The sequence below is a fragment of the Heterodontus francisci genome, chromosome 12 (assembly GCF_036365525.1).
Source record: "Heterodontus francisci isolate sHetFra1 chromosome 12, sHetFra1.hap1, whole genome shotgun sequence".
Classification (NCBI taxonomy): domain Eukaryota; kingdom Metazoa; phylum Chordata; class Chondrichthyes; order Heterodontiformes; family Heterodontidae; genus Heterodontus; species Heterodontus francisci.
This window is the reverse complement of record NC_090382.1, coordinates 106211942-106284030: the sequence shown is the minus strand read 5'-3', so window position 1 is coordinate 106284030 and position 72089 is coordinate 106211942. Positions and strand designations below refer to the sequence as shown.

The 72089-nt window shown below is 44.6% G+C and overlaps 1 protein-coding gene across 1 annotated transcript; it reads right to left on the bottom strand.

Moving 5' to 3' along the window:
* Nucleotides 1–42007: 42007 nt before the first annotated feature.
* Nucleotides 42008–70164, bottom strand: ltc4s (leukotriene C4 synthase). Its single transcript, XM_068044026.1, has 5 exons — nucleotides 69963–70164; nucleotides 49950–50049; nucleotides 48821–48891; nucleotides 45899–45980; nucleotides 42008–43337 (listed from the first exon to the last, which is right to left on the bottom strand). Exons 1-5 carry the CDS (start codon nucleotides 70018–70020, stop codon nucleotides 43199–43201), a joined length of 450 nt encoding a protein of 149 aa, XP_067900127.1. The 5' UTR covers nucleotides 70021–70164; the 3' UTR covers nucleotides 42008–43198.
* Nucleotides 70165–72089: the final 1925 nt, after the last annotated feature.

Genomic DNA, 72089 nt, shown 5'->3' with positions numbered 1-72089 from the left:
GGATTCGATAGGGTAGATAGAGAGAAAGTATTTTCTCTGGTGGGGGGAGACCAGAACAAAGGGGCATAACCTTAAAATTAGAGCTAGGGCATTCAGGGGTGATGTCAGGAAGTACTTCTTCCACATAAAGGGGAGTGGAAATCTGGAACTCTCTCCCCCAAAAAGCTGTTGAGGCTGGAGGTCAATGGAAAATTTCAAAACTGAGATTAATAGATTTGTGTTAGGTAAGGGGTTTAAGAGTCACAGAAGCAAGGCAGGCAGATGGAGTTAAGATACACATCAGCCATGATCAAATTGAATGGCAGAACAGGCTCAAGGGGCTGAATGGCCTCCTTTTTCTACTTAACTATAATGTGATTTAAGCTTAATCTCTGCCACAATGATCCCTTTAATTCAATCAGTTCAATTTTGGACACTTTCAGTAATTCATTGCAAGATGTGGATCTTTACAATGCAATCAGTTCTGTTGTTTTTCTTGCAATAACTCACTCAGCCACAGCGGCACTGGCCACTAATAATTCAGTACTGATCTGCAGAGAGATTTGAGCCTGTAGCTGGGCTGAGACTCTAGCAGCTACAGGCTGGTCTGACGCTGCTCATGCATCTAAGCCCTACGTTTACTACAGCATGCCGCACAACACAAACTAAGGTGATGCTTGCATTGAGGTGACTTGTTCATGTTGGACTGTTCAGCAAAATGCAATCTCAGTGGCAGCTATGGCTCACTGAATAACTCTTTTTGCCTCTGAGTCAGAAGGTTGTGGGTTCAAACCTCACACGAGTGACTTGAGCACATAACAGAGGCTAATACTTCAGTGCAGTACTGAGGGAGTGCTGCATTGTCAGAATGTAGTCATTTGCATCAGATGTTAAAACAAGGCCTCAGCTGCCCTCTTAAGTGGACCCGAACACAAGATATAGGAGCAGGAGTAGACCATATGGCCCATCGAGCCTGCTCTGCCATTCAATACGATCTTGGCTGATCTTGGGCTTCAATTCCACTTTCCTGCCCGCTCCCCATATCCCTTGATTCCCTGAGAGACCAAAAATCCATCTATCCCAGCCTTAAATGTATTCAATGATGGAGCATCCACAACCCTCTGGGCATTGTAGAGAATTCCAAAGATTCACAACCCTTTGAGTGCAGTAATTTCTCCTCATCTCCGTCCTGAATGATTGGCCCCTTATCCTGAGACTGTGTCCCCGTGTTCTAGATTCTCTGACCAGTGGAAACAATCTCTCAGCTTCTACGCTAATGAGCCCTTTCAGAATCTTGTATGTCTCAATTAGATCACCTCTCATTCATCTAAACTCCAGAGAATATAGGCCCAATTTATTCAGCCTCTCATCATAGGACAACCCCCTCATCCCAGAAACCAGTTTAATAAATCTTTGCTGCACTGTCTCCTGTGCAAGAATATCCTTTCTTAAATGTGGAGAGCAAAACTGCACACAGTATTCCAGATGAGGTTTCACCAAAGCCCAGTACAGTTTTAGTAAGACTTCTTTATTCCTGTACTCCAATCCCCTTGCAATAAAGGCCAACATACCATTTGCCTTCCTAATAGCCTGATGCACCTGCATGTTAACTTTGCGCGTTCCTTGTACGAGTACACGCACGTGTCTCTGAACATCAACACTTGCCAGTTCCACACCTTTTAAAAAAATCTGCTTTTCTATTTTAACGACCAAAGTGAATAACTTCACACTTTCCTACATTATACTCCATTTGCCATCTTGTTGCCCACTCACTTAACCTGTCTAAATCTCTTTGCAGCCTTTCCACATCCTCCCCACAGCTTACCTTTTGACCGAGCTTTGTGTCATCAGCAAACTTAGATACATTACTCTCTGTCTCTTCATCCATGTCACTAATATAGAGTGTAAATAGCTGAGGCTCCAGCACTGATCCTTGTGGCACCCCACTATTCACTGCCTGCCAACTTGAAAATGCCCCATTTATGTCCACTGTCTGCTTCCTGTCTGTTAACTAATCTTCTATCTATGCTATTACCCCCAACACCAGGAGCCCTTACCGTGCCTATTAATCTTTTATGTGGAACCTTATCAAGTGCCTTTTGGAACAACAGGTATATTACATCTACTGGTTCCCCTTTATCTACCCTACTAATTACATCCTCAAAAAAATCTGATGAATTTGTCAAACAGGATTTCCCTTGAGTAAAACCATTCTGACTTGTTCTAATCATACTATGCTTTTCCAAGTGCATTGTTAAGACATCTTTAATAATAGTTTCCGGCATCTTCCCAATGACTGATGTTAGGCTAACTGGCCTGTAGTTCCCTATTTTCTCTCTAAGCTCCTTTCTTGAAAAGCGGTGTAACATTTGCCAACTTCCAATCGTTTTTTTTAATATTCAGTCCTGGGATGTGAGCATGGCTGGCCTGGCCAGCATTTATTGCCCATCCCTAATTGCCCTTGAGAAGGTGGTGGTGAGCTGCCTTCTTGAACCGCTGCAGTCCATGAGGGGTAGGTACACCCACAGTGCTGTTAGTAAGGGAATTCCAGGATTTTGACCCAGCGACAGTGAAGGGACGGCGATATAGTTCCAAGTCAGGATGATGTGTGGCTTGGAGGGGAACTTGCAGGTGGTGGTGTTCCCATGCATCTGCTGCTCTTGTCCTTCTAGGTGGTAGAGGTCGCCGTTTTGGAAGTTGCTGCCTGTGTAGCCTTAGTGCGTTGCGGCAGTGCATCTTGATGGTACACGCTGCTGCTACTGTGCGTCGGTAGTGGAGGGAGTGAATATTTGTGGATGGGGTGCCAATCAAGCGGGGTGCTTTGTCCTGGATGGTATCAAGCTTCTTGAGTGTTGTTGGAGCTGCACCCATCCAGGCAAGTGGAGAGTATTCCATCACACTCCTGACTTGTGGACAGGCTCTGGGGAGTCAGGAGGTGACTTACTCGCTGCAGGATTCCTAGTCCCTGACCTGCTCTTGTAGCCATGGTATTTATATGACTACTCCAGTTTAGTTTCTGGTCAATGGTAGCCCCTAGGATGTTGATAGTGGGGGATTCAGTGATGGTAATGCCATTGAATGTCAAGGGGAGATGGTTAGATTCTCTCTTGTTGGAGATGGTCATTGCCTGGCACTTGTATGGTGCGAATGTTACTTGCCACTAATCAGCCCAAGCCTGGATATTGTCCAGGTTTTGCTGCATTTCTACACGGACTGCTTCAGTATTTGAGGAGTTGTGAATGGTGCTGAACATTGTGCAATCATCAGTGAACATCTCTACTTCTGACCTTATGATTGAAGGATGGTCATTGATGAAGCAGCTGAAGATAGTTGGGCCTCGGACACTACCCTGAGGAACTCCTGCAGAAATATCCTGGAGCTCAGATGATTGACCTCTAACAACCACAGCCATCTTCCTTTGTGCTAGGTATGACTCCAGCCAGCAGAGAATTTTCCTATTGACTACAGTCTCCTAGAGCTCCTTGATGCCATACTCAATCAAATGCTGCCTTGATGTCAAGGGCAGCCACTCTCACCTCACCTCTTGAGTTCAGCTCTTTTGTCCATGTTTGAACCAAGGCTATAATGAATTCTGAAGTTGAGTGGCCCTGGCAGAACCCAAACTGAGTGTCACTGAGCAGGTTATTGCTAAGCAAGTGCCACTTGATAGCACTGTTGACGACACCTTCCATCAATTTATTGATGATCGAGAGTCAACTGATGGGGCAGTAATTGGTCGGGTTGGATTTGTCCTGCTTTTTGTGTACAGGACATACCTGGGCAATTTTCCACATTGCCGGGTAGATGCCAGTGTCGTAGCTGTACTGGAACAGCTTGGCTAGGGGCGCGGCAAGTTCTGGAGCACAGGTCTTCAGTACTTTTGCCGGAATTTGTCAGGGCCCATTGCCTTTACAGTGCCCAATGCTTTCAGTTGTTTCTTGATATCAAATTGGCTGAAGGCTGGCATCTGTGATGCTGGGGACTTCAGGGAGGAGGCTGAGATGGATCATCCACTCGGCAATTCTGGCTGAAGATTGTTGCAAATACTTCTGCCTTATCTTTTGCACTGATATGCTGGGCTCCCCCCTCATTGAGGATTTTAGTCCCTCAAGTTTCTCCAATACTTTTTCTCGGCTGATATCAATTTCTTTAATAGCCTCTCTCTTTTTAGCCCCTAGATTACTGTCTATTTCTGGTATGGAATTTGTGTCTTCTCCTGCAAAGAAAGACACAAAATATTTGCTCAATGCCTCTGCTATTTCCTCATTCCCCATGATGATTTCTCCTGTCTCTGCCTCTAAGGGACCAACATCTACTTTAGCTACTCTCTTACAATCTGTTTTAATATTGCTGGTTAGTTTACTCTCATATTCTATTTTTTTCCCTTTGTATCAACTTTTTGGTGGCCCTTTGCTGATTTCAAAAACACTCCCAATCCTTAGACTTGCTACTATTTTCTGCAACATTGTAAGCCTCTTCTTTTAGTCTAATACTCTCCTTAACTTCCCGAGTGCGGTTTTGTTTTTGAGTGGAATATACTTTTATTGAACCCTTTAAATTGTTTCTGCAAATATTTCCCACTGTTCATTCACTGCCATACCTTCCAGTCTATTTACCCAATTAACCTTAGCCAGTTCTCCCCTTATATCTTCATAATTGGCTTTGTTTAAGTTTAATATTCTTGTTTGTGATTGAAATGTGTCATATAAAGAACGTATTTCAAGGAAGAGCTGGAGAGTTTGCCCCAGTGTCCTTCAACCTTCAATTTTATCCTCCAACCAACATCACTGAAAACAGATTATCTGGTCATTATCACACTGCTGTTTGTGGGATTTTGCTAGGTTCAAATTGACTGCTGCATTTTCCATATTACGACTGTGACTGCACTTCAAAAAATACTTCATTGGCTGCAAAAGGCATTGGGATGTTGTATAGATATAACTTTTTCTTTCAAATTAAGAAAATTATGGTTGCAGCATTCCCCTGTGAAGCCATGCTAATTATAGGAGGGTTCATATGAAGCTTCAGCTGAACACTGTGTTGTGTAGAAACTTTGGGAATGATCGCAGTCAGGAACTGGTTCAATGTGAGAATCTTACTCACTGGAGCAGGTTCAGCACCGACTGAGCTACAAAGCTCAGGCTCATTTCCTGAGCTGGAGTTGGAAAGGGAGAAGTTCAATAGAAACTGCATTTTTAAACGGCAACAGCTGGGTGTGTACAGACTGGCACACCCATCCCACAACTTGTGCAGGGGCAGCAACATGATTGTGCCAGAGATTTGTGAAGGTGGGATGGTGAAGCTCGCTGTATGTCTGTCCAGTCCTAACCCTCCTGACAACTGCCTCAGTGTAGCTCAACTCTATAAACTCCATGTTATGTGCTCCAACCTGAGGTGATGTCACTGGCCAATAAGATAGCCAAACCTTCAGCATTGCCCTGGAGTGTCCCGGAATTAAAGATTAATCTCCTGTGAACGATTCGGGAGAAGAATCGTTGGGAAGTTTCCTCTTGCTGTTTGACCATGAACAGATTTGCAACATATGGGAAGGGACACAACTCCCCCAGGGTGCAATGTGTGTGTTTTGGTAAAACTGTGTGATGCATAGAGCAGTTTCTGGAGCACAGAGAATTTTGGGTATTGTATCTGACATTATTGTCTTAACTCACATGTGCCGAGGTGACCAACAGCAGGAGAGTGGGAGTTCGGGCTGCGTTACGACCAGATGAGAAAATCTAGGGGTTCCCTCTCAGCCTTTGCCTGGTTTAACAGTAACGGGGTTTAATTTTTTTAAAAACACCGTGTTTTAGCTGCCCCTTTGTGAATCCTTGTTCGCTGCTTTCTAATTATAAGGCAAAGAAACCAGCAAAAACAGGTTTTCTTAGGTTTAAAGAAGAAAGGTTGAAATTTATTAAACTTAAACTCTAATTCGGTTAACGCCTACGGATACATGACACACCCACCTTAGCATGTATACGCAAAACACACATGCAGATAGAGACAGAATGGAGCAGAGAAATAAAGTGGAAAAGTTTGAAGCAATCTCTGAAGAGAATTTTTGTTCTGGATCTTCAAGCTCACTGTAGAGTCCTTGATTGTAGGTAGATCTTGCTTTTCATTGGGGTCCTGTATTCTTCTTAAACCTTGTTCGCTGTAGGAGACTTTTTTCTCTTGGGGTTCATGTGTCTTCAGTAGATTTGGAGTTCCGTGAGGAAGAGATGGGAGCAGACAGGAGAGATCTTCTCAGTCCAGGAGGAAATGGACACTCTCATTTCAAACTGTTTGTACAATTCAGAAAAACCCGGTTGCCAAGCAGGCTAGTCACGTAACCAGCTGGTCTGACCACGTCTGTTTGTGGCTTCAGCTATCCCAGCAGTCATCCTGAAATTTGAGCTCCCTCACCTTCAATGTCTGGTGCTCAAGGTCCATTGTGGGTTAAATTGGATAAGGGAGGTAACCTCTCTTGTCCCTATTGGTATGTAAATGTCTTCCAGCCAAGTATCTGGCAGCCCTTGTAACAGGCCTTCTCCTCTTCCCAGAAACAATTTGAAATTTAATGTCCATATGGCAAAATTAATATGCCTCATCCTTGGCAGGTGGGGGTCTAGCATGACGGGCTAGTTGGCACGAGCTAGGAGGTAATGTGATGAAGCCTTCCAGAATACAGTCCAACTCAAACTCGCAACCTCTAGCACCTAGAAAGGCAACGGCAGAAGAACATAAGATATAGGAGCAAGTGTAGACCATTCAGCCCCTCAAGCCTGCTCCTTCTTTCAAAATGATCATGGCTGATCTGTTACCTCAACTCCACTTTCCCGCCCGCTCCCCATATCCCTTGATTCCCCGGGAAAATAAAAATTTATCAATTTGCAAGTCTTAAATATATCCAATGATGGAGCATCTACAACGCTCCGGGGTAGGCAATTTCAAAGATTCACAACCTTCTGAGTGAAGAAATAACTCCTCGTCTCAGCCCTAAACAATCATCCCCTTATCCTGAGACTGTGCCCCCATGTTCTAGATTCCTCAGCCAGGGGAAACAACCTCTCAGTGTCTACCCTATCAAGGTCCCTCAGAATCTTGTCTGTTTCAATGAGATTACCAGGCACATGGGAACACCACCACCTCCATTTCCCCTCCAAATTATATGCCTCCTGACTTGGAAATATATCGGCTGGTCTTTCATCATCACTGGGTCAAAATCATGGAACTCCCTCCCTAACAGCACTGTGGGAGTACCTTCACACAGACTGCAGTGGTTCAAGAATGCCAACCACAACATTCCTGAGGGCAATTAGGGATGGGCAATAAATGCCAGCCTTGCCAGTGATGCTCACATCTCAAGTATTAACTTTTAACAAGTAATTGTTTTCAGCTGATAGAAAGCTTCTGTGGTTTAAGTTTCTCCCTGTTAGCAGAGAAACCAAAGCAGTTTTTAATCTGCCATCATGTAAGAAGCAATGCCCATTTCCCATAAATGGATAAATAAAAAGCAATTGGCAGCACTCATGTGCAGCCACTTGATTTGTTTTCTGTGTGTCCTTTGACAGCTTTGAAAGGGTGGCACAGTGGCGCAATGGTTAGCACTGCAGCATCACAGCTCCAGCGACCTGGGTTTGGTTCTGGGTACTGCCTGTGTGGAGTTTGCAAGTTCTCCCTGTGACTGTGTGGGTTTCGTCTGGGTGCTCTGGTCTCCTCCCAAAGACTTGCAGGTTGATAGGTAAATTGGCCATTGTAAAAATTGCCCCTAGTGTAGGTAGGTGGTAGGAGAATTGAGGGAAAAGTGGGGATGTGAGAGGGGGAAAAAATGGGATTAATGTAGAATTAATATAAATGGGTGGTTGGTGGTCAGCATGGACTCGGTGGGCCGAAGGGCCTGTTTTCTCTGTGACTCTGTATCTCTATGACTCAAACTCTTGGATAACACTGTGTCATTGAAGAAGGGGAGTCCTCACACAATGGCCAAACAGGGGGGTCTCAAGGAAGTGCTTTAGTGCCACCTCAAGATGCCCACTTTGAACTCGGGTCAGACATCTCTTTGACAATCACCAGTCACCACCTGGTTAGAGAATTCTCAGTACTGCTAACACTGAGTTTCACCAGAAAAACCAACCAGAGAAAATATTCACCACATTTTTTACATTCATTCTCAGGATGTGGGCATCACTGACAGGGCCTGCATTAATTGTCCATCCCTATTCATGTTCTAAATGAATGGCTTGCTAGGCCACATCAGAGGGCAGTTAAGAAGAGTCAACCATATTGGTGTGGGGCTGGAGTCACAAATAGGCTCCGACCAGGTAAGGACGGCAGGTTTTCTTTCCTCAAAGATATTAATGAACCAGTTAGCTTTCTGCAACAAGCCAATAGATATGGTGAGGAGGTGAGTTGAGGGACATAAGTGACTAGATTGCATTGAAGGATATTGTGACTAGGTGGAAGTGAGGGATTTGGTGAGAAGGTGGATAGGTGGGATTGAGGGGTATGTGGAGGAGGTGGGTTGGTGGGGTGAGGGATGTAATGAGGAGGTGGGTAGGTGGGTTAAGGGGTAAGAAGGTGAGTTGAGGGATATGATGATGGGTGACTGATAGAATTGAAGGGTATGGTGAGAAGATGGTTAGTGGAGTTTGAGATCTATGAAAAAGGGATGAGTTTGCTGGGGCGAAATTACCATTTCTTGTTCTCTAATAATGTCAAGACCATCGGCAGCATCTGATTGTTATAGGAGGATGAGAGAGTCCTTAAAGAGTTAACTTCCTCCAGTTGACTTTTCTTTCGATGATGGGAATTGGGTCAACATCCTGGTTTTGTTGTCATGTTGCAGGATCACCAGCCCTGGTTACAATATCCTATTTATTGTATACTCATGAATAATCGTGCAGCTGGACCCCACCGCTAAGCGCAATGCGTCTTGTTAACACTTGGACTCAACTTGTTAACACAAACATCAGCAGGTGCACAGCACTTGTGTTGGCTGTGTCTCATTGAGTCAGTCTTCTTAACTCAGAATCAGAAGGTTGTAGGTTTAAATCCCACTCCAGAGACTTGAGCACAAAATCTAGGCTGAAACTCCAGTGGAGTGCTGCCCTGTTGGAGGTGTTGACGTTTGGATGAGATGTTAAGCTGAAGCCACATTTGCTCTCTCAGGCGGATGTCTCATGCCATCAATTCAAAGAAGAGCAGGAGAGTTCTCCCCAGTGTCCTGACCAATATTTATCCTTCAACCAACATCACTACAAACAGATGATCTGATCATTATTACACTGCTGTTTGTGGGAGCTTGCTGCTGTGTTTTCTACATTGCAACAGTGACTACACTTGAAAAGTACTTTATATACTGTAAAAAAACTTTGGGACATCCTGCGGTTGTGAAAGTGCTTTAGAAATGCAAGTCTTTGTTTTCTATTAGTTAAGAGCTCAGTATGGTCATTTGAGAGCTGCATGCGTGTATACAATGGAGTGAAATAAATGCAGGGAATCTTCGAGGCAAACCAATGCTGGGAATCTTCGAAGCAAACCTACCTGTACGGAAAATCAGTTGGACTTCCCTAAAGAAATTCACCCCCAAAAGTAACCGGGTGAATTTTTGAAGCATTTTGCCTCTTTTGACACTCTCGGCCACCCCTCCACAATAGCCAATGCTGCTTGCCTACCCTGCAGCCCTATGTTGGGGTACCTCCATTTTTTACCCTTTAGCAATTGCTGGATATCCTGCAATCAGACTGGGTGCCATTTAATTATTTAAAAAGTTACCAAATCCCAAATGTTAGTAAGATATCCTTTGGGATTGATATAGCAACTTAAAACACTTTAAACAATGAGCCAGTTTTATTACAGCTTCTGTTGAAGTGTCTCCTGATTTGTTTTGGGCTCACCAAAAATGTAAGTTATTTAATAATTACGTCAGGATGATGTGAAGGATCCCACAGCCACTATGTGAAGAAGAGCAGGGGACTCCTCTCCTTAACCAATGCCAATCAGAAAAACAGATTATCAGGTCATGCATCAAAAGTCTCAATGCCCAATACAGCCGTTGAAGCACTTTTCAAAGTTGTAATCTAGGAATTGCAACAGCCAATTTGCACACAGAAAGATCCCACAAACAGCAATGAGTTAACGACCAGATAATCTGTTTTTCGGTGATGTTAGTTGAAACTTAAACATTGTCCAGGACACTGGGGATAACGGCCCTGCTCTTCTTCCAATACTGCTATAGAATCCTTTACATCTACATGATATAGCAGATGGGGTCTCGATTTAACACCTCATCCAAAAGATGGCACCACTGACAGTGCAGCCCCCCCACCCCCCTTCAGTACTGTGCAAGGAGAGTTGGCCTGGATTTTGGGTTCAAACCTCTGGAGAGGGATTTGAGCCCACATCCTTCTAACCCAGGAGGGGAGAGAGTGTCATCCACTGAACCACAGCTAACACCAAGTATCCACAACAAAGTAAAGCCACTCAGAGTGGAGGCTTCCTGTGTTTCATGGTTTAAATCTCAGTGATGGATGAGATTCATGTCACTGTACACGTATAATAAGCTTTGTTCTATCATAGCATTCCCAGTGAAGCATTTTAACCGCTGGGGAGGAAAAGCTGAAGAAACTCCATTCACATTATAGACATCTTCCCTCAAGTCAAACTGCTTAAGGAGGTCAGAAAGCTTTGCTCAGTGAATGATGCAACAACAACTGGCATTCATGGGGAGGCGGTGGCATCATGGTAACGTAGTAATCTGAACGCTCTGGGGACATGGATTCGAAATTTGAATACAACTAATGCAATTAAAATCTAGTCCAATGGTGACCATGTCGATTGCTGTAAAAACCCATCTGGTTCACTAATGTCCTTTAGGGAAAGAAATCTGCCGTCCTTACCTGGTCTGGCCTACATGCGACTCCAGACCCACAGCAATGTGGTTGACTCTTAAAATGCCCTCTGAAATTGCCGAGTAAGTCACTCAGTTCAAAGGCCATTAGGGGTGGGTAATAAATGCTGGCCTTGCCAGTGATGCCTACATCCAAAAAAACAAATTAAAAATAAATTCACATAGAACCGTTAGTGTAGTAAAAACACCACAAGCCACTTCACAGAAGTGTTAATCAGAAATTGATACCAAGCTAAACAAGTAAATATTAGCACAGGTGATTAAGTGCTTGGTCGAAGATGTAGGTTTTAAGGATCATCTTAAGGGAGGCAAGAGAGGTGACGAGAGAGTTCCAGAACTTAGTGCCCAAGTGACTGAAGACATGGCTGCCAATGGTGGAGCAATGAAAATCGGGGTGATGGACAAGATGCCAGAATTGGAAGAGCACAGAGATCTTGGATGGTTGCAGGTCAGGAGGGGTGAAGACATAGAGGGCGTTGAACACAATCACTAACTCAACATGGGTTCACCACTGGTCTGTGTGGCTCAGTTATACATTGAGCAGTGCATTAACCCCTTGAGCCAGCACAGGAGCTATTGTTTCACCTTTCATTTTTCTGTCTTTGTCCTTATGCTTCTATTTTCTTTTTGGTTTCATCTTCAGAGGAGAATACTTTGAACCTACAAATGGGAGGACTGTGGGAATGTGTCTCACGCAGTCAAAGCCCCCCCTCTCCCCACCCCCACCTCAGGGTTTGGCAGGTGAAGAAAGCAGAACAAAACGGACCAGAATTTTTTAAACTCATCCACGCACCAGTGAGTTATGCAAGGGTATATTCATCAAAACCTCAAAGGGACTGTGGAAAAAAAGTGCCCTTTGTTTAAATTTTATCAATGACTGCATTGTTGACTTTTTAACAAAGTTGCTGTTTCCTACACAGCTGTGTGCAGTCATTATTCTACTGCTCAGGTTTGAAAAACTGAATTCCCTTTTGTCATACACAGCCCACAGGTGTTCTCCTCAATAGTTCATTCCATGTAGGAACACACAGTGTGCCCATACAGAAAGAAAGACTTGCATTTAGATAGCGCCTTTCACAATCTCAGGACACCCAGCTGGTTCACTAATGTCCTTTAGGAAAGGAAATCTGCTGTCCTTCCCTGGTCTGGCCTACATGTGACTCCAGACCCACAGCAATGTGGTTGACTCTTAACTGCCCTCTGAAATGGCCTAGCAAGCCACTCAGTTCAAGGTTAATTCGGGATGGGCAACAAATGATGGCCTAGCCAGTGATGCCCACATCCCATTAAAAAATAAAAAAGAACCCATGTCAATAATGCAGTCATTGATGAAAAAAAACCACTACTGTAATGTCAGAAACATGACAGTCAATTTGTATGCAGAAAGCTACCGCAAACAGCAAAGGGATAATGACCCCAGATAATCTGTCCTTTCAGTGATGTCAATTGAGGGACACATATTGGCCCAGGACACTGGGGAGAACACTGCGGCTCGTTTTCGAAATAATGTCATGGGATCGTTCATGTCCACCTGAAAGGATAGACGGGACCTCGGTTTAACGTCTCATCCAAAAGACGGCACCTCTTGCAGTGCAGCACTCCCTTGGCACTGCACGGGGAGTGTCAGCCAGGGTTATGTGCTCAAGTCTCTGGAGTGGGGCTGACATGGTAATTAATACTCAGTATTTTAGCCTCACCTTCATAAAAACATAGGAACAGAGGGCCCACTCAGCCCCTTGAGCCTGTTCAACCATTCATTAGATCATGGCTGATCTGTACCTCCACTCCATGTACCTGTCTTAGCTCCCATATCCCTTGATATCCTTACCCAACTATAAATCTATCAATCTTATTCATAAAAAATTACACAGCCTTTTGGGGGAGAGAGTTCCAGATTTCCGCTAACTTCTGTGTGAAGAAGTGCTTCCTGATATCACCCCTGAACAGCCTAGCTCGAAGTTTAAGATTATGCCTCCTTGTTCAGGATTTATCCCCACTACAGGAAATAGTTTCTGTCTCTACACTATCAAATTCTTTTTTCATTTTAATTATCTCAATTAAATCAACCTTAATCTACTAAAATCAAAGAAATACAAGCCTGGTTGATGTAACCTGTCCTCATAATTTAACCCTTTTAGCCTGTTTTCATTTGGTGAAATTTGGTCCTGCATTCCTCCAAAACCAATGTATTCTTCCTTTGATCTGGTGCCCGGAACTGAATGCAGTTACCTCCAAGTAGGGTTTGGCCAAGATTCGGTATAACTGAAGAATCTCTTTCTCACTTTTGTATTCCAGCCCCTTTTGAGATAAAGGCCAACATTTCATTCGGCTTTTTACATTTATTTTTGCACCTCTGCACTAGCTTTTATTGATTTGTATACATGGGACACCCAAAACCCTCGACTTCTCCACAGTTCCTAGTCTCTTATCATTAAGAAAATATTCTGATGTGTCTTTCTGAATCCAAAGTGAACGACCACACGCTTCCCCACATTGAATTCCATCTGCCGCAGTTTTGTCCACTCACTCACTCTATCCATGTAATAGTCTAGTCCCATCTACATAACTTACTGTTCCTCCTAACCTAGAGTCATCTACAAACTTGGAACTACATGTCTCTATTTCTTTAAGATATATATAAATATACATATCCCTGGGGAACACCACTTGTCACATTCTGCCAATCAGAATATGTTCTCTTTATCCTGACTGTCCCTCTCTTACCTCCCAACTCATCTCCAAAGGTTATCTTTGATTCCATGAGCTCTCCTTTTACTCTTGATCTCCACTGTGGCTCAGTAGGTAGCACCTATTGAGTTAGAGGGTCCTGGGTGCAAATCCCACTCCAGTAACTTAAGCACAAAATCCAGGCTGACACTCCCAGTGCAGTACTGAGGGAGTGCTGCACTGTCAGATGTACTGGCCTGTCTGCCCTCTCAGGTGACCAAAGGATCCCACGGCCACTATTTCAAAAAAGAGCAGCAGAGTCCTGGGCCAATATTTATCCTTCAATCACCATCACTAAAACAGATAATCACATTGCTGTTTGTGGGATCTTGCTGTGTGTAAATTGGCTGCTGTGTTTCCTACATTGCAACAGTGACTACACTTCAAAAGTACTTCATTGGCTGTAAAGTTCTTTGGGACATCCTGAGGTCGTGAAAAGTGCTACAGAAATGCAAGTCTGTCCTTTTTTTTCTAACAATCTGCATGAAACCTTATCAAATTGTATCCTACAATCCATTTCAACAACATCCACACCCACCCCTAGCCACCAGGTTAGTGACCTCCTGCAAAAATAATCAACTGCATTACTCAGACATGACTTACTCTTCACAAGCCCAGGTTGACCTTTTTTGATCAGTTCATGCTTGCCCAAATGCTGAATCACTTTGTCTCAGATGATAGATTCTAGTAACTTCCCCACAAATGATATGAAATCAACCAACTGTTATTACCTGGTTTCTCTCTCACTCCCTTCATAAATAATATCAAAGAAGCTGAAGATCGTTCAGGCATTCTGCAAGAAATCTGCTCTGGAGATGAACATCGAAAAGTCAGCCCGTTTCCACTTTTCCACCAAGACCAATGGCTTTCTATACAATCACCTGGACAAATGGTCAATGAACAACAGTTCACCTGCATTACTTGATGGCCTTGCTGATTCTGAGATAAAATTTGAGGCTAGTTGTGACTGGGTTTCAGTGCTGGTGCCTCTCCTTCACTCGCTCTCAGTGGAATGCCCCGTCTGCCCTCTTTGGTGAACATAAACGATTCCATGGTCACTATTTCAATTGGATCCTCCAATGGTGCCCTGACGTCATATTCATCTCTCAACCAACATCACTAAAAACTGATTATCTGGCCATTTATCACATTGCTGTCTGTGGGAGCTTGCTGTGCACAAATTGGGCAGCACAGTGGCGCAGTGGTTAGCACCGCAGCCTCATAGCTTCAGCGACCCAGGTTTGGTTCTGGGTACTACCTGTGCGGAGTTTGCAAGTTCTCCCTGTGACCACGTGGGTTTCCATCGGGTCCTCCGGTTTCCTCCCACAGCCAAAGACTTGCAAATTGATAGGTAAATTGGCCATTATAAATTGCCCCTAGTGTAGGTAGGTGGTAGGCGAATGGTGGGGATGTGGTAGGGAATATGGGATTAATGTAGGATTAATCTAAATGGGTGGTTGTTGGTCGGCACAGACTCAGTGGGCCGAAGGGCCTGTTTCAGTGCTGTATCTCTCTATGATCTATGAAATTGGCTGCTGTGTTTCCTACAATATAACAGTGGCTACACTTCAAAAAGTACGTAATTGGCTGTAAAGTGCTTTGGGACATCGTGAGGTCATGAAAGACCCTATAGAAATGTAACTTCATTCTTTACTGCAGGAATGCACTGGAGAGTCTGTGGATTTCCAATCACAGCACCAAACCCACCTCACCAAATTCATACATTTAGTGAACACCCTCTCTTATAGCTGTGCCAACGTCTTTGGCATTCCCAATGGAGGTGATTGCTAAATATTGATTGTAACGTGAAACAGCATTGACCATCACAATAGAACAACTTAGAAATGGCCACTTAACCCTAGGAAAGAGGGGTTTTGTTAGAGTAAATAAAGAGAATCAGTTTCCAGCGGTGGGAAGGTTGGTAACCAGAGAACATAGATTTAAGATAATTGGCAAATGAATCGGAGGGGGAGATAAGGAGCTTTTTTTTGATCCGGAATGCATTGCCTGAAAGGGCAGTGGAAGCAGATTCAATAATATCTTTCAAAAGGGAATTGGATAAATACTGAAAGGGGGAAAAATTGCAGCACTCTGGGGAAAGAGTCGGTGGATGAGTGGGATTAATTGGACAGCTCTTTCAAAGAGCTGGCCCAGGCACAATGGGCTGAATGGCTATAAGATTCTATGATTCAACAACTGGACAAAAGAGGGCAAAACGTAAGCTAAAAGCAGCATTAGCCTGGACGGATATTCATTCACAGATTTCTGAACCTGCATATTGGATAAAGGCTTGCAATCAATTCGTGAATTGCCGAGGGAGATATTTTTAGTTACGTTCTTTAGTTGAATGTCCTGTTTATCAAAACTGCTAAAAATAAAATTGACGCAATATCTCCCTCCACAGTTTCAATCCTAAACTTCCTCTCCTGATTGATATAGAATGATTAAAACAGACGAGATCTTTGAATTGATTCCAGATATATAGTTACCAATGCATTTAATCTATCACTCTTACTTTGCACCGGAACATCAGGGGTGATTCTATGAACCCCTCTGCCCAGTGTCTGCTCCTTCCTGCCCTCCTCCCACCCACCCTAGTTGGTTAGGACTCTTTTTCCAATGTCCCTGCTCCACTCACTGGTCCTGCTTCCTGCTGCCTCACACTGACGTCTCCGATTCCCATGCTCTCCACAACCATAGCCAACTGCCTCTGAGCTGAAACCCCCTCATTCACCCAAAAGGGTTTTTCTCCATTTGTTCTAGGAATGTGGACATCGTAGGCAAGACCAACATTTATTGCCCATCCCTAATTGCCCTTGAGAAGGTAATGCCTTCTTGAACCACTGCAGTCCATGAGATGAAGGTAATTCCTATCGGTTGGTACAACTGAGGATTTGATCGGCCATTTCAGAGGCAGTTAAGAGTCAACCACATTAGTGTGAGACTGGAGTCACATATAGGCCCAGACCGAGTAAGGACATTAGTGAAGCAGTTAGGTTTTTACAACAATCCAACAGCTTCATGATCAGTTTTGCTATTACCTGCTTGTTTGTGGGATCTTGCTGTTTGCAAATTGCTGCACTTCCTGCATTACAGCACTAACTACACTTCAGAAAGTACTTCATTGGATGTGAAGCACTTGGGATGTCCTGAGATTGTGAAAGGCGCTATATAATGCAAGACTTTCTCTATTTGCTGAATTCATCCTTCCATTCCAACATTTGTAATTTCAGTCACTCTGACATTACAGTAACACATGGGCTATGTACTGCACTAACAGCGGAGACAGCGTTTCCAATACAGCGGTATCACTGAGGACAACACCAGTCATCACCCTGGTGAAATACAAACTTGGCAAAGTCCCAGTTCAAAGCATAATGCTTCTGTTACCTCCAGACTGGACTCTTCCAACGTTCTCTTGGCCAACCTTCCACCTTCCACATTCTATAAACTTCAGCATATCTAAAACTCTGCTGCCCATATCCTAACTCACACCAGGCTCTGTTCACCCATCACCCACTGCGCTCACTGACTTACATGGGCTTCCAGTCCAGCAATGCCTCAATTTTTTAATTCTCATCCTTGTTTTCAAATCCCTCCACGGCCTCACTCCTCCCTACCTCTATAACCTCCTCCAAACCTACAAACCTCCAAGATCTCTGTTCCTTTTGGGTATCCCTGATTTTAATCATGGGACTACGAGGAGAGTGGAGCAGTGGGATTGGTTTGGGGATTAATCCAGGGCTATGGGAGAGAGTGGGGCAGTGGGATTAGTTTGGGATTGATATGGGTCGATGTGGAGAGCGCGGGGCAGTGAGATTAGTATTGGGATTGATACAGGGCTGTGGGGAGAGCCTGGGGCAATGGGATTAGTTTTGGGATTGATACAGGGCTGTGGGGAGAGCCTGGGGCAATGGGATTAGTATTGGGATTGATACAGGGCTATGGGGGAAAAGTGGGATAGTGGGATTGGTTTGGGGATTGATCCAGGGCTATGGGAGAGAGTGGGGCAGTGGGATTGATCTTGGGATTGATACAGGGCCATGGGGAAAGAGTGGGACAGTGGGATTCGTTTTGGGATTGATACAGGGCTATGGGGAGAGAGTGAGACAAGGGGATTCATTTTGGGATTGACACTATTCTCCCTTTAGGGAAGGAAACCTGCCGTCCTCACCCAGTCTATACGTGACTCCAGTCCCACAGTGAAGTTGTTGACTCTTAATTGTCGTCTGAAGTGCATCAAATGGGCTACATCCAGCGGCTCAAGGAGAAAGCCCACCACCACCTTCTCAGGGAATTTAGGGGATGGGCAATAAAATGCTGGCCTCGGCAGCAACGCCCACGTCCAAGAATGAAAAGAAAAGAATTGGAACTTTGTATTGAAGGTCTGTGCTCGGCCCGAAACTGTGCAGAAAATCAGCTGAGTGTTCTCCTGGGAAAACTCCTACTATGGCTGGTGTTTCTGAAGTAACAGGATTAGGAGTCGGAAGCTTTTGGCTGAGTTTTGAGCCCAACCCAGAGGAAGTCAGACCTGGGGCTCAATCACAGAGCTGAGTTCCGCTAGGCAATGTTAACATAACGGGCCCGTTTCCTGGCTAAAAAAGCCTGGCTTCCTGCTCTGAGCGCTTTTGAAAGGAGCGGAGTGCACACAATACAGAATTCTGTCAACTAACACACACCAACTGTCTGGTTTAACCCTTCCAGCTTTGAATTTCCTTTCAGCTCTTTGCAGATTGCACCTGTGGCCGCTGTTTTCCCAGAGTTGAAGAACAGTCATGGCCCTTGCCTAATCCCTGATTGAAGAGTCTGGGAGCCGGATAGAAACAATCCGAGGCTCCAACCAGCGGCAGTGGGGAATATCGGAGGAGTTTGACTGTTGGCGGCACAGTGCAGGATTCATTATGTTTTCCACTTGTGGGGGAGTCCAAAAGTAAGGTTCATAAATATAAGATAGTCACTAATAAATCCGATAAAGAATTCAGAAGAAACTTCTTTACCCAGAGAGTGTTGAGAATGTGGAACTCGCTATCACAGGGAGTAGTTCAGGTGAATAGCAGATATATTTAAGCGGAAGCAGGATAAACACATGAGGGAGAACGGAATAGAAGGATATGCTGATAGGGTGAGGTGAAGTAGAGGAGGGAGGAAGCTCGAGTGGAACATAGATCAGTTGAGCCGAATGGCCTGTTTCATTGCTGTACCGGTTATGTAATTCAAATGCAGAACAGGGAGCTAATCTGGGAACTGCCCAGTCTGTAAGACTCACTTCCATATTATACAGTGTAGTCAGTGAAAAGGCTCCCATCTCTTAATCGACCGAGAGCTTTCAGTTCCTTTTCGATCTCTAGCCTTTTCACTGTGTGTCATTCTGCACTGGAATCAGTTGTACATTGCAGACTGGAGACTTGCATTTATATAGCAACTTTCACAACCTCAGACTTTACAGACAATAAAGTTATTCTTTAAGTGTAGTCACTTAATGTAATGCAGGAAACGCAACAGTCAATTTGCGCACTGCAAGATCCCACAATGAGAGAAACTTCCAGCAAATCTGTTTTGTAATGATGTTGGTTGAGGGATAGATATTGGTCAGGACACTGGGAAGTACTCCCCGGCTCTTCTTCGAAAAATTGCAGTGGAACCTCTACGACCACCTGAGAGGGCAAAGGGGCCTTGGCTTAACATCTCAATGGAAAGATGGCACCCCCAGCAGTGTAGCACTCCCTCAGCACTGCACTGGGACTGTCAAGCTGGATTTTGTGCTCAAGCTGCTGCAGTGAGACTTGAACGCAACCTTCTGACTCGAGGAGAGAGGAGGACCCAGGACAGCTGAGTGGGGTTGGGGGTCACTGGAGCCATTCAGGCAGGGCCCAGTGATGGGGTGGGATGGGGGCAGCCATTGCTGCCAGGGGGCCCTCCAGAGGAGGGACCCCCCCAATGACCCCACTCGGCATCTCCGTGCAGTGATGGGCCCCTCAATCTTCCATTAAATTGAGGTGGAAACCTCACTTAAGGGCCTCAGTTGGCCAGGGGCGGGGTGGCTGATCTTGGCCTTCCCCATCCCAGACTAAATTGAAAGGCTTCAGGACGGCGACAGACACTCCACCCCACACCCCGTCTTCCTGCAATTTTCTGGGCCCCCCCCCCATTGCCACTCCCATCCCTCGGGGGCTTATAAAATTCAGCCCCATGATCCACTCACCACCACCTGACATCCAGTGCTGGATAAGCAGAAATTTTCTCCAATTAAATATAGGGAAGACGAAAGCCATTGTCTTCTGTGCCTGTCACAAACTTCACTCACTCACCACCGACTCCATCCCTCTCCCTAGCAACTGCCTGAGGTTGAACCAGTCTGTTCACAACTTTGGTGTCATATTTGACCCTGAGATGAGCTTCCAACCACTTATCCGCATCATCAGTAGGACTGCCTGTTTCCACCTCCATAACAACGCCCAAATCCACCCCTACACCAGCTTATCTACTGCTGAAACCCTCATCCATGCCTTCGTCACCTCTAGACTTGACTATTCTAATGCACTCCTGGCTGGTCTCCCACATTCTACACTCTGTAAACTTGAGGTCATCCAAAACTCTGCCGCCTGTGTCCTAACTCATACCAAATCCCATTCACCCATCACCCCTGTGCTCACTGACCTACATTGGCTCCCGGTTATGCAACGCCTCGATTTTAAAATTCTCATCCTTGTTTTCAAATCCTCCAAGGCCTCACCCCTCCCTATCTTTGTAATCACCTCCAGCTCCACAACCCTCCAATATCTCTGCGCTCCTCCAATTCTGGCCTCTTGTGCATCCCCGATTTTAATCGTTTCACCATTGGTGGCCGTGCCTTCAGTTGCCTGGGACCCAAGCTCTGGAATTCCCTCCCTGAACCTCTCAACCTCTCTTTCCTCCTTTAAAATGCTCCTTAAAACCTACCTCTCCTTCCAAGCTTTTGGTCATCTGACCTAATATCCCCGTATGTTGTTCAGTGTTTTGTTTTATAATGCCCCTATGAAGTGACTTGGGGTGTTCTGTTTAATTAAAGGCGCTATATAAATACGAACGGTTGTTGTTGTTTAGTCATTTTCAATCAGCCTTGGTTTTTGGTTCAGGCTTGAGACTGGTCTCTTTCATTACGTATTTTTCTCCCTTTGCTCTGCTGCTTTCAATTTACCGCAATTTGATCTCAGCAGAGGGCCTGGTGTTCCTTCCCTCTCCATCAACTGCTCTCCTTCCTCCTCAGATTCGAACAACCTTCACAGGAGTGTTTGTTTTTATTTTGTGCTTGGCTCCTGTCTAACCCACATCCTGTCGCAGGAAGTTTCAATTCCCAACAGGCTCTGTGTGCCCGAGGACACATTTCCAGGCCACTCTGGGATAGCCAGAGCTTGCAGAGGCCCCTTCTTTCTTTTCTCTCTGGAAATCTCAGGCTGGAGAACATTTAAATCCTGGACAACCTGCTAAGAAATGGAGTTTGGTTCGTTTGAGTCATTAAACCGGGTCCCCGTGTCTGCCCTCTCAGGTGGATGTACAAAATCTCACGGACACTCAATGAAGAAGAGTGGGGGAGTTCTCCCCAGTGTCCCCGAGGCCACTGTTTATCCCCCACAACCAACATCTCTAATAATACAGATGATCTGCCCATTACCACATTGCTATTTGTGGGAGCTTGCTGTGCACACATTGGCTGTCACATTTCTTACATTACACCAGTGACTGTGCTTCGAAAGTACTTCATTGGCTCTTAAGTGTTTTAGGATATCCTGAGATTGTGAAAGGTGCTATAGAAATGCAAATCTTCCTTTCTTTCCTGAATGATCACAGAGGTGCTGTCAAATTGATTCTTCAAGTCCTGAGAAAGCTGCACCTTACAAAAAACCCAACTCTGTTGCTTCTACCTAACCCGAGAACGTGATGACAGCACAAGCATGTCCGACTAGGTTTTGCGGCTGTGACTCACTGACTGATCCTTGCCAGCTGTCCAGTCATCGCTTGCTCGGAGCCTGTGGTAAATGCACTGTCTGACAGGGCGGTGGAAGCAGAGTCAATAGGAACTTTCGAAAGGGAATTGAATAAATGCTCAAAGGAGGAAAATTTACAGGGTTTTTGGGAAAGGGCAGCAGGGAATGAGCCTAATTAGAGAGCTCTGTCAAAGGGCCAGCACAGATATAAAGGGCTGATTGGCCTCCCTCGGCACTGTATGTTTCTATGAATTGAATTGAGAGCTCTTATCCAGGTTATAGGGTAAGAGCAAGTAGATGGGTTGAAGAACAGATCAGCCATGATTTAGTTGAATGTTGGAACAGATTTGAGAGGCTGAATGACCTCCTCCCGTTCCTGTGTTATCACCACCAGCAGTGCAGTATTGCTTACAGGAGATGGCACAATCCATCCATTCCTTTCATGCTGAGGTGTAGCCACCTAACAGAACAGCCCTTGTAGAGGATGAGGCAGTCCATTCACCTGCGATAGGTAGGACGCCTGAAACAGTAGCAGGTCATGTCGCTTCTTCTCATAATGAGACAAGCAGCTGTGGTTTAATGGGTGGCTCTTAGGAGGATGTGGGTTCAAGCCCCACTCCAGAAATTTGACCTCAAACTCCTGGTTGACACCTCATTTCGGTACTGAGGGAGTGCCGCACTGCCAGAGGTGCCACTTTTTGGATGAGACGTTAAACTGAGGCCCCCATCTGCCCTCTAAGGTGGATGTAAAAGATTCTACAACACTATGTTAAAAAAAAGAACAGGAGAGTTCTCCCCAGTGTCCTGGCAAATATTTAGCCCTCAATTAACATCAATAAAGAGCAGATTATCTGGTCATTATCACATTGCTGTTTGAGGGAGCTTGCTGTGCACAAATTGACTGTTGTGTTTCCTAAATTTTAACAGGGACTACACTTCAAAAAAATTCCTCATTGGCTTTGGGATGTCCTGAGATTGTGCAGTGTAAAAGGTGCTATATAAATGCAACTCTTTCTTTATGCCACTTAGACCTCCCTGGCCTCCTCTCTTTCATCTAATACTCCATTTCCTCCGGCACTGCTCTCCATAGAAACCATAGAAAAATTACGGTGCAGAAAGAGGCCATTCAGCCCATCTTGTCCGTGCCGGCCAAGAAAACTAGCCACCCAATCTAATCCCACCTTCCAGCACCTGGTCCATAGCCTTGCAGGTTACAGCACTTCAGGTGCATGTCCAGGTACCTGTTAAATGACTTGAGGGTTTCTGCCTCCACCACCGATCCTGGCAGTGAATTCCAGACACCCACCACCCTCTGGGTGAAAATGTTTTTCCTCATGTCCCCTCTAATCCTTCTACCAATCACCTTAAATCTGTGCCCCCTGGTAATTGACCTCTCCGCTAGGGGAAACAGGTCCTTCCTCTCTACTCTATCTAGGCCCCTCATAATTTTGTACTCCTCAATTAAGTCACCCATCCGCCTCCTCTGTTCTTCGGAAAACAACCCGAGCCTATCCAATCTTTTCTCATAGCTGCAACTTTCAAGCCCTGGCAACATTCTTGTAAATCTCCTCTGTACTCTCTCCAGAGCAATTATGTCCTTTCTCCTACCTTCAAAATAGCCAACACTCCCTTTCTTGAAAAGCATTGAATTCTAATAATCTGAAAGGGTGTGGGATCGATCATACAAGAACTAATTACACAGGGCATGCTGCCAAATACAAACCTTTCCTTTTAATTAACACTTACAGTTGCTCTTGTCCTTTTGAGCAGGTCAGGAGATTGTTGGCTGGAATCAAGTTACATCTTTGTGACAGACAGACAGACGGACAGAGAGACAAAGAAATAGACAGACAGATAGAAAGATAGATAGATAGGCAGACATAGAAAGATAGATAGATAGACTCCTCCTGTTTCTACATAACAAGCTTGAAGGGACTAAATGGCCTCCTCCTGTTCCTGTGTTCTATTTGGTTAAGAATGGACAATATTAACCAGCAGGTGGTGATGTTGTACTCAAGGTGTTACATCTTGCAGCACCAGGTCCTGAAATCCAAGAGCTCGAGGGCGGTCAGTCGCTGGTGTGCGTCCGCACCCAGGCTGCGACTCCCCGCCTTCAGACTCTGCAGAGATACCTGTACGTCGAGCGTCCTCCCAGATGGTGTGCGCTGGCGACGTATTTTTTCCGCCAGTGTCACTGCCTTCAAGACGACACGCAGCTCCCGGTGGAGTCCATTAGCCGCGCCTCTCTGAGGGAGTTGCCTGTCTTTTACCGGGATCTATTCCGAGTCTGGAACATGGTCGCCTCCAGTCAGGGCGCTCCCCCGCCGGCGGAGGAGAGCGCCTCGGCTGTCCGGGCGGCCGACTCCGGGGACGGTCCGGCGGGCGGAGGAGTAGCTGAAACCCCCGGGACGCCCCTCACTGCGGGTGGCGAGGGGGCTCGGGAGTGCGGAGCGATCCCGGCGGAGCTGACCCCCGCTCGGCCGGAACTGCTCATCGGACCCAGGCCCCGAAACCCTCCTCGGGAGCCGGTCCCGCACAACCCGAGCCGCCTCTCGGAAATGCCCTCCGTGCCATTCCAATCGGCGCAGAGGAGTTTCCTGTACGGGCTGCTCCTGCACACTCTCCACTTCCTCGCCCTCGTCAGCCTGCCGGACACGCCCTGGCGGTCCACGTTGCCATCTGGCGGCGAGGGGAAACCCCGATGGAGGTCTCTCGACGCGGGAGTCTTCCCCCTTTACATCGGGGACCTGGTGGAGGGTGCTGCACAGAGCAGTCCCGTGCAATAGACTTTTAAGTAGGTTCACGGACTCCCAGGCCGCCTGTACTTTCTGCGGCCTGGACGAGTCCGTGTTCCATGTTTATACGGAGTGTGCGAGGTTGCAGCCCCTCTTTGAGTATCTGAAGGGGCTGCTCCTCAAATTCTGGCTGCACTTCAGTCCCACGCTCCTGATCTTTGGGCACCCGGTGCGGAGGGGCTTGGGCCGGGAGGAGGATCTCCTCGTCGGTCTGCTCCTGGGCCTGGCCAAGGTGGCAATTCACAGGTCCAGGTTGCGGGCCGTCGGGGGTTCCGTCCTCCCCGATTGCCTGCCCCTCTTCCGCGGTTACGTTCGCGCCCGGGTGTCCCTGGAGAAGGAGCATGCGGTGTCCGCCGATACGCTTGAGGCCTTCCGCGACCGGTGGGCACCGCAGGGACTGGAGTGCATCATTGACGCCAAAAATGGCATTTTAATTTGAGTTTTTGTTGATTTATCTGGTCTTAAAGAAAGTTATTTTTTTTTTAAATGTAAATATGTATATAAAGGGGGCCTGAGGAGTAAAGGCCCCCTCAACATGAAAATATAAAAGGGGCCTGGGGTATAAAGGTCACCTTAAAAAAAAAAGAAAAAGAAAAAAAAACAAACAAAAAAAAAAGAGCTCTCAAACTGTCCTTCAAACATTAGCATCTGGACACCAGGATTTCCTTCAATGGGGACACAAACCTGTTTAAAATGAAAGGGTTCAGTTCCCCATAACAATAGCACAGAGACTTCCACATACGGCCATGAAGCTTCACACATTAAATATTGGAAGAGCTGAATCTCCAAATACAGACTTGCCTCACTGTTACTCACCACTCCCACCCACCCCACTGTGTCTCTGAAAATGAGGATTTACTAACTGCAAATAACACTGCTTTGAAAGTAACAGGAATTTTAAAGAGTGCAGTTTGTACCTGTGGTGCAGCACAGAGAGAAACAGAGCCCAGGACCCAATCTGCTATTTTCATCAGATTCTGAAACATTAGAGGTTGTCCTAACCATAGCCATATTTCTCCATGTAGAGAGACAGTTGGTAAAGCACAGCTTGAGGGGCACCACTCCACATACAAGGGGCAAGAGGAGGAGACAGGCCTCTATGATCTACCACAGCCAGTATGGGGACTGAACGCACATCGTTGGCATCTTCCTGCAATTACAGTCCAGCCCACACTCAGGCCACTGCAGGCAACTAGTAAAACAGCAACCAATCACTACAAGAAAAACTGGCAATTCAAACATCACCCTCTGTGCATTTCTATAGTGCCTTTCACCACCTCAGGGCGTCCCCAAAGCGCTTCACAGCCAATGCAGTACTTTGTTTTGAAATATAGTCACTGTTGTGATGTAGGAAATGCAGCAGCAAAGCAAGATCCCACAAACAGCAATGGAGAATGATGTTTTGACAAGGGTGTGAGAGTGAGAAAGTGAGAGTGGGAGTGGAGGCGAGATGAGAATGAGAATCAGAGCAAGAGTGAGAGTGTGAGGACCCAGGACACACTAGATCACACAGCCATGAGTCGAACAGTAGCATCTCAATTGGAACCCTGGCCTAGATCAACCATTTCAGCACAGCTCAAAGAATGGTCCACAAACACAATGTGCTGCTGAGGGTACCCTGTACAATTACAATGTTAGACAGAAATCCTGCATGTAACATAACTTATTTCAGCCTAATTATTGAATCGTACAGTGGAGAAGGAGGCCATTCAGCCCATCTTGCCTGTGCTGGCTCTTTGAAAGAGCTATCCAATGAATCCCACTTGCCCTGCCCTTTCCCCATAAACCTGCATATTTTTCCTTTCCAAACACTTATCCAATTCCCATTTGAAAGTTACTATTGAATCTGCTTCCAGCCTTTCATGCAGCGTGTTCTAGATCACAAAAACTCCCTGTGTAAAAAAATTGTTATCTCCCTCCAGGATGTTTATTTAAGTGATTATCTTAAATCTGTTTCTTCTTGTGACTGACTCGCCTGTCAATGAAAATGATTTCTCCCTGTCTGCTCTATCAAAACACCTTTATGATTTCAAACTCCTCCAAAAAACATTCCCTTACCCCTCTTCGATCAATAAAACCAGAAAAATCTGATTCTTTATATCTTTATTCTGTCACCAGCAAATCATCAAACAGTTAAATGAAGTCACAAAGTAGAGGACCCACATTAACCTATCATTGTGGGAGGAAGAGACACTCAGTACTTAGGCCTCTTTCTCATTGGACAAATGCCGTCATTTTGTTTAGCAGATTTGGATTTCGGTTTGGGTCTGGCTTCTGCTCGACCTCGTGGACAAAGCTTGGGTTTTGGTTCTGGCTCCAACTCAAGTCTGCAAACCTTCGGAGAGGACTTGGTTTTTGGTGGTGATGAGAATTGGGCTCTTGGATCTGGACGCTTTATTCCTCTTGCTCTTTCTCTTGCCTTTGCTGCACGTCTCATCGGACAGATCTTGGGCTTGGCCTTGGCTTGAGGCCTCTTGGTGAAAGGTAATTCCTCTGAATATTCACTTTCATCCTCAAATGATGTTGGCGACATGGTGTATTTGTAGTTCCGTTGAGTTGGTAGCAGCTCCTCATCATATTCAAAGTCACTCGAGTCCACTTCATATTGGCTTGGCCGCTTTGGAAGTTTCTTTGGACATGTTTTCTTCTCTGCTTCCTCTGGCTCCTCTTCCGCCTCCTCCTTCTTCTCCTCTTCCTTTCCCTCCTGTTCCTCAGTGTCTTCTTCCTCCTCTTCTAACAGCAATAGGTTAGCCGTGGTCTCAGTCAACATGTCCATCACCAATTCCAATTTCAGTTGCAGAACATTGTTCTGGTCTTGGAGGAACCGATTTCTTTCCCTGACATTCTTCACCAGGTCTGTCTGACTGGAACTAAAGATACCATGGCACGAGGTCCACCTTCCTTTCTTAAAGACTAATTTCTGTCCAATGATTTGGAAAATAGGAGGCCCATGCTCCAAGCCCAACTCAGAAATCCTACGGTCATAGTCCAACAAGTAAAATGAAGTAATGGGGGCATGGCTGCGCAGTGGACTCTTCCTGGGCCTAAATTTAGATCTACAAGATGGCGTGTGTTGTTTGAAGAAGGTCTTAATTCGGTTACAGACCTGCCTAAAATTATGGGCTAGTTGTTCCATTCAGCAGCGCTAGAAATAATTGTTCAAAGGAAATATTTACTCAGACGCTCTAAAGGATTTTCTCAATATCATTTTCACAAAAGGCCTCAGTTTTCTAATTGGCGCAAATTCTTTTGTGCTTTTATACCTGTGTACACAGGGTCACATGGCAATCTGAGTACCATTGGGCTGTTCCACTATAGAGTGCATCTTGCTGGAACCCAATTCTGTCCTCACTCACACTCACTGACAAACACGCACACTGACACACACTCACACACTCAAACACATACATACTCTCACACTGACACACACACACTGACACACACACACTGACACACACATTCACACAGCCACTGACATTCATTCACACACACACTGATACTCGCTCACACACACACACACACACACAGACACTCGTGCACGCACACACACAGACACTCGTACATGCGCACACACTAACACACACAACTCACGCTCACACACAGAACTGACACACACACACACTCACACTCAATTGCCCATGCACATGCACCACAGACACACTCACACACTGATACTGACACTCATTTGCACATTCGCACGAACACACACATACTCTCACACACACACAACTCACACATACACTGACACACACACATATATACACTTACACAAACTCATACATGCACACACACTCACATACACTGACAGTCAATTGCACACACACACACACATACTGCAAGTTCCCCTCCAAGCCACACACCATGCTGACTTGGAACTATATCGCCGTTCCTTCACTGTCGCCGGGACAAAATCCTGGAACTCCTTCCCTAACAGCACTGTGGGTGTACCTACACCACATGGACTGCAGCAGTTCAAGAAGGCAGCTCACCACCACCTGCTCAAGGGCAATTAGAGCTGGACAATAAATGCTGTCCTTGCCACTGATGCCCACATCCCATGAATAAGTAAAAAAACTCACCCACATGCACAAATTCACAGACTCACTCACAGACAGATAAACACAGAGACTCAAACACAAACACTCAGACACACATAAACACACACTCATACAAACACTCATACACAGATTCACACACACACAAACACTCACACACACAAACACACACTCACAGATTCACACACACACTCACACAAACTCACACACTCACTCAGAAACAAAAAATGAAGATAACATTTCTACCTGGCCTGCTTTTCTGGAACTTGTGAACAGTTTGCCCTGGTGAGATGCGGTTTAGATGATAGCACATGTCGCAGAGGTAACTTAAAGAGTAAAGAAGTGGTGAAAAACAAGGGGGAAATTCAAATACAAATGTCATTGTTTTAAATATATTTTACATCATCTTATGATGTCACAGCTACTCTGGTGTTACAAAGCTGCCTCATGACTGTTTCAACCAGTCTCATGACATCACATACCATTTATCATTTGGTGCTTAAAGCTTTAACTGGAGCTAATTGATCCTAAAGTCGGCTGCCAAAACCATGGAAGCTGCTATCCAGTGATGCAATTATCAACATCCATATGATATCACTGTCGCATCCAAAATTGAAGATACGGGGATTGATCTAATGACAGGAGAGGGAGGACATAAGATTGAGAATATGAGAGAGAGAATACGAAAGCAAGGACATGAGGAAAAGACATGAGGGTGAGGGCATGAGAGAAAGAGAACAGGAGGGAGAGGACATGAGGGAGAGGACATGAGAGAGAGAACAGGAGGGAGAGGACATGAGAGAAAGGATAAAAGGGAGAGATATGAGGGAAAGACATGAGCTTGAGGGCATGAGAGAGAGAACATGAGGGAGAGGACATGCGGGAGAGAATTTGAGGGACAGGACATGAGGGAAGGAAGATGAGGGTGAGGACATGAGGTGAGAGAACAGGAGTGAGGAAGACATGAGAAAGAATGTGAGAGAGAATGTGACAGCACATGATAGAAAGACAATGTAATGTGGAAAAATCAATAAAAGTAAAAGGGAAAGAAAGGAGAGATCACAAGAAGTTGAAAGACTTGAGAAAAAGTGAGTGTGAGAGAAAAAGGAATTTAAAAGAGGGAAAGAGAAGAAAATGAGGGGAGAATGTCAGAAAGATGTGTAACACTTAGAGAAATGAACAGAAGGAGTTACTCTGTGCTGGTTCTATGACAGAGACGGTGTGAGGGAATATCCTAGAAACCACCTCAAAATAGAGATTAGCAATCGAGCTGATCTTTAACCTGAGAGTGGCACACCAAATCCAGGCTGACACCTCAGTGCCAACTGAGGGAGTGCTGCACTGTCAGAGGTGCCGTCTTTCAGATGAGAGGTTAAACTGAGGTCCCTTTCAGGTGGATGTGAAAGATCCCATGGCATTATTCAAAGAAAAGCAGGGGAGTTCTCCCCGGTGACATGAACCAATATTAACTTGTCAACCAACATCAGTAAAAAAAATTATCTGCTTATTTGTCACATTGCTGTTTATGGGATCTTGCTGTGTGCAAAGTGGCTACCGTATTTCACACATTACAATGGTGACTACACTTCCAAAAAGTACTTCATTGGCTCTAAGCGCTTTGGTAAATTCCGAGGTTGTGAAAGACGCTGTAGAAATGCAAGTCTTTCCTTTACCTCTGGGAAACCGGAAAAGCTAACACTGTATGAAACATGGGATTGCTTTCAGGAACTAGTGGGTCACTCAGTTCACGGCCACGACTCAGTGATACCATGGTAGGAAATCACGAGTACATCCCTTTTTAATCTGAATTGCTGAAGATCCTGTTGTTACTGAAAGTGAGGAAGTTCTGGGAGTAACTACAACACCGATGTCTAGGCTTTGCTTCATAACTTAACCAAGGTTATCATCAATAGCTACATGGTTCCTTAATGTTAACCCTGAAGGGGTTAACTCTTGTAATATATGTGTCTCTTTGATTAATCAATGGTAAAATGAAGGAGGTTTATTTTAGAATTTAGGATACAGAAGTCACATAATATCCTGACTTGGAACTCGCCTTTCCTGGGTCAAATCCTGGAACTCCTTCCCTAACAGCACTGTGGGTGTACCTACAGCACAAGGACTGCAGCGGTTCAAGAAGGCAGCTCACCACCACCTTCTCAAGGGCAATTAGGGATGGGCAATAAGTGCTGGCCTTTCCAGCAACACCCACATCCCATGAACAAACAAAAATTGTTCTTTAAGAATTTATTTGTGAATTAATTGGCAAATATTCCTTCAGTGTGTTCCAGATCATAAAAACGCACTTCGTAATAAAAAAAACTCCTCAACTCCCCCTCTCGTTCTTTTGCTAATCACTTTAAATCTGTGTCCTCTGGTTACAGACCCTCCTGGAACGAGAAATAGTTTCTCCTTATTTACTCTCTCGAAACCCCTCATGTTTTTGAATACCTTAATTAACTTTCATGTTAACCTCTGCTCTAAGAAGAACAATCCCAGCTTCTCCAGTCTCTTCACATAACTGAAGTTGCTCATCCCTGGTACCATTCTGGTAAATCTCTTCTGCACCCTCTCCAAGGCCTGGACATCTTCCTAATCAACATCACTAAAAACAGATCATCAGGTCATTATCACAATGCTGTTTGTGGGAGCTTGCTGTGTGCAAATTGGACACCAACTTTCCTATATTATAACAGTGATTACACTTTTAAAAAGTATTTTGATTGGCTGTAAAGTGCTTTGGGGGATCCTGAGATTGTGAAAGGTGCCATATAAATGCAAGTCCTTCTCGCCACATTTGCGCCACACGAGTGCCAGGCAATGACCATCTCCAACAAGAGAGAATCTAATCATCTCCCCTTGAAATTCAATGCATTACCATCACTGAATCCCCCACATCAACATCCTGGGGGTTACCATTGACCAGGAACAGAACTGGACCAGCTATATAAATACTGTGGCTACAAGAGCATGTCAGAGGCTGGGAATTCTGCAGCGAGTAACCCACCTCCTGAATTCCCAAAGCCTTTCCACCATCTACAAGGCACATGTCAGGAGTGTAATGGAATACTCTCCACTTGCCTGGATGGGTACAGCTCCAACAACACTCCAGAAGCTCGACACCATCCAGGCGAAGCAGCCCACTTGATTGGCACCCCATCCACCAATTTAAACATTCACTCCCTCCACCACTGACACACAGTAGCAGCAGTGTGTACCATCTACAAGATGCACTATAGCAACTCACCAAGGCCCCTTCAACAAACCCAAGACCTCTTCCACAAGGGCAGTAGACGCATGGGAACACCACCACCTGCAAGTTTACTCCAAGTCACACACCATCCTGACTTGGAATGATATCACCATTCCTTCACTGTCGCTGGATCAAAATCCTGGAACTCCCTTCCGAACAGCACTGTGGGTGTACCTACCCCACATGGATTGCAGCGGTTCAAGAAGGCAGCTCACCGCCACCTTCTCAAGGGCAATTAGAGATGGGCAACAAAGGATGGCCTTGCCAGTGATGCCCACATCCCATGAAAGAATTAAAAAAACTTTTGTTACAGTGAGGAGTGTGGAATTGGAAACAATATCCCATCTCAGGTCTAACTGGTGATTTATAAAGGTTTACCATAACTTCAGTCTCTTTCCTTCACACTCTCTCCCACCTCTCTCTTCAAACAATAGGCAATAGAACAGCTGTAATTGAATAGCTCCCTACGTGATTGTTACTAAACAGTTATCAATTGTTACCCTGTAATCGATTCTTGTTACGTATGGCGTCCAGACTGGAATTTATAAACTAGGCTGATACTCCAGTGAGGGATTGCTGCGTTGTCAACAACAACTGATATTTATAAAGTACCTTTATCATAATAAGTGTTCCAAAGTGCTTCACAGAAACATTATAAAGCAAAATTAAACATCAAGCCCCATAAGACGATATGAGGTCAGATGGCCAAAAGCTTGGTCAAAGAGTTGGTTTCAACGAGCATCTTAAAAGGAGGAAGGTAAGGTGGAAAGATGGGGAGGTTTAGGGAAAAATTCCAGAGCTTAAAGCCTTGGAAGCTGAAGGCACAGTCACCAATGATGGAGCAATTAAAATTGGGAATGTTAAAGAGTCCAGAATTAGATGAGAGCAAATATCATGGAGGGTTGTGGGGCTAGAGGAGATTACAGAGTTAGGAAGCAATGAGGCCATGGAGGGATTTGAAAACAAGGATGAGAGTTTTAAAATTGAGGCGTTGCTTGACCGGGAGCCAATGTAGTTCAGCGAGCACAAGAGTGAACAGGACTTGGTGTGAGTAGGGCAGTAGAGTTTTGGATGACCTCAAGTTTACAAAGGGTCAGCATTTGTTGCCCATCCCTATTTGTCCTTGATAGCTGCTTGGCTTGCTAGGCCACTTCAGAGGGCAGTTAAGAGTGGCCACAATGCTGTGGGTCTGGAGTCACATGTAGGCCAGACCAGGTAAGAATGGCAGATTTCCTTCCCAAAAGGGCATTAATGAACCTGATGGTAGTTTTTCATGGCACCAGTACTGAGACCAGCTTTCAATTCCAGATTTTTTTCGATTGACTTTATTAGTTAATTGAACTTAAGTTCCACCAGCTGCCGTGGTGGGATTTGAACCCATGCCGCCAGGGGATTAGCCTGGGCCTTTGGATTACTAATCCAGTAACATTACTCCTACTTCATCATCTCCCAGTTACGGAGGTGGAAATGGGTGGTCTTAGTGATGGCACTGATATGTGGTAAGAAGCTCATCCCGGAGCCAAATATGACACCAAATTTGTGAACAGTCCGTTTTCATCCCATACGGTTGCCAAAGAGGGATGGAGTCAATAGCCAGGGAGCAGAGTTTGGAGTGGGGAATGAAAACAATGGCTTCAGTCTTCCCAATACTTAATTGGAGGAAATTTCTGCTCATCCAGTCCTGGATGTCTGATAACTTAGAGACAGTGGAGGGCTCGAGTTAGTGTCAGAGCATTATTTTTCAAGTAAGACATAAAACCCAGACCTATCTGATTATGCTGATAACACAGAAAATTCCATGACATTATCTGCCAACATTGCTCCCTCAACCACCATCAAGATCACACTGGGATCGAGTTTATGCTTTGGGTGCAATTGTTGATCTGGCCACAAATTGCACCCAAAATTGCATCATTATTCTGGTGTTTCTCTCCACCCCCCTGCCCCCGAACCACGTTTCTGCTCATTTGCATATCATCAAATTTGCTGTGATCCAGCACAATAGATCTTTGGTCTTGCAGGGAATCAAGGGATATGGGAAGTAGGCAGGAAAGTGGAATTGAAGCCCAAGATCAGCCATGATCATATTGCAGACTCGATGAGACATACGGTCTGCTCCTGCTCCTATTTCTTGTGTTCTTGTAGAATCAAGCAATGTTTTAGAATGTAATACCTTGTTAAAAAAATGTTTTGCTTTAACAAGTATTCCTTTATATATTTGAATGTGGTAACTTGGTGCAGTTTGATTAATACAGCTGGAAATTAGTTTATCACAAAAATTAAACATTTTTACTCAGTTTCTATCTACCACCTGTGAGTAAACCAATATTAATTAACAGAAAATTACTTCCAAAAATACTGTGCAGAACCATTTAATAGTTACATTGGTGAAGAGTGGTCAGTTACTTACTGAATTCAAAAATAATATTATTTAAAAGGTAGCGTATAGTGTCCTTACACTAAGAGGACAAATATTTAGAGCCTTCTTGAAGGCCCGAAAAAAGGCGCGATTAGCAGAAACTCACCATGGCAATTAATTCAATCTGGCAGCTTAGCCGGTTTTGTGTAACACAGGAACAGGAGGAGGCCATTCAGCCCCTCAAACCTGTTCTGACATTCAATGAGATCATGACTGATCTGTGACCTAACTCCATTGAGCTTTCTTCCTCCCAGATCCCTTAATACGTTTAGCTAATAAAAATCTCAGTTTTAAAATTAATAATTGGCTCAGCATTAATTGCCATTTGCAGAAGATAAATTCAAACTTCTACCCCCCTTTATGTGAAGACGTGTTTCCCAATTTCACTCCTGAAAGGTCTGGCTCTATTTTATTGCCTATATCCCCCGCTCCCTCGCCCACCCCGTCCTAGATTCCCTAAGCAGCGGAAATGGTATCTCTCTATCTACCCTATCTTTTCCTTTCAATATCTTGAAAACTTCAAGCAAATCACCAGCGGGTCTGGCCTCTAACACGATGATTTTTAAGATAGCACAAAGATCACAGTAACTGCAATTGCACAGAGCGTAATTTGTGCTCAAAAATAGGCAATCCTTAATTGTCCTTGAACTGAGTGGCTTGCTATCATAATAATGGATCCCAGAGTTTTTCCCTAAAATGGTTCAAGAATTTCTGTCTAAGCTGAATGTGGACTCGTGATGACGGGGTTAACTGAGTGATCCTGCTCTAAGTTTTCTCAGAATCATACGCCTGATGTTTCAATTGCTGGCAGACTTGTTGAATTCCATTCAAAATTAAGTTTAGTGAACCCAATGCTGGGAGTTGCTGTTCTATCACAACCCTAGAGACTTGATTTTCCTTCCAATGCAGCTGGAATAAGTGAAACAAGTACTCACCAAATAGCAAAAAAACTCCTATTGCCTTAAGATATCCATGAGGCAGTCCAGAGTAAGTAAAGACCACTTAACCCACTCCAGCCAGAGTCCGTGTCTGATCGTTCTATCATGGACTGTCTCCCACACCTCTCTGCTTATTTAGAGAATATAGGAACAGGAGAAAGCCATTCATCCCCTTTCGAGCCTATTCCACTGTTCAATTAGATGGTGGTTGATCTGTATCTCAACTCCATTTACCTCCATCTTTATATTCCTTAATATCATTACCCAACAAACATCATTCCATCTCAGTCGTGGAAATCTCAATTGACGCCCAACATTTTGGGAGAGTTCCAGATTTCCACTACCCTTGGTGTGAAGAGGAGCTTCCTTAATAGCTTTGCTCTAATTTCAAGATTACATCCCCTTGTTCTGGACTAATCCCACCCCAATCCCCCACCCAAACAGAGGAAATAGTTTCTCTTCATCGACTCTATCAACTAACTCCTTTATTAGTTTAAACACCTCAATTAGATCACTGCTCAATCTCTAAATTCAAGAGAAAACAAAGCCAATTTATGCACCCTGTCCTCATAAATCAGGCTTTTAATCCTGCTATCATTCACACTGAGTTGATCTCCCCTGGAAATAAACCAACCAGATCTGTTAATACCTCAATCTACTTCTCAATAGATAATGAACCCGCTCCAACTCATTGCAAGTCTGGTTTTCTGAGCCACATGTCCACCGTCGGCCTTTACATAAAGTTTGCAAATTTCGTATTCTGGCCAAGCTAAGGGGAAGCTAGATAAACACGAGAGCGAAAGGAATAAAAGGATATTGGACTCCAAAGGAACTGAGAGATATGGGGATCGGGTAGAAAAGTGGAGTTGAGGTAGAAGACAAGCCATGATCTTATTGAATGGCAGAGCAGGCTCGAGGGGCCATAAGGTCTATTCCTGCTCCTATTTCTTCTGTTCTTATGTGACAGATGAAGTAAGGGGGGAGGAGGCTTGTGTGGAGCTTAAACACCGGTATGAATCTGTAGGGTTTTTGCAATGTAAACACAACCTAAAGTTGAATGATTTACTTGAACTTCAACAGTGCCTTGCATAATTTTAAAAGCCTCAGTTTCTGATTTCCAACCTTATAGAAACCATGGGAACTAAACTGATACTTTTTTGGCACTTGAAATTTGGCACCATCCCAATTACAGAATCCTTGGTGCTTACTTTTAAATGGTTGGAAAAGTCTTCAAGAATTTGTTTACCTTGGCTCTGCTCTTTCCCAGTTTTCCTACAATGCCCCTCTGACAAAGAAAGTTTTGACTCTCTCCTGCAACTTTAACTATCTGGAAATGGCTTGGTTTACTTTCTCCCAACTTTCTGTTTGGCGTTTGCAGAATCACATTCAATTCTGATTAGGGACCCCATTCTAAACCTGAGGCTGCCTCTCTCTCTTTCTTGAGTGACCAGTCACTATGCTTCTTTCTTTCATGTTTTCACACTTGCGTTTTTAATTGCCTTCCAATGTTCCCACTAAACTAAGCATGTGCAGCTTGGAAGGAATGCCATAGACTTTTTTCCAAATTCAGTACCTGTGCAGGCTCGAAAAACATTTAAAGATACTGCCCATTGAAAAACTGGCTGTGCACAAAACCAAACTTTTACACGCAACATTGGGTGGAATTTTATGGGATGTGAGTGGATTTGGTGGTGTGCTGGGTGATTATAATTAGGCAGAAGATGCTTTTTCGGATTCCCAAAGGCAGGATGTTTTAGAAGCAGGTCTGCAGTATTCCGGGGCTCCCCCAATGCGGTGGCGGATTGCAGCTTTGCATTCATTTAAATAGCATGAATACTAATTACCCTATGCATAATTACAACTCAGTTCCACCTGCCAGATTAAGTGAACGGCGAGCGTTATTCCCATGCCACTCGGTTCACGATTGTTTTACCGTGGCGTGCAGCAGTCGGATTTGTGCAGCTGAGTCTGTTCTCTCTAACTCATCCGCAAAACTACTGCCAGCATTGGAAATGGATGTTTGCCTCCGGGCTCAGGCACCATCAAGGGTGAATCTTCTCACGGAATGGCGGCGAAGGCATGGGAAGTGGGTGAACGTAGGATCAGGGCAGGGTACTCGCAGAGGGAAGGGTGGGTCTGATCGGGTGCATGGAGGAGGAGGGGAGGGTGGAGTGGAGCATCCAGATTGTTGAATGGTTGCTGTTGATGCTGAAGATACGTGTTGTCGTCTGCAGGGGTTGTGGGTGGATTATAGTAGAACAGTGTGAAGATATTTGGCAAGGGCCTAATGGGAGGGATGAGTGCTGTCAATGTCAGAGAGGTGTGGGGCAAATGGTCACAGTCAATGGGGTAAATGGATTCCAGAAGGGGGAAGGCCAAGACTAATGGGCAGGTATTCAACAATTTCATATGGAGGGGAACAGGACTCGAAAACAATGGTCAGGTCGATGCGAGGAGGTTCAGGGATAAGAGTTACTATGTTGATAGTAATGGGAATAAGAACATGAGGGAAAAAATGGCATAAATAACTTGATGATTACACTGTGCACAGTAATGGGGGGCGGCTTAATGGTAACAGAGGGAGGGGGTAACAGTAACATTGGGTGGGTCAAGGGTGATGAGTTCAAGCTGGAAGGTTGCAGAAGGAGGTTGGAAGGTGGGGAGAGTTGCCCTGAATTCCACACACACCATTTTCTCCAATGATAACAGAAACCACGTGGACACTCACGGAGAGCAAGCAGAGTGGGAGGAGACAAATGACAGTGGATGTGTCTTCTACCTGGCTGCAACTTGAAGGTAGATACAAGGGAGCTGTTCATTGCCTCAATGTTTGAGCTCACTAGCAACAGAGGGCTGAATCGCCACACTCTGCTTATTTATTGTTCAGAAAAGCCACAGTGACATGGGTCTCATACACCCAATTTGTCTAGTGCTATGGGAAGAAGAGCAAAGGAAGAGACTAAGAAGGGCTTTTTTCCCACAACTCAATGCCAACAACAGGCAGAACGGGAAGGTGATAACATTGAGGAATGTCCTTATCGAAGACGGGCCCTGGCACATCATCACATCTTCAGGACAAGGACAAATTACCTACCAATGTCAGAGACACCTAATGATGTCATGTGAAATGGTCACAGAAAATTGTACGATCCTGCAGCATGACCTGCAGCCGCTCGGCTTCGGTGAGAATCCCATACCAATTGCCCTCAAGGTGACTGCTGCAATCAATGTCTTCTGCAGTGGCTCCTTCCAGGGATCCACGAGCAACATATGTGGCATCTCGCAGTCTGTGACCCACAGGTGCATCAAAGAGGTGACCAATGCTCTTTTTCAATGTGCCAATGATTTCATCTATTTACCTGTAAATGAGGACAGCCAGACAGCAAGGTCTGTGGCATTCGGCGCCATTGCTGGGTTCCCTAGAGTGCAAGGGGTGATCGACTGTACTCATGTGGCCATTAGAGCTCCCTGGGACCAGTCTGCTGTATTTGAGAATCACAAAGGCTTCCACTGATTAAATACACAGCTGATTTGCAACCACAGGAGAAGAATCATGCATGTTTGTGCACATTTCCTAGGGAGCTGTCATGACTCATACATTTAGAGGAACACCCAGCTGCCAGCAGTTTTCCAGGAACCAGCTGAAGGGGACAGATGGAGAGAGGTACAATGTTGTTCACACATCCACCAGAACCAGCATTAAACACGCCATTGGTATGCTGAAAATGTGATTCTGCTGCCTTGACCTGTCTATAGGGACTCTTCATTACACGCCACGGAGGATGTCACGAATAATCATTGTCTGCTGTGCCTTGCACAACCTTGCAATTAAACGCGACAACATTCTGCAGGCAGAGGAACAGGAGGAACACCCGCCCTACTTAGATGAGGATGACTATGAACAGGGTGAGGCGGAGGACAACAATTATAACGATGAGGGACATGGAGAGACATGCAAGGGACATTGGGGAGATCCTAATTTATGCACGCTTCATCCAACAATAAGCCACATCATCAAGGAAGGTTGGGAGGAGAAACATAACAATTCTCCACAGAAATTCACTTTTGTCTGCGGTCTTATTCATTGCTGGAACTTTAACGAAGTGTTGCTGCACTGTCATGTGATTAGCATTTGAAATCATCCATGGACTACAATGAATGTGACTACACACCACAGCAAGCAGCGTAAAACAAGACATGGCAGGAGTGGAAGAAGTTAATGATCGAGTATTTCTGAAAATAGAGCCATTTTGTCAACACTTTTATTTTGCACTCATCAGGACAAATCGCAAGAATACTAATGTAAGGAAAGCAACAATTTATACTGTATGAGAAGAGAGTGCTGATGGTTGGCAAGTGGACCTGATTGGTAGAGGCATTGCCATGGAGAATGCACCAGATAACTGCCAAGTTTTGTTTGAAATTTAAACCAGGTAGCTTGACTCTGATTCATTCCTCAGGGCAATACCGTGACCAACCAACAAATGGCAGGCACTTATTTTGTTTAGCTGAAACAGGCGCAATATGTGTACCTGTTCTTTCTGTCTGCAGAGAACAGCGCCCTGTGTATTAATGCGCAAATGCGCCACACAGCGAGCCTGACTGACAATCTTAAATTGATTGTCGGCATAATTCTTAGCACACTGAGGATTATTTAGCAAATGCTGTCCAATTGTGGAATTATATCCAAGTGGCAAGTTACATCTGCACCACACAAGTGCCATGGAATGATCATCTCCACCTCCCCATAACATTCAGTGGCATTATCATCACTGCTCTCCAGATTTTGGTAGTGACTCAAAGATAACACCTGTCATATTGTAAATCTGAGTTCTTTTTGCCTTCAGTCTGGTTCAGTAACTATACAGAGTCGGATGTGAACGTAAAATCAATTACTTTATTTGCGCATTTAGCCGGCTGACTTACTCTAATACACCAACACTGACTCCACCCAGAGTCTGTCTGGTCCACTAGAGTAAGTGAAGTTTTTGATACAGGTACTACTGTTTATACATTAAGATTCATGCTACACCCCCTTGTTTAACCAATCAGTGCGGTACAATTCGACTTCACCCACGTGGTGACATGCAGTACATCTGTTACTGAGGTTACAATACACTCCATTCTCAATACATACTTGTTACTAATAAAATATTGTTTTGTACCAGCAAGATAAAACAAAGCGGACAAGCAAGCTAATTAGCAAGAGCATAGGAATCATCAATAACCATTCTGGTCTCACTCCCTACATGGATCATGAGTTCTGTCTCTACCTTGTGACAAGTAATTGCGGAGCATCCTGCTATCTCTATTAGGTTTACATTCCTGAGTGTTTCGTGCAGTCTGCAGCTACAAGTAGTGGCAGCTCACGAAGATAAGAGGGGCCTAGCACTCCTTATCACTCACACAGGGATGGACGTCATTTGATTCACAGGAGTCCATTTGTTCCAAACCACAGGGAGTCACACAATCAGGCCATAAAGAACAGATGTCCTTGCAATTACCAGTGTCGGCTAGTCTTCACACGCTCTGCCTTTACTTTTAACTATTTCATTGTGGTTTCTGCCACTTAAAATCAAAGCTCAGCAAAGCTACTATTCCTAACTTGGCTATATTTCCCATTAAGCATAGTGCCATGCCTTTCTGCTCACTTCCACAATATTTCCCAAAAGTCTGTTTCAATCCCTCCATTCAGTTTTCCGCCCTTGCCACAGTACCGAAACAGCTCTTTGTAAAGGCAAAAATGACATCCTATATGACTGTGACAATGGTAAACTTTTCCTCCTTGTCCTTCTCAACCTATTTTTATTTGCTTCACAGGTTGTGGGCATAGTTGACTAGGCCAGCATTTATTGCCCATCCCTAATTGACCTCGAGAAGATGATGGTGAGCTGCCTTCTTGAACCACTGCAGTCCATCTGGTCCCTCAGTACTGCACTGGGAGTGTCAGCCTACATTTTAGTGGCATGGGACTTGAACCCATAATCTTCTAATTCAGAATGTTGATGAACAGTCTGTTTGGGTAAGCATTCAAATAAATTCAACTGCAGAAGGCTTCACATAGGTCTTACAGCAGGTATGCAGCAACAGAGATGTCAGTTCTTACACATTCGATGCAAAGTCCTGTTTTTTTTTTAAAAGATGCAAGGCTTCTGCAAGCATTCAGGATGTATTCAACAACACAGGAGGCAACAGTACAACTTCATAAAAGCTTTTGATTTTCAAGAGCAGGGATTCTTCAAAGAGAGGTAATAGTTGTCTGGTTTTTCTTCTGATCTCCTGGCAGGTCCATTTGCAGATTCCAACTGCCTGCTTTTAGTCCAAAAACCAGCATCTTTTAACAGTTCAAAGTGAAAGAAAACTTTTTCCAGGCAAGTCTCATGCTCACCATAAATTCTCTCTTGTCACAATAAAGAATAGCTCTCAAGTCAAAAGCCCCTGCTATGTTTACTGGAAATCACCTGTTTTCCAGTATTTGTTTACTGGTCAAAACCAGGAACCTCTTGTAGACCTTACTGTTTTAAAAAATCCATTACGTTCTGCTATCTCCAGATGTTTCAATGTCCATGAAATCCTTTTTTAGTCTTTAAAAATATAGATTCCCAAGTTCTAACACAAAATAAAAATTCTGTAACAAAGTAGAGCAGGAGAGTTCTCCCTGATGTCCTAGGCCAATATTTATGTTGCAACCAACATCTCTTTAAAAAAAAGAAATTCTTCATTTTTCATATTTCTGTTTGTGGGATCTTGCTGTGTGCAAACTGGCTACCCTATTTCCTACTTTAACAACAATGACTACATCCAAAGTACTTCATTTGGCTGTAAGATGCTTTGGGACATCCTGATAGCATTAATGGCGCTACACAAATGCAGGTTCTTTCTTTATGGTGCGGTTTAACTATAGACCTCTTGGTCTAGTGGAATAGCAAATATCCCCAGCTCATGATCCCACTGTGGCAAGTGAAGCTTAATGGGCTTTGTTCAAAATAATTTTAACTGGAGTCTTTGTGCAAGATATTCAACTTTATGTATATTTCAGTACAATGCATGTAAAAAAGTTAATTACATATACAGGTAGTATTTATTCATTACAAATAATGAACAGTATCACACCTGAATGAGCAGGAGTGATCACTCAGCAAGATTCCTCACTGAATGTGTCAGAGCTGGAGTCAGAAGCTAGGAATATTGGTTTCAGCAAATTTACAGCAACAATTTGAACTCGGGAATCGGAAGTACAATTTCAAAATTTGCAGATGACACCAAATTAGGGAGAATAGTTAATACAGAGGACGACTATGACATGATACAGGAAGACATTAAGTGTGAGGCGTCGCATTTTTGGTAGGAAGAATAAGGAGGTCACATATTGCTTGGCCAATAAGAGCCGAAATGGGGTAGAGCAGGGTTGTCCAACATTTTCGAGTGGGGGGCCACATTACAATTTTTGTCTTACACAACCAACATCACAAAAACAGATTATCTGGTCATTATCACATTTCTATTTATGGGAGCTTGCTGTGCATAAAATTGGCTGCCGCATTTCCTGCATTATAACAGCAACTACACTTCATTGGCTGTAAAGCAGTTTGAGACATCTGGTGGTCGTGAAAAGTGCTATATAAATGCAAGTCTTGTTTTTTTCAGAGAATGATGAGAACATGGAACTCTCTAGCACAGGAAGTAGTTGAAGTGAGTAGCATAGATGCATTTAAGGAGAAGCAAGCTAAACACATGAGAAAGGAGTAGAAGGATATGTTGATCAGCTGAGATGAAGTAGGGTGGGAGGTTTGTGTGGCATGGCCCAGTTGGGCCAAATGGTCTGTTTTTGCACCGCAAATACTATGCATTTAGGGCTGTTGCATTCAGATACACAGATTCTTCTAACAGCGGTGCAATTCAGAGAGAATCAGTGACCAAATTAGAGTCTCACTCGACTCACCAAAACATACTTTGAAATCGGAGCTCCTCATAGCTCAATGTCCAAAGATATCCGTTAAAATATCGCAAACTACTCATTCATTAATACTTGGAGAGACTAGCTTCAGGGCCTCAGCCTCAACAGTTCAATTAAAAGCAAAATAAAATAAAAATAAATAAAATGTTGTTGGCTTCATTATCACTTTAAATAAGCTTCCGACCGGCAACATTTGAGTTGGAGGCTGTCAACCAGGAATCGTTCACAGTTCGATGATGGTCCTTGCAATAGCAATGGGATTGTAACCCAGATACTGAGAGCACAACTGGCTGATGACTCCAACTGAAGCCAAGCCAATCAGAATCCAGAGCATGGCTGCACCAAAGTACAATGGAGACAACCTGGGAGGAAGAGACAATAAATTCATCATTAGCTGGACAAAGAAAAACAGGGAAGTGCCTGAAATCTAACATGAAAGCAAGTAAAAATGGCACTGGCTTTTTGCTATGGATTTCATGGGTTCTTACATTGCAGAGTGAGGCCATTTGGGTCATTGTGCCTGTGCTGGGTCTCTGAAAGAGCTATCCAATTAGTCTCACTCCCCGGACTCTTTCCCCAAGGCCCTGCACCTTTTTTCTTTTCAAGTATTTATTTTATTTTATTTTATTTATATTTAGAGATACAGCACCGAAACAGGACCTTCGGCCCACCGAGTCTGTGCCGACCAACAACCACCCATTTATACTAACCCTACAGTAATCCCATATTCCCTATCACCTCCCTACACTAAGGTAAATTGGCCGTTGTAAATTGCCCCATCACCTGCAAGTCTTTTGGATGTGGGAGGAAACCGGAGCACCCGGCGAAAACCCACGCAGACACAGGGAGAACTAGCAAACTCCACACAGGCAGTACCCGGAATCGAACCCGGGTCCCTGGAGCTGTGAGGCTGCGGTGCTAACCATCGCGCCACTGTGCCGCCCATAAAGTCATTTAGTCAATTCTTTTTTTGAAAGTTACGATTCAGTCTGCTACACCAGTCTTTCAGGCAGTCCATTCTTGACCATAACAACTTGTTGCACAAAACCTCTCCACATCTCTCGGCTGGATCTTTACCTGACTCAGAAGGAACAATTGGACCACAGCTGACACAGTAATTGCCTTAGGCAACAGTGCAACTGAACCTCAACTTTTCTTTATTCATTCATGGGATGTGGGCATCACTGGCAAGACCAGTGTCTATTGCCTGTCTCGAATTGCCCTTGAGAAGATGGTGATGAGCCATCTTCTTGAATGTAACCGAGTGGCTTGCTCACCCATTTCAGAGGGTAGCTAACATAGCGCACATTGCTGCAATTCTGGAGTCACAGGTAGGCCGGACTGGGTAAGGACAGCCGATTTCCTTCCCTAGAGGACATCAGTGAACCAGGTAGATTTTTTACAATAATGGAGCAGTTTTATGGTCACCAATACTCAGCTCTTAAGATAATGCATTTTTGATTACATTTTAAAAATAGCTCTTCTTGTTATCAAGGTTGCCAACACCTAGCCTAGGAAAAGGGAACATAACCTTAAAATCAGAGCCAGGCCATTCAGGAGAGAAGTTAGGAAACAATTCGCCATACAAAGGGTGGTAGAAGTGTGAAACTCTCCCACATAAATTAGTCGATGCTAGCTGAATTAATAATTTTAATTAGAAATCGATAGACTTTTGCTGGTCAAGGGTAAAATATGATATGGAGCCAAGGCATGTGAATGGAATTAGGATACAGATCAGCCATGATCTAACTGAATAATGGAACAGCCTTGAGGGGCTGAATGGCCTCCTCCTGTTCCAATGTTCCAAACATCTGCTTGCCTTTCAGGTGGACACAAGCACCTGGAATTTCTCTGGTTGGTGGGGTGCGGAAATCAACAAGTGTGAAGTCACCCAAACCAAATTTAGGCCAGAATTCTCGCTCTCCCCTCCCCCAGCTCCCAACTCAGTAAAGTTTACAACAACCCATGCAAAGCCAAATGTGAGAAGTTACCAAACGCACTCAATAAATCACTTGATAACTTTTTAAACTACATTTATTTACATCCCTCGCAATACTGGAGGAGGCAGAGATGTCCCTTTGACCCTTACTAAACTTCAAACATTAAAAGTTAACCAGCGTTCAACAGCAAACTCAATGTGCTCTTTATTCCCCAGTCAAAGGGCAGCACAGTGCTGACAGTACACTCAAGTCTGCTGGCACTGTGCCACCAGCAGCAGGAGCATGGTCAATATAATAGGTTACTCTTTGACTTAATCATAGAATCTTACAGCACAGAAGGAGGCCATTCAGCCAGTCATGCCTGCGCCAGCTCTTTGAAAGAGCAGTCATGCTTAGTCCCATGTCTTCTTATCCGTAACCTAGTAAGTTCCTTATCCTCAAATACCTGTTCAAATCTCTTTTAAGATTATTTATGGAATCAGCATGTCACCTTTTCAGGTTGAGCGTTCCAGATCCTGAAAACACTGAGGGAAAAAAATTTCTCCTCATCTCTGCTTTCGATCTGTTTCCAATGATTTTAAATGTATGACCTTTGGTTATTGGTCCACTCACTGGCAGGAATAGTTTTTCTCTGTCAAAACCTCTCATCATCTTGGAAAACTCCATTAGGTCACCTCTTAACCTTCTTTGTTCCAAGGAGAACAGTCTGAATTTTTCCAACCTCTCCTCATTCCTGGTAACATTCTGGTATACCTCCTCTGGACCCTGTCTCAGGTCTTTACATCTTTCCTGAAGTGTGCTGCCCAGAATATTCCAGCTGAGGCCTAACCAGTGATTCATAAAGCTCCAGCAGAATACAGAATAACATGGGCACATGGCAGGCGAGTGGCTTCTGACTGGTCCAGCCGATGTATCAGACCATTGCTATGAACAACTGTAACCCAATGCCAGTTGCAGCCTTCGGGAGGAAAGCTCAGTCTTACCTTTTTAGGGCTGATTCAGAGTACCCTTTGAAGTACTTGTACCTGCTGTACAAATACAGAATTCCAACACACGCTGCGAGAGCTGTATGGAAAGAAAACAAAAGCATTAGTATCATCCATGCGCACTCCATAGAACCATCGAAAAATTACAGCACAGAAGGAGGCCATTCAGCCCATTGTGTCCGTTCCGGCAGGAAAAAAAAACTAGCCGCCCAATCTAATCCCATCTTCCAACACCTAGTCCATAGTCTTGCCGGTTACAGCACTTCAGGTGCATGTCCAGCTACCTTTTAAAAGAATTTAAAAGATCGTCGTGATTAATATGGCAACGCACTTTCAACAGGTCACAAGCTAAGCCATAGGAAAAAAGACACAATGGAAACCAGAGTTCCACAATGAAGGTCTAACAATGTCAGCTGTGGCTCAGTGCCCTTGCCTCTGAATGAGAGAGTTCTGGGTTCAAGTCCCACTCCCGGACATGAGTACAAGAAATCAAGGCTGAAACTCCACTGCAGTACCGAGGGGCTGCTACACTGCTGGATGTTCAGGTGCCATCTTGTGGATAAGATGTTAAACTGAGCTCCCGTCTGCCTTCTCAGGTGGATACAAAAGATCCCATGGCACTATTTTGAAGGACAGCAGGGGAGTTATCCCTTGTGTGCTGGCCAATATTTCTCCCTCAATCAACATCACATAGATAATCTGGTCATTATCACACTGTTGTTTGTGAGATCTTGCTGTGCACAAATTGTGCTGCCACGTTTGCTACATGACTAAAACTAGAGGGCATAGATTTAAGGCGAGAGGGAGGAGGTTTAAAGGGGATCAAAGGGGTAAATTTTTCACACAAAGAATAGTGGGTATCTGGAATGAGCTGCCTGAGGAGGTGGTGGAGGCAGGAACAATAGCAACATTTAAGTGGCATCTGGACAGGTACTTGAATGAGCAAGGCATAGAGGGATATGGAATTAATGCAGTCAGGTGGGATTAGTATAGATAGGCATTATGGTCGGCATGGACGCGGTGGGCCAAAGGGCCTGTTTCTATGCTGTACGACTCTATGACTCTGTAACAGTGACTACATTTCAAAACTACTTCATTGACTGCAAAGCACTTTAAGACATCTGGTACTAGTGAAAAGCTCTATATAATTGCAAGTCTTTCTTTCTTTAACATTAGTGTTCCAACCTTCTTTCATTTCGACAGCACTTCCCCCACCTAGAAGGTCAAAGGCAGTAGGTAAAATGGGAACATTACCACCTCCAAGTCACACACACTCTTGTCTTGGCAATATATTGGCCGTTCCTTTGTTGTCGCTGAGTCAAAATCCTGGAGCTCAGCACCTTCAGCACATAGACTGCAACAGTTCAAAAGGGCAGCTCACCACCACCTTCTCCAGGGCAACTAGGGAAGGGCAATAAATGTTGGCATTGCCAGTGATACCCAGATCCCGAGAATGAATTAAATTACAGCTTTCAGATCTAACTTGTCTCCTACTCTACTTTTATGAGTGTGGTGATGTCCTACTTTGAGATTTTATCTGGTAGTCTCAATAAAAATAAGAGACTAAAATCTCTGCTCAGTCTCCGATCTGCACCGTATAATATGGAGAGAGCAGGCAGACTGCCTAATGTGCCATCTGGTGGCTGGTGCCAGCATGGACCAGGCAGAGAGTCAGGCTGAATGTCTTCGCTGGTATAGTTGATGAGCCTGATCAGATCAGAAGTTGAAAGAACTGTGAATAACAATGAGGCAGAAACGTGACTCACATGAAATGATTTCCAAACTCTGCCCATATGGGGCCCACAGTACAAACCTGCCCCTAATTAACTAAAGTGCTAAACTTTTATAAATCACTGGTTAGGTCCCAGCCGGAGTATTGTGTCCGTTTCTAGGCACTACACTTTAGGAAGATGTCAAGGCTTTGGAGAGGGTGCAGAGGAGATTTACTAGAATGGTACCACAGATGAGGGACTTCAGTTATGTGGAAAGACTGGAGAAGCTGGGATTGTTCTCTTTAGAGCAGAGAAGGTTAAGGGGAGATTTAATAGAGGCGTTCAAAATGATGCAGGGTTTTAATAGAGTAAATAAGAAGAAACTGTCCACTGGTAGAAGGGTCAGTAAACAGAGGACACAGATTTAAGATAATAGGCAAAAACAAAAACCAGAGGGGAGATGAAGAGAATTTTTTTTAATGCAGTGAGTTGTGATCTGGAAGGCACTGCCTGTAAGAGTGGTGGAAGCAGATTCAATAGTAACTTTCAAAAAACTGTATACTTGAAAAAGAAAAATTGCAGGGCTATGATGAAAGAGCGGAAAGGTTGGATTAATTGGATAGCTATTCCAAAGATCTGGAATTCTCTCTCCAAAAAGGCTGTGGGGAACAATTGAAGCTTTCAAGACTGGCATCAATAGATTTATGTTTGGTAAAGGAATGAAAAGAAGATCTTGCATTTCTATAGCGCTTTCCATGACCTACGGACATCCCAAAATGCTTAACCAAATGAAGTACTTTGGAAGTGTAGTCACTGCTTGATGTAGGATGTGCAGCAATCAATTTAGCTAACATGCAGTAAAGGCAAGTTGAGATACAGATCAGCCATGATCCCCTTGAATGGGGGACAGGCTCAAGGGGCTGAATGGCCTCCTTCTGTTCCTCTGTTCCTATATAAATGCTAGATGTTATTAATATTTGTTGTAATCCCTTCAAATTATCCAACTGTTCAAAATTATTCTTTTGCACTATACAATGTTCTACTCTGCAATGTTATTTAAATTGTTTAATTTGAGTTACTGTATAATTATATAATTTTAATACAAAAATTGGCTTTGAATTGCCAGATATACACAGCAGTGAATTTTATAAAGAAAGCAGAGATGAAGAAAAGCAAAAATTAAACCAGAGAGGTGGAAGTCTCTTACCCTGACTGAAGAAAACTCCAGCAATCCAAAAAACGCTCAGGAACATCGGGAAATACTCTGAGGAATTAATACTGGGAGGGAAAATGAGAAATAAAACATGTTTATTCAGTTTTCCAAAAAAGATAGTCTCGAGAGATTCAGCTATTCGTTGACTTTCTTTGGTATTTCTCCTCTGACTGCCCTGTGGAATGTGTGTGCTGAGGCAATGGAATGATTTGGCTGTGAAAGGACAGATGGGAAAAATTGACCTAAAATAACCCAGAAAATGCTGCAACTGTACAGCAGGTCAGTCAAATTATAACTGTAATATTACCTAGGATTGGGGAAAAGACCATTCAACCCCCTCGAGCCTGTTCAACAATCAAAAAGATCATGGCTAATCTGTACTTTAACTCCACCTAGGCACCTTGGTTCTGTAAGCCTCAATACCTAATAAAAGCTATTAATGTCAGTTTTGAAATTTTCAACTTACCCCCAGCCTCAACAGCTGTTTGAGGGAGAGAGTTCCAGATTTCCACTACCCTCTGTATGAAGAAGTGCTTCCTGACATCACCCCTGAACGGCCTGGCTCTAATTTTAAGGCTATGCCCCCTCGTTCTGGACTCCCTCCATGTTCAATCTACCCTATCAAATCCTTGAATAGTCTCAAACACATTGTTGAGATCACCCCTTAATCTTCTATACTCAAGGGAACATTAGCCTAGTCAATGCAACCTATCTTCATAATTTAACCCTTCTAGCCCCAGCATGGTCCTGGTGAAATTTCCCCTAAATGGGTTTCTGTGGACAGGCAAGATTGAGGAATATTATTATTTTTTAAGAACATTACAGCGCAGGACAGGCCCTTCGGCCCTCTATGTTGCGCCGACCTGTGAAACCATCTGACCTACACTATTCCATTTTCATCCATATGTCTATCCAATGACCACTTAAATGCCCTTAAAGTTGGCGAGTCTACAATGGGATTAAGAACAATCAAAAGAGGAGGGGTTTGTTGGCCATTTGCTACTCGTCAACCTTAGGTTTTGAATTTGCGTTCAGCTATGCCGCACTGTCACTATCACACCGTGCGCTGATGTCAGTTTCCCTATAATGGGTCTGAAGGATAACGAAGATGTGGTTCCCTTACTGTGCTCGGTACACTCTCTCGAAGTCCTCATTGCCAGTGACTGCGGGTGGCGAAATGTGAAATTTTCTTCTCGCAGAAATCACGAGAAGCGAAAAGTAAGCTACAATGGGGGAAAGAGAGATTAGCACATAAACAAATCACAGAAGGAAAAAAACATTTCAGGCTGGATATTTAGATCTGTTATTCTCAAGACATGCATCAAGTTAAACTTTTTCTTGCAGCATTGGCCATGTTGTCCTAATGGCAGAGTTGATTGAGTAACTGAGCTACATAATCCAGCCGAAGAAAGAACTTGCATTTCTACAGTGTTTTTCACAACCTCAGAACACTCCAAAGCACTTTGCAGACAACGAAGTATTGTTGAAATGCAGTTCATAGTTGTAGGGAATGTGGCAGCCAATTGCTCACAGCAAACTTCCACAGACAGCAATGTGATAACAACCAGATAATCTGCTTTTGGTTCTTGGTTGAGAGATAAATATCCGCCAGAACACATTGTCGGACTCTCCAACTCTTCAAATAGCAGCTGCAGAATCTGAGAAGGCAGTCGGGGCCTTGGTTCAAACTCAATATGTAGATAGGCTGACTAGAGGGGAGTCTATGCTGGATTTGGTGCTTGGCAACGAACCAGGCCAGGTGGCAGATCATTTCGGTGATAGTGATCACAACTCCCTGACCTTTACTATAGTCATGGAGAGGGACAGGAGCAGACGGGATGGGAAAATATTTAATTGGGGGAGGGGAAATTACAATGCTATTAGGCAGGAACTGGGGAGCTTAAATTGGGAACAGATGTTCTCAGGGAAATGCACAACAGAAATGTGGAGGTTGTTTAGGGAGCACTTGCTGCGACTGCTGGATAGGTTTGTCCCGATGAGGCAAGGAAGGGATGGTAGGGTGAAGGAACCTTCGATGACAAGAGATGTGGAACAGCTAGTCAAGAGGAAGAAGGAAGGTTGAGGAAGCAAGGATCAGACAGGGCTCTAGAGGGTTATAAGGTAGCCAGGAAGGAACTGAAGAATGGACTTAGGAGAGCTAGAAGGGGACATGAAAAAGTCTTGGCGGGTAGGATTAAGGAAAATCCCAAGGCGTTCTACACTTATGTGAGGAACAAGAGGATGGCCAGAGTGAGGGTAGGGCAATCAGGGATAGTGGAGGGAACTTGTGCCTGGAGTCGGAGGAGGTAGGGGAGGTCCTAAATGAATACTTTTCTTCAGTATTCACTAGTGAGAGGGACCTGGTCGTTTGTGAGGACAGCGTGGAACAGGCTGATATGCTCGAACAGGTTGAGGTTAAGAGGGAGGATGTGCTGGAAATTTTGAATGATATGAGGACAGATAAGTCCCTGGGGCCAGACGGGATATACCCAAGGATATTACAGGAGGCGAGGGAAGAGATTGCCGCGCCTTTGGCGATGATCTTTGCTTCCTCACTGTCCACTGGAGTAGTACCAGATGATTGGAGGGTGGCAAATGTTATTCCCTTGTTCAAGAAAGGGAATAGGGATAACCCTGGGAATTATAGACCAGTCAGTCTTACGTAGTGGGCAAATTATTGGAGAGGATTCTGAGAGACAGGATTTATGATTATTTGGAAAAGCATAGTTTGATTAGAGACAGTCAGCATGGCTTTGTGAGGGGCAGGTCGAACCTCACAAGCCTTATTGAATTCTTTGAAGATGTGACAAAACACATTGATGAAGGAAGAGCAGTGGATGTGGTGTATATGGATTTTAGCAAGGCGTTTGATAAGGTTTCCCATGGTAAGCTCATTCAGAAAGTAAGGAGGCATGGGATTCAGGGAAAGTTGGCTGACTAGATACAAAATTGGCTGGCCCATAGAAGTCAGAGGGTGGTAGCAGATGGAAAGTATTCAGCATGGAGCTCGGTGACCAGTGGTGTTCCGCAGGGATCTGTTCTGGGACCTCTGCTCTTTGTGATTTTTATAAATGACTTGGATGAGGAAGTGGAAGGCTGGGTTAGCAAGTTTGCCGGTGACACGAAGGTTGCTGGAGTTGTGGATAGTGTGGAAGGCTGTTCTAGGTTGCAACGGGACATTGACAGGATGCAGAGCTGGGCTGAGAAGTGGCAGATGGAGTTCAACCTGGAAAAGTGTGAAGTGATTCATTTTGGAAGGTCGAATTTGAATGCAGAATACAGGCTTTAAGACAGGATTCTTGGTAGTGTGGAGGAACAGAGGGATCTTGGGGTCCATGTCCATAGATCGCTCAAAGTTGCCACCCAAGTTGATAGGGTTGTTAAGAAGGCATATGGTGTGTTGGCTTTCATTAACAGGGGGATTGAGTTTAAGAGCCGTGAGGTTATGCTGCAGCTCTATAAGGCCCTGGTTAGACCACACTTGGAATATTGTGTTCAGTTCTGGTCGCCTCATTATGGGAAGGATGTGGAAGCTTTAGAGAGGGTGCAGAGGAGATTTACCAGGATGCTGCCTGGACTGGAGGGCATGTCTTATGAAGAAAGGTTGAGGGAGCTAGGGCTTTTCTCATTGGAGTGAAGAAGGATGAGAGGTGGTACAAGATGATGACAGGCATAGATAGAGTGGATAGCCAGAGACTTTTTCCCAGGGTGGAAAGGGCTATCACCAGGGGGCATAATTTTAAGGTGATTGGAGGAAGGTTTCGGGGAGATGTCAGAGGTAGGTTCTTTACACAGAGAGTGGTGGGTGCGTGGAATGCACTGCCAGCGGTGGTAGTAGAAGCAGATACATTAGGGACATTTAAGCGACTCTTGGATAGGTACATGGATGATAGTAGAATGAAGGGTATGTAGTTAGTTTGATCTTAGAGTCGGTTAAAGGTTCGGCACAACATCGTGGGCCGAAGGACCTGTACTGTGCTGTACTGTTCTATGTTCTATCTCATACAAAAGACGGCACCTCTGGCATTGCAGGACTCCTTCAGTACTGCACTAGACTGTCAGACTAGACTTTGTGCTCAAGTCCCTGGAGTGGGGCTTAAACCCACACCTAAGAGGTGAGAATGCTGCCCACTTTAGTTAAACCAAGGTCCAGTTTGTCAGAGCTTACTGTATGCAAATTTGCTGCCTCATTTCCTGAATTACAACAGTGAATACACCGTCCAAAGTAGTTAATTGGCTGTGAAATACTTTGGGATATCCTGAGGTAGTGAAAGGTGCCATGGAAAAGCAAGTCTATCTCTTTTTAAAGGGCCATGACAAGTTTCTTTTTGAAGCAGTTTGTCAGTTTTATCGCGCTTTGTAGGTTGACAAAGGGCTGAAATTTATGATGACGCCGCCGTAATTGGCAGTCGGCCGTGTGGGCCGCACATCGCTGAGCAACCACGATATTAAACACGACAGCTCATTTAAATGGCCCGTCCGGACTGCACCCTGCACCCACCCCACCCCCCGTGGTGGGGGCAGACGGTCCCTCCCCAGCAATGGCGTCAGCTGCCTTTGTGCAGGTGCCGACACCATTTCTAAAGGGCTTATTGTTACATTTAAATATTTAAAGGAGAATGGATTTTAAAAAATTAAATTAATTGATCTTGCCCCTCGCCCACCATCCCCCAACAACCATAGATTTAATTCCTTTCCCTCTTCCCCCCCCCCCAATCTACTTACCTTGTGCACCTGACCCTCCCCCCACCCACCCCCCAGGTTCATAAACTTTAAACTTTACCCCTTCCCACCATCCCCTACACCAATGAAATGTCTCTGACACCCCCTCCCCACCCACCACACTGAAAAACTTACCTGCTCCCCGCTCCCCACCAGTGTCCCCAGACGGGGATCCGAGGGCGCCGGAATGCCGACCGCCAGCACCAATATCACTCCGGGATGGACGGCGGGAGCGTGACGGTAATCATTAATGAACATATTTAAATTGGGCTTGCATCGCCGAGCGGCGGGTGAGTGGGGAGCCAACCCGCTGCCGGCAATATGATTAGATTAGATTAGAGATACAGCACTGAAACAGGCCCTTCGGCCCACCGAGTCTGTGCCGAACATCAACCACCCATTTATACTAATCCTACACTAATCCCATATTCCTACCACATCCCCACCTGTCCCTATATTTCCCTACCACCTACCTATACTAGTGACAATTTATAATGGCCAATTTACCTATCAACCTGCAAGTCTTTTGGCTTGTGGGAGGAAACCGGAGCACCCGGAGAAAACCCACGCAGACACAGGGAGAACTTGCAAACTCCACACAGGCAGTACCCGGAATCGAACCCAGGTCCCTGGAGCTGTGAGGCTGCGGTGCTAACCACTGCGCCACTGTGCCACTGCTGCCTTTGTGCAGGTGCCGACACCATTTCTAAAGGGCTTATTGTTACATTTAAATATTTAAAGGAGAATGGATTTTAAAAAATTAAATTAATTGATCTTGCCCCTCGCCCACCATCCCCCAACAACCATAGATTTAATTCCTTTCCCTCTTCCCCCCCCCCAATCTACTTACCTTGTGCACCTGACCCAGGTGCAAGGTCTTCCCAGCATTGAGGTCTGTGGCGGGCCTCTCCCAGAGGCATTTTCAGGCCCACCTGCCACGACCCCCGACAGTGGAGGGTCTGTCAAATTCAGCCCAAAGAGTTCTCAGGGGCAGAAAGTTGGAGATCCCACCTCTGATCCCGCCCCCCCCCCCCCCCCCACTTAAACAACCTACCGATACTCGGTGTCCAGGGTCACACATGAAGATCAGTCATTCCGCCGGGTGCAGCCCAGGAGAGAAGGGGAACGGCAAATATAGGGCATGGGATTCAATATCCAGCAGCCAGATAGTATTGGCACAAACAAATAAAGTCCCCACATTTGTTTTAAAAATGAGTATTATTAGAACTCTTAATGCCAAGTAACCATAGGCACTGCACTGCCATCATGACAGACATTAAGTTCTGTTATCCACACTAACTTTCCCAGGTAAGCACCTCCAACCTAAATGCTCTAAATCCTTCCAATTCCCAATATTCTGTTTTTGCCCATCTGTCGTTGCCCTTGCCAGTATTAGCATATTCCCAGAGAATATTAGTACAAATATTAGTACAGTCCCAGAGGCCTCATCAACATTACACATGATTGAGGAAGTAAATAGTAATCAAGGTGAGACGTCCGAGATTGGAACAAAGTGGATTCCATGCACTCAGTCACACTTACCATTAAATGAATGAAGTGAATTCCCTTAGTCATTCATAGGCTGGGAATTGGGGAAAGGCTGACTGACCATAGGGTGAGCCAGGAACTGCACGGACTGGCAGGCTGAACCCTGGGACAGTGAAGGAGGTTCCAGGAATGAAATGGAGATGGTCATGTTGTCCCTGCCTCTCTGCCTGACCTCCTTGATCCTGTGTGGGATCCTTGACCACCCCCCCCCCCAACCTGGCCCCTTGACCCCTGCCCAAGCCCCTTGGCTCCTGCACCTCGCTGTCAGCCCCATGCAGCAGTGCTCTCCACAGATGAATATCATCATTTATTTAGATTTTAGATGAGCAACTCCACTATTTTGTACTCCACTAATTGCACACCACTGCTATCCAAAAGTCAGATCAGCTGGGACGGAGTTATCAGGGATTAGACTAGTAATCTAGCCCATTCCTCCAGTGTCGCAACCCTCGGAGCACCCAGCTCTATCTTGAATACAATGACATTTCCTGCAATAGCTTTCCTGGGGCACTGTTCAAAACTTCTCACACGCTATGGGGAGCGAGCACAGGTGTGGGAGTAATTGGGTTGCTCCTTCAACGAGCCGGCACAGGTACGATGGGCTGAATGGCTCCTTTCTGTGCTGTATAATTCTATGATTCTAAGGTATTCCTTCTAAATTCACTTAACTTCCATTTGCCTTGTGTCCCTACCTTTAAATAATATTGTGGGTTAACTTTATCCTACTTAATATTCTACCTACTTTATATTCTACCTACTTTGAAAAAGTGTTAACCCAAACTCTCTTTCACTTTACACAGTGGGAGGTGCTTTTTTTTGGGTGGGATGTTAAACCAAGATCCCGTCTCAGGTGGAGCACAGGGGAATTCCAGAATTCCCCCTAATGTCCCAGCCAATATTTGTCCCTCAATCAACATCACTGAAAAACATTATCTGTCCCATTATTGCATTCCTGTTCTTGGGAGCTTGCTCTGCACAAATTGGCTGCCACATTCCTTAAATTACAACAGTGACTATGCTTTAAAAAGTACATTATTGGCTGTAAAACACTTTGGGACATCCTTGAGGACACGAAAACTGTAGAAATGCAAGTCCTTCTTTATTTTGAGTTTTTTCTCTTAGTTCCTTCCCTTCACATTGAGATCAGCCACCTAACTTTTATCTGTATCTTTCTCAGTCCACCCCACCCAGCTTCCACTTCACTTCCGGGATCATGGAACTTCCTTTTCAGGTCCCACTGATGGGAAATTGCACAATTCCCCCACCGACATTGCCAATTCCCATGTGACTCTTCCATTCAGGGTCCACCCTGCTGTAGTATTTCAAAGAAAATTCACAAGTAATGCTGTTTTCTTTTTCTGATGCTGTCTAACGATTGTGATGTTGCTAGTGATTCTAGGTTCCAATCAGCAAGTACCTCCCCACCTCACTCTCCTCCTTTAACACCCTCTTTAAAATCTACTTCTTTGACCAAGCATTTGCTCGCCTGTCCTAATGTCTCCTTGCTTGTCTTGGTGTCAAATTCTGTTTGATTACATTCCCCTAAAGCGTCTTGGAATCTGCTACTACATTAAAAGTGGTCATGCAAGTTATTGCAAGGCAATGCATGTGCCAAAACATTGCAATGTAATATTTATCAAGACTGCATAAACAAAATGTCATTTAAATGGGTTGCCCCACCTGTGTGTTCTATAATTCTGTTGCCGCTAAATATCTTGCTCTGTTAGAATGTATCGTCTCTCGATTGTATCAGTACTAGTTAATACTCCTCTGATTTTACTCTCTTGAGGATGGGGATATTTGTGGAGCCACCTCCTCCAGTTAGTTGTTTAATTGTCCACCACCATTCATGGCTGGATGTGACAGGACTGCAGAGCTTATATCTGATCCGTTGGTTATGGGATTGCTTAGCTCTGTCGCATGCTGCTTACACAGTTTGGCACACAGATAGTCCTGTGTTGTAGCTTCACCAGGTTGACACCTCATTTTGAGGTATGCCTGGTGCTGCTCCTGGCATGCCCTCCTGCACTCTTCATTGAACCAGGGTTGGTCTCCTGGCTTGATGGTAATGGTAGAGTGGGGGATATGCCAGGTCATGAGGTTACAGATTGTGGTTGAATACAATTCTGCTGCTGCTGATGGCCCACCGCGCCTCATGGATGCCCAGTTTTGCATTGCTAGATCTGTTTGAAATCTGCCATTTAGCACAGTGACTCTACGCTGGTCACTCCTACCACTACAGTGATGGACAGATGCATCTGCGGCAGGCAGATTGGTGAGGACAAGGTCAAGTATGTTTGTCCCTCTTGTTGGTTCCCTCACCACCTGCAGATACCCAGTCTAGCAGCTATGTCCTTTAGGACTCGGCCAGCTCGGTCAGTAGTGGTGCTACCGAGCCACTCTTGGTGATGGACATTGAAGTCCCCCACCCAGAGTACATTCTGTGCCCTTGCCACCCTCAGTGCTTCCTCCAAGTGCTGTTCAACATGGAGGAGTACTGATTCATCAGCTGAGGGAGGGTGGTAGGTGGTAATCAGCAGGAGGTTTCTTTGTCCATGTTTGACCTGATTTCATGAGACTTCATGTGGTCTGGAGTTTATGTTGAGGACTCCCAGGGCAACTCCCTCCCGACTGTATACCACTGTGTCGCCACCTCTACTGGGTCTGTCCTGCCGGTGGGACAGTCTCTCTCAGGTATGATTCCGTGAGTATGACAATGTCAGGCTGTTGCTTGACTGGTCTGTGGGACAGCTCCCCCAACTTTGGCACAAGCCCCGAGATGTTAGTAAGGAGGACTTTGCAGGGTCGACAGGGCTGGGTTTGTCGTTGTCGTTTCCGGTGCCTCGGTCGATGCCGGATCATCCGTCAGGTTTCATTCTTTATTGACTTCGTAGCGGTTAGATACAACTGAGTGGCTTGCTAGGCCATTTCAGAGGGCTTGTAGGAGTAAACCATATTGCTTTGGGTCTGGAGTCACATGTAGGCTAGACCAGGTAAAGACAGCAGATTTCCTTCCCGAAAGGACATTAGTGAACCAGATGGGTCTTTACAACAAAGGTTTCATGGCCATCATTATGCCCTCTATTCTGGACTCTCCCCAACAGAGGAAATAGTTTCTCTCAGCCTACCCTATCAAATTCGTGAATAGTGTTAAACATCTTGATGCAATCACCCCTTAATTTTCTATTATCAATGGAATGCCATCCTAGTCTATTCACCCTGTCCTCATAATTGAATCCTTTTAGCTCCTGTATTATTCTGGTGAATCTGCAATGCACCCCCTCCGCGGCCAATATATCCTTCCTGAAGTACGGTCCCCAGAACTAAATGCAAGATTCTAGTTTTCTTCCCCCAAGATCTCAAACCTCTGCAATCTTCAAAACTTTTAAAAATCCGGGTTTCTGGTGTCACACAATCGCTATTTCCTGAATTACAACGATCATCTTTCCTGCTCCTTTTAACATCAGTGCTCTCCTATGAGCCTTTTGAACCTGGGCTTCTTAAGTGATTAGAAGACCTGCATTTACATAGTGCCTTTCACAACCTCAGGATGTTCCAAAGCACTATACAGCCAATGAAGTGTAGTCCCTGTTGTAATGTAGAAAACACGGCAGCAAATTTAGTGCACAGCAAGATCTCACAGCAACGTGATAATGACCAGATCATCTGTTTTAGGTGTTGGTTGAGGGATAAATATTGGCCCGGACACCAGGGAGAATTTGTTTAACATCCACCCGACCAGGTAGACAGGGCCTCCATTTAACATCTCATCTTAAAAAGGCACCTCAGTGCTGTATTGCAGTGTCAGCCTTGGTTACATGCTTAAGTCTCTGGATAGGGGCTTGAACCCAAGGTTTTCGGCCCGAGAGGTGAGAGCATTACCCATTGAGCCACAGCTAACACTAGACAGCAAGAAAGTGGCCGATAGGCAGAACTCAGTAAAATTTAGTTCTGAAACCATAAACAATGACAACATAATTAAATTTATAGCCTAATTCTGAAAAAAGAAACTTGCATTGAAATAGTCTCTGATCACATTCTTGACACATGCCTCAGTGATTCATAGAAAATTAATCACTTTCTGAAATGCAGCCAATGTCGCTACATAATACTAACACTAACAATTTTCTTGCTACAAAGAGGAAGTGAGATGAATGAGGTTCACGGAGGAATGTTGCACAGGACACCAGGAATCTCCCTACTCTTTTAATCAATAGTGTCGCGATCTTTCACAGTGAATGTACAAACAGCATCTCATTCCACAATACAGCCTCACCTGTCAGTGCAGCACTGTTCTGTCAGTCTAGATGGTGCCCTCGAGTCCATGGAGTGGCAATATCTCGGCTGTAGTGCTGAAGACTTGTGCTCCAGAACTAGCCAAGCCCCTAGCCAAGCTGTTTCAGTACAGATACAACACAGCCATCTCCCCAATAAAGTGGAAAATTGTCCTTCCACAAAAAAGCAGGATGAATGCAATCTGACCAAATACTGCCCCATCAATCTACTCTCAATCAGCAGCAAAATGATGGAAGGTGTCATCGACAGTCCTACCAAGCAGTACCTACACTGCAGTAACCTGCTCAGTAATGCTCAGTTTGGGTTCCGCCAGGGCCACTGAGCTTCAGACCTCATTACAGCTTTGATCCAAACATGGACAAAACAGCTGAACTGCAGAGGTGAGGTGAGAGTGACTGCCCTTGACATCAAGGCAGCATTTGACCAAGTGTGGCATCAAGGAGTCCTCGTAAAATTGAACTCAATCGGTGGGAGAGAACTCTCCACTATTTGCAGTCATACCGAGTACAAAGGAATATGGTTGTGGTTGTTGGAGACCAATCATCTTGGCCCCAGCACATCGCTGCAGGAGTTGCTCAGGATAGTGTCCTAGGCCCAACCATCTTTAGCACCTTCAACTTGATCTTCCCTCCATCATAAGGTCAGAGTGGAGATGTTCGCTCTGATAGGACAGGGTTCAGTTCCATTTGCAACTCACTGAAGTAGTCCATACCCACATGCAGCAAAACCTGGACAACATTCAGGCTTGGGCTGATAAGTGGCAAGTAACATTCATGCCACACAAATGCCAGGCAATGACCATCTCCAACAAGAGAGAATCTAACCATCTCCCCATGACATTCAATGGCATTACCATCACTGAATCCCCCACTATCAACATCCTGGGGATTATCATTGACCAGAAACTTAACTGGATCAACCAGATATATACTGTGGCTACAAGAGCAGATCAGAGGCTGGGAATTCTGTGATGAGTGACTCACATCCTGACTCCACAAAACCTGTCCAACTTCTGCAAGGCACAAGTCAGGAGTGTGATAGAATACTCTCCATATGTCTGAACAAGTGCAGCTCCAACAACACTCAAGAAGCTCAACACAACCCAGGACAAAGCAGCCTGTTTGACCGATACCCCATCCACCATTTTACGTATTTACTCCCTCCACCACCTATGCATCATGACTGCAGTGTGCCGTGCAGCAACGCATCTGGGTTTTTCCAAAAGCACCTTCCAAACCCGCGACCAATACCACCTAGAAGGACAAGGGCAGCAGGTGCATGGGAACACCGCCACCTGCAAGTTCCCCTCCAAGCCGCACACATTCTTGACTTGGAACTAAATCACCGTTCCTTCATTGCCACTGGGTTGAAATCCTGGAACTCCCTCTCTAGCAGCACTGTGGATGTACCTAATCCACATGGACTGCAGCAGTTCAAGAAGGTGGCTCACCACCACCTTCTCAAGGACAATTAGGGATGAGCAATAAATGCTGGCATAGCCATCAACATCACACCCCATGAACAAATAAAAACAACATTTTGGCTCCAAATGTTGTTGGCTGGGTTGATTCAGAAACACCTACAAAATTTCTTGAAGTAAAAGTGGAAGCACAAAAGCCAAGCCAGAGGCTGGGTCGAGGTCATGACCTTCCCTTTCCTGAATCAAGGAGGGCTCGCATGGTTCCAGGGGATAGCCTCCGTTTCGCTCCCAGGAATCTCAGTGACCTGTCTTCAATCTCTGGATCGGTCTCTCCCTTCAGACTGGAATCAGTTGGTATTCACTCCAATTCCCAATTCAGTCGCCTCCCTACCAAATATCAAGTTTAACCACCTTTCTCTCCCCCATCGGCAAATGCCACTGGATACAGAGCCTTTCATTTTTGGGTCCGCAGCTGATCTATTTCCCTCAGTTATTGCAGACAATAGCTGAGCTCAACTGGTTGGGTCTAAATGAGCCAATGTTGCTTTAAGGAGCAGGTTGACCTCCACTTCACCCCTCCCATTCCCCAATCTCTGTGCGAGGTCATTTAATGTCAACTTTGTGTAGCATTTGCATTTAAGTCCCAGCTCTGGCTCAGTGGTGGTGTTATTGCCAGGTCAGTAGGTTGTGGGTTCAAGCCCCATGCCAGAAACCAAAGCACAAAATCCAGGCTTCAGCCAGTGCAGTATTGACAGAGTGCTGCACTGTTAGAGGTGCTGTTTTTCGGATGAGACATTAAACCAAGGCCCCGTCTGCCTACTCAGGAGGACATGAAAGGCCCCACAGTATTTTCAAGAAAAACAGGGGAGTTTTCTCTCTGGTGCCCTGGCCACTATTTTATCCCTTAACCATCATAAAATGCAAATTAATGAATGATTAATTTCACTGTTGTTTAAGCACGTGGCTGTGTGCAAATTGGCATTTACCTACAAAACACCAGTGGCTACAGATCCCAGCTCTGTCTCCTCACTACCACATCATGCAAATCTTGAGTTTGATTTCCCTTCCCCAACAATGACAACACATGACTGCACCAGCATTCATCAGCTCCGAGAAGTTAACAGTAATGTTGTGCAATTCTGCAACTGAAAAGTGACTGTTCCCTGACAAATAAATCAAACCATGTCACAACAAAACACTTTGGTTCTTACAAAACTGGAAACAAAAGTACATCTTAAACATTGCCATTCATTATTGTCATGGATATGGTAGTGTAGGGATTATGTTACTGGACCAATAATCCAGAGAATTTGGGTAAAATATCTCACCACGGCAATTTAAAAAATCTGGAAGAAAAAGGCTCGTATGATGAGGCTATCTGACCGTCATTAAAAGACTTCCAATTCTCTAGCACCTTTCATGACCTCAGGACGTCCCAAAGCACTTTAGGAACATAGAAACATAGGAAACAGGAGGAGTAGGCCATTTAGCCCCTCAAGCCTGCTCCGCAATTCAACTAAATCATGGCTGATCATCTAACTCTATGCCATTTTCCCGCACTATCCCCATATCCCTTGATATCTTTACTATCTAGAAATCTATCAATTGTGGCCTTGAACATACTGAGCCTGCACAGCCCTCTGGAACAGAGAATTCCAAAGATTCACCACCCTCTGTGTGAAGAAATTCCTCCTCATCTCAGACCTAAATGGCCTGCCCCTTATTCGGAGACTGTGTCCCCTGCTTCTAGAGCCCCCAGCCAGGGGAAACATCCTTCATACGTCTACCCTGTTGAGCCCTGTAAGAATTTTGTATGCTTCAATGAGATCACCTCGCATACTTCTAAGCTCCAGAGAGGCCCAGTCTCCTCAATCCTTCCTCATTAGGACAATCCTGCTATCCCAGGAATCTGTCTGGTGAACCTTCGTTGCACTCTTTCTATGGCAAGTGTATCCTTCCTTAGGTAAGGAGAACAAAACTGTACACAATACTGCAGGTGCGGTCTCACCTTGAAATATAGTCACTGTTGTAAGGTAGGAAATGGGGCAGCCAATTTGCACACAGCAAGCTCCCACAAACAGCAATGTGATAATGACCAGATAATGTTTTTAGTGATGTTGATTGAGGGATAAATATTGCCCAGAACGCTGGAGTCAATTCCCCTGTTTGTGTAAAAATAGTAAAATAGTGCCATGTGATCTTTTACACCCAACTGAGAAAGCAGGCTTGGTTTAATACCTCGTTCAAAGGACACCACCTCCGACAATGCAGCACTCAAGTGGAGGAGTCAGCCTCGAGTTTTTAAGCTCAAGTCTCTGGCATGGATCTTGAATGCACAACATTCAAGCTCGGAAGTGTGACAGAGTGCTCCTACTGAGCCACTGTTGACATTACAAACCCAACTGGTTCACTAACACTCTTTTAGGGCAGAAAGCCTGTCATCTTTACCTGGTCTCCATGTCTATATGTGACTCCAGTCCCACACTAATGCCCTCTGAAGTGGCTGACTGCATCAAAAAAAAAACTCAGCAGTTGAAAAAGGCAGTTCACTGCCACTTTCCCAGGGCAACTAGGGATGGGCAGTAAATGCTGGTCTTGCCAATGATGCCCACATTCCAAGAATGAATAGAAAATTATATTTTATTGGCAAGTTATTAGGATAGTAAACTATGGAAAAAGAGTGGCTTATTTTGATAACCTCTTAATGATACTGAATACACCCGAGGTAATAATCAGGCAGTTGAGGGGGGGGGGGGGTGGGGGTGGGGGGGGGGGGGGGGGGGAGCAGGAAGTAACAACAAAGCATTGTGTCGCAAATGTGGAGATGGAAATAACACGTGGAGGGAAGCAGAGACCCCTAAGGAGACATTCACGAACAGAAGCATTGCATGTGACCAACGAGCCCAGATCTGTTACATAGGAATCAGAAATGAAGCCAATCCAAGCTCTTGGTTCCTGGGATAAGAGACAGGCGTCGCATGAAGACACTGTGGAGGAGATGCAGCACAGTCTATGGGTATATTTATGGCTAGTTTTGTTCATATGTTTGTTATAAATTCTTATTCGTCCTCAACCAAGCACAGATACAGAAGGATCCCACACTCAACATCCTTGAAAGGTTTCAACACTTCATACAATGCATAACTTGAGAAATGCAGTAACGATTGTCATCTCAACATATTTTTTTTACTCGCAATGTTCTACAAATGGCAACAAGATAATTGACTAGCTGGTCTGCTTTTGGTGGTGTTGGTTGAAGACAAAGAAAGAATGTATTTGCATTTATATAGTGTGTTTCACAACCTCAGGATGTCATAAAGCACTGCACAACAAATGAAGTGTTTATTTGATCAATAGTCACTGTTGTAATGCAAGAACCACAGCAGCCAATTTGCACAAGACCCCACTAACAGCAATGACCAGATAATCCATCTTAGTTGGTGATGGTTGAGGGATAAATATTGGCCCAGGACACCAGGGGAAAACTCACCTGCTCCTCTTCGAATAATGTGTCTACCTGACAGGGCCTCAGTTTAACAGCTCATCCGAAAGATCACACCAGAACAGAGAGGTAATACCTATCAGGAAAGAATGAACAGGCTGGGGATCTTTTCTCTAGAAAAGATAGGGCTGTCAGGAGATTAGATAGATGTCTTTAAGATTAAGAAAGGGTTTGATAGGGTAGATGTAGAGAAGATGTTTCCACTTATTTTATTTTTTATTTATTTTATTTATAGATACAGCACTGAAACAGGCCCTTCGGCCCACCGAGTCTGTGCCGACCATCAACCTCTCATTTATACTAATCCTACATTCCTACCACATCCCCACCTGTCCTTATATTCTCCTACCACCTACCTATACTAGGAGCAATTTATAATGGCCAATTTACCTATCAACCGGCAAGTCTTTTGGTGGTGGGAGGAAACTGGAGTACCCAGCGAAAACCCACGCAGACACAGGGAGAACTTGCAAACTCCACACAGGCAGTACCCAGAATTGAACCCGGTTCACTGGAGCTGTGAGGCTGCGGTGCTAACCACTGCGCCACTGTGCCCCCCCACTCTTTGGGGAGACCAGAACTAGGGGCCATAAATATAAGATAGTCACTAATAAATTCAATAGGGAATTCAGGAGAAACTTCTTTACCAAGAGAGTGGTGAGAGTATGGAACTCGCTACCAAAAGGAGTAGTTGAAGTGGGCCTGTATTCTCCAGAGTTTCAAAGAATGAGAGGTGATCTCATTGAAACCTATAAAGTACTTAAAGGGATAGACAGGGTAGATGCAGCTAAGATGTTGCCCCTGGTTGGGGAGTCTAGAACCAGAGGACACAATTTCAAAATAAGGGGGAAGCCACTTAGGACAGAGATGAGGAGAAATTTCTTTACTCAGAGGGTTGTGAATCTTCGGAATTCTCTACCCCAGAGGGCAGTGGAAGCTCAGTCATTGAGTATGTTTAAAGTACAGATTGACAAATTTCTAAATACCAATGACATAAAGGGATATGGGGATAGTGTGGGATAGTGTTTACCAAATAGGCACGCTACAGCCTGCCTGACGGAACAGTGAGTTCAATAATTTCAGAGCAGGGCAGGCTCCCCTTTTTATTTTTCGTTATTTTTTCTTTATTTGTTTATTTTATTTTAGTTTGTTTCTACTGTGCCTACCCATTTTTTTTTCATGTTTGTACTTTGGGCCAGGGCTGTTCATTTTTCTTTCAATTAACACCCTCTCTGCACTAACGCTTTGTCTTTCAACACACCATTAACATACATTTGCCTTTGCTCCATGACCTTCTGGTTAGTTATTCTCTGTAACCTTATCCTATCTACACCTTCTCTTTTGTTATCTCTTGCCCCATCCCCGCTTCACTTGCTTAAAACCTATTACATTTCTAATATTTGCCAGTTCTGATGAAGGGTCACTGACCTGAAACGTTAACTCTGCTTCTCTCTCCACAGATGCCACCGGACCTGCTGAGTATTTCCAGCATTTCTTGTTTTTAATCTCATTGTCCTCTCCTTTCCTTCCCTCCCCTAAAACTTGCTACTTGGTATGAGTCAGTTTAGGAGTATTTTGTCAAGTTAAAGACACTCTTTAGTTGTTAAATATAGAAAAATTATGGCGCAGAAGGAGGCCATTCAGTCCATTGCATCTGTGCTGGCCATAAAAGAGCTATCCAGCTTAATCCCACATTCCAGCTCTTGGTCCATAGCCCTGTTAGTGCATATCCAAGTATTTTTTTTTAAATGTGGAGGGTTTCTGCCTCTACCACCCTTTCACTCAGTGGGTTCCAGACCCTCACCGCCCTCTGGGTGAAAATTTCTCCTCAGCTCTGCTCTAATCCTTCTCCTGATTATTTTGACTCCATGTGACCTCTCTGCTAACGGAAATAGGCCCTTCTTATCCACTCCATCTTGGCCCCTCAATTTTATACAACTCAATTCTCCATTCCTGGCAACATGTTCATAAATTTATTCTGTACCCTCTCTCATGTGATCACATCCTTCCTGTAATGCAGTGACCAGAACTGTACGCAGTTCTAACATAACCTCCTTGATCTTATACTTTGTAAACAGAAGAACATAAGAAATAGGAGTAGGCCATTCGGCCTCTCAAGCCTGCTCTACCATTCAATAAGTTTGTGGCTGATCTTCTACCTCAACTCCACCTTCCCACACTATCCCCATATCCCTTCATTCCCGTAGTACTCAAATATCAACCTCTGTCCTGAATATACTCAATGACCTGTGCATCCACAATTCTCAGGGGTAGAGAATTCCGAAGCATCATCTTTTGTGAGAAGAAATTTCTCTTCATCTCAATCCTAAATAGCTGACCCTTTATTCGCAGACTGTGACCCCGTGTTCTAGACTCCCCAACCAGGCGAAACTGATTCTCAGCATCTACCCTGTCAAGTCCTTTAAGAATTTTATACCTTTCAATGCCTCGGCCAATAAAGGAAAGAATCCCCTATGCCTTCTTAGCTACCTTATCTACCTGTCCTGTTACCTTCAGGGATCTGTAGACATTCACTGCAAGGTCCCTGTGTTCCTCTACACTTTTCAGAATCCTACCATTTATTGTGCATTCCCTTGCCTTGTTTACTCTCCCCAAATGCATTACCTCTCTGGATTGAATTCTGATCACCATTTTCCTGTCCACCTGACCAGCCCATTGATATCTTTCTGCAATCTACAGCTTTCTTCCTCACTATCACATGGCCAATTTCCATATCATCTACAAACTTTGTAATCATACCCCACGAAATGTTAGATATCAGCCAGGGCTTAATGGATAGCACTCTTGCCTGAGTTAAAAAGTCATGAGTTTAAGTTCTACTGTGGGGGTTTAAGCACCTAATCAAGGCTAGTGCTCCCAGTATGGGCATGAAGGAGCACTGCGCCCTTGCAGGTGACATTAAATCACTGTCCGCACAAGTGGATGCAAAAGATCCCATGAATGCTATTTTGCAGAAGAGTCTTCTTCGGTGTCTTGGGCCAATATTTATATCTCAACGAACATAACCAAAAAGAGATGATCTGATCTTTATCACATTGCTGTTTGTGGGACCTTGCTGTGTGCAAATTGGCTGCTGCATTTCCCTACATTACAACAGTGACTACACTTCAAAAGTACTTCATTGGCTGTAAAGCACTTTGGAATGTTCTGAGATTGTGAAAGGTACTATGGAAATGCAAGTTTTTTATTCGAAAGGCAGCTGGATGGGTCAATGGGCTGTGAGCAGAAGTTGCTGGCTTATTTAAACAAATATAATTTCTAAAAGTGCACGGTCTTATTTAGGTAATGTTTACTTTGCAAGCAAGCCAGACACTCATGCTGGACTGCAATTCCTCACCGTCTGTTGCACGTTGAATTACTAAACGGGTGCAAAACACCCATTCTCTGCACAGTAAATCTGGATTGACCCATTCTGCACAAGACTTAACTGCCATGCATCCTTGCTCAAAACTTCATTCTTATCTTGAAGTTAGTTGATTACACTTCTAGCATTTTTTTAAATTTAAAAAGTATTCCTCTCCAACTCTCCCTCCTGCTTTAAGACACCTTCTCGAAACCTTTAAGCATGCCTGCAAATATCTGCTTCTTTGGAACAGTGTCAGTTTTTGGCTGATTCAAAATTCTGCTGCCCGCATTCTAACTCATATTTAGTCCCATTCGCCCATCACTTCTGTGCTCAATGAGCTAAACTGGCTCCCGATTCAGCAACACCTCGATTTTAAAATTCTCATCCGTTTTCAAATCCATCCATGGCCTTGTCCCCTCCCTATCTCTGTAACCTCCTCCAGTCCCACAACCGTCCGAGATCTCTGCCATCTTCTAATTCTGTCCTCTTGAGCATCCCCAATTTTAACCGCTTCACCATTGGTGGTAGTGTCTTTAGATGCCTGGGCCCTAAGCTCTGAAATTCCTTCCCTAACCCTCTCTACTTCTCTTTCAATCTTTTAAAAGTTCCTAAAAAACATATTTTGACCAAACTTTTAGTTAGCAGTCCTAATGTCTCCTTACATGCCTTGGATTTTTTTTATTCGTTTCAAGGGATGTGGCCATCACTGGCTAGGCCAGCATTTGTTGCCCATTTCTAATTGCACTTGAGAAGGTGGTAGTGAGCTGCATTCTTGAACCACTGCAGGACATATGGTACACCATTTTCTTAACACTGCTGTAAAGCACCTTGTGGCATTTTGCTACATTACAGGCGCTGTGTAAATGCAAGTTATTGTAGTGCAGCCCTGTAAGAGCTGATAGAGACAGGTTCAGTACAGTAAGGGCTAACACATGGATGTCATTGGGGAGCTCAAGAAACAAGTGCATCACATTTCAAAAGTCTGGGAGTGTAGGGCCACCTGATGTTTAGGTGGTGATTCCCATTTGGTTTGTTTGCCTGTGATTACCTCACTGGACTTGGAATATAGGAGAAATATCACCAATTTATTCATGCAAAATAAACAGAGAGGGACCAGCCCTTCTGCCTGCTCTGATGAAGGCACTGTTACTGCCCAAGGTGCCAACATCACTCAGCACACTGATGCAAGGTGAGATACTTAGTGCGTTGGTGAAAAAGAAAGACTTGCGTTTCTCACACAACCTCAGGCTGGCCCAAAGCACTCTACAGCCAATGAAGTACTTTTGAAGTGCAGTCACTGTTGCAATATAGGAAACGGGGCAGCCAGTATGGCCTGGGACTCTGATCTCCTTTGAAATAGAACTGTGGGATCTTATCCAGCCACCTGAGAGAGCAGGCAGTGTCAGCCTGGATTTTGTGCTCAGGTCCCTGGAGTGGGTCTTGAACCCACAATAATGTAAAAGCAAAATACTGCGGATGCTGGAAATCTGAAATAAAAACAGGAAATGCTGGAAATACTCAGCAGGTCTGGCAGCATCTGTGGAGAGAGAAGCAGAGGTAACGTTTCAGGTCAGTGACCCTTCTTCAGAACTGGCAAATATTAGAAATGTGGAAGGTTTTAAGCAAGTAAAGCAGGGCAAGAGATAACAAAAGAGAAGGTATAGATAGGACAAGGTCACAGAGAATAACCGACCAGAAGGTCATAGACCAAATGCAAACAATATGTTAATAGTGTGTTGAAAGACAAAGCATTAGTCGATAGGGTGTTAACGGACTGAAAACTGAACAGCCGCAAGTACAAACATGAAAAAAACAGTGGGTAGGCAAATGAACAAACTAAGAACCCACAACGTTGACTCCGAGGCAAGAGTGCTACCCACTGAGCCATGGCTGGCACCCTCTAACAGGCTATTTGGTCGTGGGGGGCATCACAGTCTTACACTTCCCTCCAGGTCACACTCGCTCGCTGATTGGGATTCACTTCCCTCGCCAATGGGAAGTATTAACATCGACACAAACATCCAAAAGCTACAGGTGAGGGGACTCGGGAACCTCCTGGGCTGTGTGACTCGGTGCTCACTGACCTCAGTGTATCAGTGATCCCATTAACACCAGACAGGGAGACTGGGAGAATACAGAGCAACCAGTTTAAATAGATGGAGCAGATCCGACTCCACACTGTTTTATCAGACGATGGAAATAGACGTTCCGTTGCACATGGAAATAACATTACATTTGCAGCCACAAAGAAGCAGTGTTGCTATGTTATTATGGACTTTACCTTGCTCCAAAACACCCAATATCGTGATCAGTGCCAACGGTGCAAACTCCTCCAACATTTTTGCAGTTTGTTCCCCAGGAAAACGCCGCTCAGCGTTCAAGAGGCACTTGACCACTTCCCAAATTAGACACACACCGAGTGAGTGTGTGTGTCAGGGGAGGAGCTGCAAGCTGGCGGTGCAACCTCAGAGGCAGCAATCCGATTCAGACGCCCTCTACAGCTCCCTGAGAAAAGACAAACCAAAACTCAACCGCCCTTTCAGACTGGAATATCAGTATCTGTGGCTTTGGGAATCAGGAAGAACATTTGTTTTTTAATGAGCAGGAAACTAACATGGTCTGAAATCCAAGATAATGACAGGAATTTCAAATCAAGACACTCTAGGTGGCATCAAGACCCTGTAAATATTAACACATTCCCGGGGACCCCCTGTAAATATTAACACAGTCCCAGGGACCCTCTGTAACACTGACACACTCCAGAGATCCCTGTAAATATTAACACACTTCCAGGGACCCTCTGTAAAATACCGACACACTCCCTGCGACATAAGAATATAAGAAATAGGAGCAGGAGTAGGACATTTTCCCCTCGAGCCTATTCCGGCATTCAATAAGATCATAGCTAATCTGATTGTGGCCTCAACTCCACTTTCCTGCCAGCCCCTCATAACCCTTTATTCCCCTATAGTTCAAAATTCTGTCTATTTCAGCCTTGAAAAAATTCAATGGCCCAGCCTCCACTGTTGTCTGGGGATGAGAATTCCCAAGATTCACAACCCTCAGAGAAGAAATTCCTCATCATTAGATGGGCAACCCCTTATTTTGGCCCCTAGTTCTAGATTCCCCCACGAGGGAAACATCCTCAGCATCTACCCTGTCAAGCCCCCTCCGAATCTTACATGTTTCAATAAGATCGTCCCTCATTCTTCTAAACTCCAATGAATATAGGCCTAACCTGCTTAACGTTTCCTTATAAGACAGCCCTTTCATCCCAGGAATCAACCTAGTGAACCTTCTCCGGACTGCCTCCAATGCAAGTATATCCCTTCTTAAGTAAGGAAATTAAAACTGTTTGCAGTAACTCCTGTAAATAGACCCAAGGGTCTTCTGCAATTACTGGCAAAAATTGAGGAACCATATTTGAAAATTGATACCGCCTCGGAACACTTAACCTCTGAAAGGCAGTGTTGCATCATTGCAGTCAGTAGTTCTTGTTTTGTGCACAGCACCTGAAATAACATGGTGTGAAGGATGAGAATACAGAACTAGACACGGTTACCCTCCAGCCACACAAACTCCCGATGGCACCTCAGACCTGCCTGTGGGTCCCGCCACATCATCATCAATAGGGCTGTAAACCCTACTTTGAAAGTTGATATTCTGACTAATTCTTCAAGACTTCAAAACTAAAATTTCGCATTTCTTTTTGCCTTCCCTTCCTCTCAGTCTACAGACTTTTAAAATGTTAGCTTGGTGACATGTAATGACCATTTTCTCATCTCATTTAATATATTCCCTATCTTCATAACTGCCTACAGCCCCCAAAACCCTCAGAGATCTCTGCACTCCTCCCTCCAGACTTTACACATCCCCTACCCCCTTTGCTCCACCATTGGGGACGGTACCTTCAGCAGCCTAAGCTCAGACTCGGGAATTCCCTTTGTAAACCTTTTTCTCCTTCTCTTCCTTTAAGACAATACTTCAAACTTACCTCCATCCATGTAGCTGGGTGTCAATCTTTATTTGATTTTTTTCTCCTGTAAAGCACCTTGGGGTGTTTTATTAAACTATATAAATGCAAGTTGCTGTTGTGGTTGTACCATGGTCACACCCATTAGCTACTAGTCTGTCCGTTTCATGTCACTATTCATTTCTATCCTACTCATTTCAGTTGGCTGAAATGTGTGCATCCAATGCCGGTCCCTCGCACTGCACTTGCCACACTTTATTACAAATATAAAAGCAAATAAGCAAATTTTAAAACAACATGGAAGGATAGGTAATAAAAGCAGAAAATTTTGGAAATACTCAGTAGCTCAAACAGGATTGTGGAGAGAGAAACAGAGAGTTAATGTTTCAGGTCAATAACCTTTCATCGGCACTGGGAAAATTTAGGTGGGAGAAG

Coding starts and splice junctions, on each gene's coding strand:
- ltc4s (XM_068044026.1), bottom strand. CDS start 70,020: ATGTTGGAGGAGTTTGCACCGTTGGCACTGATCACGATATTGGGTGTT. Junction 50,050..69,962: donor ATTGGGTGTTTTGGAGCAAG/GTAAAGTCCATA, acceptor CCCCCATTGTAG/CTTACTTTTCGCTTCTCGTG. Junction 48,892..49,949: donor GAGAGAGTGTACCGAGCACA/GTAAGGGAACCA, acceptor TTTCCCTCCCAG/TATTAATTCCTCAGAGTATT.